General features: G+C 38.3%; 4 protein-coding genes across 10 annotated transcripts in view; 1 reads left to right on the top strand and 3 right to left on the bottom strand.

The window, feature by feature from the left end:
* LOC140550664 (nuclear GTPase SLIP-GC-like) overlaps positions 1-12537 on the bottom strand; it is a 20780-nt gene extending 8243 nt beyond the window's left edge. Inside the window, exons 1-10 of one of the 5 annotated variants that reach the window (XM_072674350.1) lie at positions 12494-12537; positions 11641-11668; positions 9633-9677; positions 8332-8373; positions 4923-5007; positions 4598-4817; positions 2889-3104; positions 2562-2756; positions 1844-2022; positions 201-321 (exon numbers count right to left, since the gene is read on the bottom strand). In XM_072674350.1, the coding sequence (XP_072530451.1) occupies positions 201-321; positions 1844-2022; positions 2562-2756; positions 2889-3104; positions 4598-4817; positions 4923-5007; positions 8332-8373; positions 9633-9677; positions 11641-11653 (1116 nt within the window). In that variant the 5' untranslated portion in view covers positions 11654-11668; positions 12494-12537. Of the gene's footprint in view, positions 1-200; positions 322-1843; positions 2023-2561; positions 2757-2888; positions 3105-4597; positions 4818-4922; positions 5008-8331; positions 9220-9632; positions 9678-11640; positions 11669-12493 lie in introns of those variants that run through there. The other 4 variants (XM_072674352.1, XM_072674351.1, XM_072674354.1 and 1 more) reach the window with 4 other exon arrangements.
* Positions 12538-15631: 3094 nt separating this feature from the next.
* On the bottom strand, positions 15632-40760 carry nuggc.1 (nuclear GTPase, germinal center associated, tandem duplicate 1). 3 transcript variants are annotated; one of them, XM_072674349.1, is made up of 20 exons: positions 38399-38542; positions 33606-33653; positions 31004-31031; positions 30824-30904; positions 29562-29667; positions 29185-29407; positions 27928-28143; positions 27640-27834; positions 27193-27371; positions 26465-26507; positions 26264-26368; positions 25923-26019; positions 25662-25795; positions 23321-23488; positions 23106-23248; positions 19506-19638; positions 18545-18653; positions 18323-18456; positions 18105-18189; positions 15632-17827 (listed from the first exon to the last, which is right to left on the bottom strand). In XM_072674349.1, exons 3-20 carry the CDS (start codon positions 31014-31016, stop codon positions 17778-17780), a joined length of 2214 nt encoding a protein of 737 aa, XP_072530450.1. In that variant the 5' UTR covers positions 31017-31031; positions 33606-33653; positions 38399-38542; the 3' UTR covers positions 15632-17777. The 3 variants fall into 3 exon arrangements, with proteins under 3 accessions (XP_072530450.1, XP_072530449.1, XP_072530448.1); XM_072674348.1 differs by lacking the exons at positions 33606-33653; positions 38399-38542 and adding an exon at positions 40699-40760; XM_072674347.1 differs by lacking the exon at positions 33606-33653 and having other exon boundaries at positions 38399-38421.
* Positions 40761-41476: 716 nt separating this feature from the next.
* Positions 41477-51881, bottom strand: mks1 (MKS transition zone complex subunit 1). The gene is made up of 18 exons (XM_072674356.1): positions 51524-51881; positions 50052-50179; positions 49906-49958; positions 49672-49827; positions 48955-49052; positions 48659-48787; positions 48472-48576; positions 48103-48211; positions 47263-47319; positions 47005-47047; positions 46838-46900; positions 46077-46147; positions 45925-45994; positions 45507-45614; positions 45186-45319; positions 45001-45083; positions 44816-44913; positions 41477-43770 (listed from the first exon to the last, which is right to left on the bottom strand). The coding sequence occupies exons 1-18, from the start codon at positions 51598-51600 to the stop codon at positions 43667-43669; spliced, it is 1686 nt and encodes a 561-aa protein (XP_072530457.1). The 5' UTR covers positions 51601-51881; the 3' UTR covers positions 41477-43666.
* Positions 51882-52774: 893 nt separating this feature from the next.
* Positions 52775-60376, top strand: mrm1 (mitochondrial rRNA methyltransferase 1 homolog (S. cerevisiae)). The gene is made up of 5 exons (XM_072674357.1): positions 52775-53943; positions 54592-54685; positions 55045-55165; positions 56881-57000; positions 59927-60376. The coding sequence occupies exons 1-5, from the start codon at positions 53132-53134 to the stop codon at positions 59968-59970; spliced, it is 1191 nt and encodes a 396-aa protein (XP_072530458.1). The 5' UTR covers positions 52775-53131; the 3' UTR covers positions 59971-60376.
* Positions 60377-71626: the final 11250 nt, after the last annotated feature.

The following is a 71626-nucleotide window of genomic DNA, read 5'->3' as shown; positions in this document are numbered from 1 at the left end:
ATCAGTGTCTGGTGTTTATAAGGACTTGGTAGCTATTACAATATTGTACTGTATTTCCATAAATCAAAAACACTTCATATGTTTTGTATTTTTGCTGTTTTGAGAATGACACACAATACTGGTCGGATCACAGGTAATCAAAGAACAAATTGTTGTTCATGGCTTTCTTACAGTAGAAAAAATAATGTATGAAAGCATACCTTTACTGTATGTATTTGATGAAAAGTATTCTTCACCATTTCCTTGGCTGTTTCATTTCTGTGCATAATGCATCTTTCCTCTTGTGTAATCTGCAAGTTGTCATGCTTCAGTTTTTTCAGTCTGCATTACAACAAAAATGTATGTTTGTTAGACATACAGTCATTAAATACAGCCCCCCCCCGCGCCAAATTAAATATTGTCTTCATAAACAGGATCTTCATTAATAAATACCATCTCCACTTTAGTCTCAGTTTGGATATATGGTTTCACATTTTCCTTAAGCACCCTCTGATAACATAGTAGATTCTATGATGAAGAGTCAACACGTAGTTTGGCAAATTCCAGTCTGGCTTTTTAATGATTTGTTTTCAACAATGGTGTCCTCCTTGGTCGTCTCCCATGAAGTCTACTTTGGCCCAAACAACGACGGATGGTGTGATCTTACACTGATGTTGCAAACACACACACATACACACACACCAGGGAAGACAGACACTCCTGCCTTCCTCTGTAAAACGAGTGTATGTGTGCAAACACACACACATACACACACACACACAGACACACACACCAGAGAAGACAGACACTCCTGCTTTCCTCTGGTACACGAGTGTATGTGTGCTACGCGCACACACACACACAGACACACACACTGCACAGACACAGGGAGACAGACTCGGGAGAGACACACGAAGGGGAGTGACACACACTCAGCCTTCCACTCGAAACCTACACAGGCACACAGATACACACACCACCAGAATCAAAAGATCCAGCAGTGGGGCAACTGGATCTGTGTGCCTATATAGCCTACTGCCCAGGTGTAGGGAATTGGGCTCGATTACTGGCTGGGGTGACTCGGGGCCTCCCCCTGGTGGCAGGAGGAGGCCTTGCCCTAGAGCCACCCCTTACAACATGCTTGTCTATAATTTTCTTTCTAATCTCCTGAGACTTTACTCTTTCCTTCGCTTCCTCTGATCCATGTTGAGTGTGGTACACACCATGTCACCAAACAGCACAGTGACTACCTGTAGCCCTATATTTAAGCCCACTAACTGATTACAAGATTGTAGACACCTGTGATGCTAATTAATGGGCACACCTTGATTTAACATGTCCCTTTGGTCACATTATTTATAGGGGGACCATCATTTTTGTCCAGTCCTGTTTAATGAGTTTACTTTTGAAAATAATTCTGTTGAAGCATGGTTCAAAATCAGTGTCGGATTTTAATTTGTTCATGTTCATAAATTTTTTTATTAATTATTACTTTGTCAGATTGAAGTTATTTCTGTAACCATTGTGGGTATTTCTTTCATTAACTGAGGGGTACCAACAATTTTGTCCACGTGTGTATATATATGACAGGGTTATGGGTTTGATACCCGGGCTCAACAAGCTGCCACTGTTGGGCCCTTGAGCAAGATACATTTTAAAGCATAACACTTGCTTTGTCGTGTCTCCAGGTGTTATTCATTCCGAGCCCTGTCCCTTTATAATCCCCCCCAAGTGTATCTTGTAATTTGTATGTATGTATATGTAATCTCTTTGATCATCTGTTCATGGTTTGGTCATGATTTGTTACATACCCTGCTTGTGTTTATTTTTAATTTTGTTGTAATCCCATCATAAATTAACTAACCGCATGTAGTTCTGTGGGTCGATGTCATCAGTCTTGGTACAGATAAAGGAGAGGCTCCTACACTCTCCTCTTTGTGCCAAGTCTGTTATGCTGCTAGTTAAAATCTTCCAGGCGTCATCGTCAGAGCCAGCACGGTTTATTTCACTTACAATCCACACTGTAGAACAATCTCTCAGTTTCTGCAGAACATCAGAGAATATTATAATTCATAACATTACAAGGAAATGTAATCAGCAACAGTGAACTGTGAACAGTTGCTGGGATTTAAGCCATGGCTGTTCTTGAGATGATTATTTATATATATTTTCAAATACTATTTACAGCATTGGTTAGTAAGTAATTTTATTTAAAGTGAGGTTTCTGGGGTCAGAACATCTTTTATCAAATATAATGATTATAAAAAAAAGTGTATGACAAATAGCTTACAGTACTATGTCAACTGCATGCCTAATAATCACATCATTTAACAAACTACACAATGTCTGTTTGAGGTTTGAGAACTTGTGACAGAAACATGTGGTGATTTAGGCTACATTAGATTCTATTGTTGTGAAGTAGTGTTGAACTAAAACAATTAACCAGCTTAATTAACTTAAGCTTAAGTTCATATTAAACTTATTTTGGCTCACTGTTTGCAAACTCATCAACTGTACTTTGCAGTACTCTCATGACGGGGAAAGGAGACCCTGACTAATAATGAAATAATAGCAATAATCACCGATCTCCACATCTGATCTCTGCTCTTGTTGTAGTCTCCAAGTCCAGGCAGATCCACTAAAACAGTGTGTTCCAGAAGGTCTTTACAGTTTGGAACCTTAATGGTCACACTCTTCACTACTGGCCAGTACCATCCTCCTGGACTTGACCGATCATGCTGAACGTAACACTGAGTTTCATCTGCAAGATCTAGGGCCTGGTGTTAAACACATAATGTACAGACATTAACAAGAAAGAAGTAACTTGTACTATATGTACGGTAAGTAGAATGATTCCCTCTTTGTACTCAGAATTCCCATTCTTAACAACAAAGCCTACATCGTCTTACCTTTTTACAAATTATCTTTTTAGGTTTACAGTTGAGAAACTCTGGAATATCAGAGAAATTGTCAGCTTTCATGAGGTCTTTTAGGGTCATGGAAAGACCTTTTTCTCCATACAGTGCTGAAATCTTGTTTTTTGCTGTGTCGATCACTGCACTGTCCTTTTCCTCGCCATCATTCGATAACACATTAAGAATGGTCTTGAGTTCATCTTCCCAAGCCTGAAGGACAGATAGAAACTTTTACAGTCAGAAGCCTCACACAACAAGATTTCATGAGAGTGGTGATTGGTGTGGTGCAACAGATAACACCACTACCTACCAGTGAGCTACCTCACCACATGGAAGACTGGGGTTCAATTCCTGGTCTGGGTGACTGCTGCGCTACACCAATAAGAGTCATTGGGCAAGACTCCTAACACTACATTAGTCCACTTATGTAATATGAGTAACCTTGTAAGTCGCTCTGGATAAGAGTGTCTGCTAAATGCAGTAAATTTCATTAAACGTTTACTTACAGGAACACTCCAGTCACACTGCACCCAGCAAAGACTTCTTCTCAAAATTAAGTGTTAAGTGAATTATGAAATTCTCTGAAATATCTCTGATCTAAAATATTCACTGTCTGTTTGATTTTGTTCATTTAAGCCTTGGGTATACTACATGAATTTCGTAGTAAGAGCAGTGTTGCGAAAGTAAAGCTGCAGTTTTTATTACAAAATGATTTACTTTCCCATTCAATTGCAGTACCAGAGTTTAAAAGAACTGAATGTTATAATTTATGTTTTTTTAACACTAACATTGTTCCTCTACAGAACTACTAACTACTTCTTCATGTCTGATGTATTTAAATGATGGTTCAGCTAAGAATTGCAGGGACACAATTTAGTAATTTATTGTAAATAGAGTCATTATGCATTCAAGGTTCCTTTCCATATTTTGCACAGGATCTACAAGGCTAAAAGAGCTAACAAATAATGTGTGCCCAGTCACTCTTAAAGTATTGTAGCTATGGGTTGTAACTATGGATTACTATTTTCAGGAAGAAGAAATAAAAAATAAAGAGAGATAAAAACAAGCATTCTCTCCATCTACACATGGCAGCAAGAGGGAGAGAGACAAGTGAGAGAAAGGGGGGACAAATAAGACTATGGTTACCATAGCGGTACTCCTGAACGTATTACAGTTCCCACACCACCATGCAATTCCATTAGATTACAGCTTGTTTTCCAAGTGGAACACATGCTTGTGACATTACTCTAATAGCTTGTACTGTGTATTCCCCCATACCATGACAGTTCAGTATGAATACACATACTGAAGTGGGGCAGTGGTGGCTCAGCGGTTAGAGCGCCGGGATATCGATAACAGGGTTGTGGGTTCGATTCCCGGGCTCGGCAAGCTGCCACTGTTGGGCCCTTGAGCAAGGCCCTTTACCCTATCTGCTCCCCGGGCGCTGGAGTTGGCTGCCCACCGCTCTGGGTATGTGTGTGTACTCACTGCCCCTAACACGTGTGTGTGTGTGAGTGTGTTCACTACCAGATGGGTTAAATGCGGAGGACACATTTCGCTGTACAGTCCACACTGTACAGTGACGAATACGTGCACCTTTATCCTTTATACCACTACACCCTAGTAACTTTAAAGATTACAGTAATGATCAATTTCATTTGAAATTCCATATGTGCTCTTAGAAAAATGTATAGTCTGTGTACCTCTTTTGAGATGAATTCAATTTCAGCTGTGTAGCTGGAGTCTGTTACATTGGCTTCAATCTGTATGATGACTGAAGTACAGGCACAGAGGGTTCCTGATGGCAACAGGTCTTCTCCCAGGATAGCATTTATCAGAGAGCTCTTGCCAGCCCCTGTCCTCCCAAATACTCCAACGGTAGTTTTCTTTGTTATACCAGCATCCAATTTTGTAATGTTTTCCCTGTGCACAAAGGCATAAAAATAACACATTTCTAAATGTATAGGGCTTATCAATTTTGCTACTATTGTATATAAGTATAAGGTGCCATTATTAAGATCACTGTACCTGATGTATTCAATGAACTTGGCAAGGTTATTGAGTTGATCATCAACTTTGGTCATAATTTCTTTGGCTTTGCTGACATTCATCACTAAACAGTTATACAATAGGAAAATAATAATTGAGAATTAAAACAAGTTAAAAAGTTTTGTTTGAGTAATTAATGTACATTAGAATTTGGTGTTCTTAGAAGAGTTTCGCGATATCCACTTTATTCATACTGTTATATTATCTCAATATTACAGCTATATGTGGTATTACCAGGGGCATGGTGTAAGCCATTATATGGCTCCCATGCAATCTCATCCTGCGTTTTTTTTTTTAAACATAAAATGTTCAAATACAAAGTTCTGTTTGCTCACAGGGTCTTAGAAAAAGTGAACACTGTGCACATTTTTAGATTATTAATTCAATAAATGTTAAATTGTCAGTGTGACATCAACTACAAATATTAAATTGCTGTGAATAAGAAGAGACAAGCTGGTTAGAAATCTGCTCACCACAAGAACAACTTCACGTCTGGTTAAACAGCCAACAATAAACATTTAAATGAGAATGACTCAGATCCAGCAACTGGTGTTGAAAGAACCGATAGCTAGCTTGTTTCAACATCAAAGCCCTTGAACATGATGTGCTTGTAATTCTGACTTCACACGTGAGAAATAGGATCTTCTGACTAGGACATGTGAACACAACATATCTGCTGAGTTACTGACACAAGTGTTGACAATAAACTGACATGTTTGGACTCATAGCTGGCAATCTAGGCATGTCACAGCACATATCATGTTCCAGTGAACTGAGGCTCAAATCGTACACCTTTAGAGGATAAAGACTCATATCTGAGAGCCCAAAGTCAGTAAATCGAGAGTAAATGGTCTTAGGAGTATTTTCAACTGTTTTCAGGCACATTTAGTAGACTTGTTCATACAGATTTGCTTGCTCTCCCTTTTAATCAATCTCAGTGAGCTCCCACAGCACCCTCAGCCTGTGGCTTTCATGCACATGGGGGAATGAGTTTATTTGGTCATGTATTAGACTGGGGTCATTAACCCAAATTTCAAGAACTAATTAGTTAAAAATGTACTTTTTTGTTTATCTGCACAGAACAAGTATCAAATGTACACATACAGTCATGTGAGAAAGTTAGAACACCCCATGAAAATCTTTGTCTTTTTTAAATTTATAAATTTAAACATATGGACATTTGATATTTACTTAAACAATATTAGGGAATTGGAGGTACTATTACTAATTAATAACACAGAATAAATGTATTTTAAATAATTTGTAAAACGTAATTGATATAATATGATATAATATAATTTATTGGCTCAGCGGTTAGAGCGCCGGGATATCGATAACAGGGTTGTGGGTTCAATTCCCGGGCTCGGCAAGCTGCCACTGTTCGGTCCTTGAGCAAGGCCCTTTACCCTCTCTGCTTCCCGGGCACTGGAGTTGGCTGCCCACCGCTCTGGGTGTGTGTGTGTGTACTCACTGCCCCTAACACATGTGTGTGTGTGAGTGTGTGTTCACTACCAGATGGGTTAAATGACGAGGACACATTTCGCTGTACAGTGTACAGTGACAAATACGTGCACCTTTATCTTAATTGGGAATTCCTTTGTGTGGAAAAAGTTAGGACACCCTATGCCCTAATAGCTAACATTTCCAACCTTAGCAAAAATAATTTCATTTAGATGTTTCCTGTCTACCTCTACCTTCTACCATCTACCTGTCTCTGACATCAACTGGGAGAAAGTTTTTCCTACTCCTCCATGCAGATTTGTTTCAGCTGTGTGACATTTCAGCTTTAGGTTTTAGACAGATGTTCTCACATTTTACTCAAGCACCCTCTGATACAATAAAGAATTCCTTGTGAATTCCATGTTGGAGAGCTCTCCAGGCCCTACTGCAGAACAGCAGCCGCAAACCATGACATGTCCACCTCCACATGCTTCACATGGTTCTTGTGCTCAAATGCTGTGTCTGGTTTACACCAAACATGTCCTCTGTTACTGTGTCCAACTAATTAAACTTTGGATTGTTTTGTCTGAAGCACATTGTTCCAGATGTCCTGATCTTGGTCTAGGTGTTCTCTGAAAAGCTTTTTTATGACAGCAAGCATTTCCTCCTTGCACACCTCCCATGAAAATCAAACGTGTGTAGTCTTTTTCTGATGGTAGATGCTGTACTTTGGCTTCAGCAATGGCAAGAGCTAACTATAGATCCTGTGTTGACATCAAAGGATTGTAGGAGACTTCTTTACGCATTTTGTAGTCTGCTGTGGGACTGAACGTGCTAGAACAGCTGATTATTAAGTGTTCCGAGATCTTTTAAAATCCCTTCCCAGACTCGTATACATCTACAACCTTCTCTCTGGAGGCATCATAAAGCTATTTGGACCTCTCCATAGTAATAACACCCACTTTACATCAAGAGTAATCCACAGTAAATGTCTGAGGTTTAAAGCCAGGCTCCTCCAAAATCCCCATTAATGATGTTTTAATCATCTGCAGCTAATGTGGTGCCCCTGATTCTAATTTTAAGCATTTAGTAGTAATAAATGAGGGGATGTCCTAATTTTTATATAAATGTTATATTACCTCTCCTATTTCTTGGTATTGTTCAAGTAAAGATCAGAAAGATGTGAATATGCTAAATATTAAAAAACTTTAACAGAACTGTATGAGCTGATCATTTGTGGTCCTTAGCCTTCATATGCACACTTTCGTGGTCCAAGGCCAGGGTTCTAAAAAAGATCAAATAAGTTACCAGATGGTTTTTGTAAAGTTTTTGAGTTGGCAGGAGGACTGAATCAAGTGTAAACTGACTGTAAAACTAAACTCTAATTCACATCCCTCTGAAGTTGAATCTCTAAAATCAGCTTAGTTAACAGTTGCCCTAAAGTTTAATCTCACCAATGAAACTCGCAGTTCTCTCTTCACCACTAATCTGCATTGTTTACTCTTTCTGGGGAGGAGAGACTATCAGCCCTGTTTCAAATCACATCATAATTCCTACATTCCATACATACGTCACTACTACAAAAATGTTAAAAAAAACAGTGACATGGCAAATAGAATTGTTAAGAAAACTTGTTAGATGTTTGGGAAGCCCTGTTTTTTTTTCCTGGACTCTAAACCTTATTTCAAAAAGGTTTCTATTTTTGGAGCTTCATCTATACTGAATTTGCCAGGGTTTAATATTTAGTGTTCCAAGCTTGACTTTAACTGACTCGCCCACTGACACTTTTGGCAGCCTGTCAACTTTATTATTTTGATCTGTCTTTAATTATTTTTAAATAGGTTTGGTTTGGTATTCTTAAACAACAAATTAGTACAAACAAGTCCAGTCATCACAGCCATACTTCTCAATGCAGAATTGAACACTGTCAAATAATTGTAAATCTTACCAGTATCTGCTTTGTCTGAGGTCAGGCATGGTCTTTTACTTCCTGTAGATAAAAATGTATCAATTGTAAACTGACTGCATTACGCATTCTTTAAGCTTGACATATTTCTGAATGCACATATTTTTTGCATAAACTTAAGATACACACAAACAGAGCCATAGTTAAATGCACAACATAACAACAAAGCTGAAAATACTAAAAAAATCTGAATTTGAAAACAAGAGCTAATTACCATTCTTACCAGGCCCTGTTGTCTCATGGCTCGTACACCGCCTTTTTTTTGAAAGGTTGTCATTTAACTTTAAGATTTAGTTGACCATTTAGAAATTACAGAAATATTTCACATAACCACCTCCCCTCCCATTTTTACAGGCTTGAAAGTAATTGGACAGTTAACAGATAAGCAATTTCATGGCAAAGTGTGGCCTGTTCTCTTGTTATTTCATGGCAAATTACAGAGATAAAAGGTCTTGGAGTTGATTTCAATGGTGGCATTTTTATGTCATGGGGACTCTTAATATTTGGCCCAAAGAAGTGACAATGCAAGTAAAGGAAAGTCGGAAAAAAATCATTAGGCAGAAAAAAAAAAACATAACTTATCAGAGAGAGAGAGAGCATAAACAAATTAGTACAAACAAGTCCAGTCATCACAGCCACTTCTCAATGCAGAATTGAACACTGTCAAATAATTGGAAATTTTGTAATCTTTTGTAATTGTAAGCTTTTACTTCCTGTATGAATGCACATATTTGTAGTATAAACTTAAGACACACACAAACAGATTTGAAAACAGGAGCAAATGACCACTCTCACCAGGTCCTGTTTTCTCATGGCTGGTACACAACCTTTTTTTTGAAAGGTTGTCATTTTCAGGAGCTATTTTTTTACCTGGTTAAAATTAAATAAAAAATTAAATTAATACACAGTCAGGTCCATAAGTATTTAGACAGTGACCAAAAATCTAATGTTGCCCCTGTAAACCACCAGAAAGGATTTAAAATGAAACTATCAATATGTAATTTATTGTGTAGATATTTATTGTGTATTGTGTATTGTGTAGACACTTTGTAAGTCGCTCTGGATAAGAGCGTCTGCTAAATGCCGTAAATGTAAATGTAAATGTAGATATTCAGCTTTAATTTAAGGGGTTTAACAAGACATATTTTACATAGCATCTCCTCCCATTTTTACAGGCTTACAAGTAATTAACAAATAAACAGTTTAAGCAAACCTGTGACCAGTCATCACAGCCATACTTCTTATTGCAGAATTCAACAATGTCAATTAATTGTAAATCTTACCAGTATTTGCTTTGTCTGGCATGTTCAGGCATGGTCTTTTACTTCCTGCAGATAAAAATGTATGAATTGTAAACTGACTGCATTACCCATTCTTCAAGTTTGACATTTTTCCGAATTCACATATTAGTATAAACTTAAGACACACACAAACAGAGTCACAGTTAAACACACAACATAACAACAAAGCTGAAAATACTAAAGAAATCTGAATTATACAGATAAAAGGTCTGGAGTTGATTTCAATGAATGTATTTTAATTTTTAATGGGAAATATTTGGTCCAAAGAAGTGACAATGCAAGTAAAGGAAGCCATCATTAGCCAGAAAAAAAACAAAAAAACATGACTTATCAGAGAGAGCATAAACTTTAGGAGTGGCTATATCAACAATATGGAATATTCTTAAAATTAAAAAAAAGTTGAAGACAAAAGAGGACAGCTAAAGTGAATGAAAGTGGTATTCTTTCATTGATGATGAAAAACTCCTCACAACATCTAGTCAAATCAAAAACAATCTCAATAATTTCAAAGTATCCCTATCAAAGTCTACCATCAAAAGATGCCTTCACAAATTTAAATACAAAAGGGGAACTTCAAGATGCCAACTGTTGGTAACAGTGAAGAACAGAAAGACCAGATTAGACTGTTAGAAACCATCTTCCAAAGCCTGCAAAGTTCTGGCATAGGATATTATGGACAGAAACAAACAGGGTTACTGTGAGTAAGGAGAAGGAAAGGAAAGATTAATGATCTGAAGTATTATACATCAACTGTCAAAAATGGTGGAGGTACTATTATGGCATGCACTTGTATAACTGACAATGGAACTGGGTCACTGGTTTGACTGCTGATAGAAATTATCAGGATATGTCAGGATTAATTATAAAGCATAGAAATCTGTACTTTCTGTTTCATATTCATATTCATTTGTTGGAAATGGATAATAATCCAAAGCATGCTGTGTAAGCAATTCAAGAATTTATTATGGCAGAGTAGGTTTCTTAAATGGCAGAAAAAATGTGACCAACCTAATAGTGTAGAATAATCCACAACAACAAACATATATATATATATATATATATATATATATATATATATATATATATATATATATATATATAGTGGTATGCTTGGGGATAATTATCCTGTTAATAGGTCTAGTGATGCCTAAGCTTCAGCTTCCTCACAGAATTTATTATTCTTTGTCTGCACTGTGTTGTGTTGTCTGTCTGCACTTGTATTGTGTTGCACTTGTGTTCTGTATGCACTGTGTCTGTGTTGCACCATGGTCCTGGAGGAACATTTAATTTCACTGTGTACTCTGTATGTAGTTGAAATGACAATAAAACCCACTTGACTTGACACTTGAGAAGGGTATGTTAGGTGTTCCTGACAGTTAACTGAATCTAATTTGCCCTCCACACACTGCAGGTTTCCAGTGTCAGAGGAAGCAAAGCAGCCCCAAAGCATCACTGAGCCACTGCCGTGCTTTACTGTAAACAGGTGCTTCATTCTTCTTCCTCCACGCAAACTATGCTTCCAACAGTTTTTCTAAGAACATTCTCATTTTGTATCCTTTTCCTTGTTTATGCAAGGCAGTGATCTCTTCTCTGAATATTTCTAACATGCAATCAAACATCACTGTAAACAAAGCCCTAGCCACCTGAAGTTTGATCTGAAGCACACCTGATGCAACTAATTTGCTACGTGATTTGCCCTCATAAATGTGTGCTCTTATGAGGAATTCTATTCCGGGGGATGAATCACTGTGAAATTGTCATTAAAAGTGTCATTTTGTGTTGAATTTGGAGAAAGCACCTCTATTAGTGTTGCTGAGCTATTTAAATTGCTCTTATTTTATTGGTTTATTGCAAACAGCTGGAAAGTTGTAAATATTCCTTATAAACCTAATATGGGACATGGGTGAGTGAATACGTTTGGCAGTATAGTGTATGTACATATACATTAAAATGTTCATATAAAGATGTACTTATTGAACCTAACAAATACCTCTGTAATCCATTTGTACAGTATCATCCTGAGGAAGAAAGAACATGGACAGATATGATTAATGCATTACAAAACATAATATGCTGTACAAAAAACTTCACTGTATGAAAGGATTAATATTGCTACTGTTCAATGAAAAACATGAATCTCCATTTTCGTCTGTTTGTTTAAACCTTTAGCTGCTCTGGACAGTGGACAATAATCCCCCCCCCCCCCACACACACACACCAAATTAAGCTGTGCTCCTTCTAACCCTCCTTTTTCTTTCTCTCTCTTTCCCATGTATTGAGATGGCCAGTTCCATCTGTTCCAATGTACCACTCAGTGCTGTCTGCTGGATAACAATGTCTGGACAAGCAAATACTTAAAGCATTAATAATAAATCATATCTAAGGCAATTACAGTATTATTTGTTCTGAGAGTTCTGAACTATTGCAACAGCTGAACAGCTAAACAGCTGAGCTGATTTAAACCAAAGTTAATTTTAAACCAAAATTATATTTAAAATAATATAATTCTATATAAATGAAAATCATACACCTCCTATAAAATACTCTTTTGTCAATGTTAACAACCAAAAGTAATCATCATACCCTATTAAAAAGCCAAGCGCTATTTAGGAATATTGCCGGGGGTGCATAGCATATCCCCCCACAGACATTGGGTGGAAACAACATCCTCCCCTCTCTCTGGCCATGTATTAACATGAAGAACTTGTAAACCCTTTAAAATAATTTGATAAAACAGGCAGTATTTTGACAATATTAACATCTAAACTAGAATGTTACCACAAGCAATGTCTGGACAAGCACATGCTTACACCATTAATAATAGATCATACACAGATACTTACAGTACTATTTTGTTCTTTGTGGAAGAAGAGTTCTGAATCGTTGCAGCAGCTGAACAAAATGGTGTTGTGTAAGAAGATGAGCTCATATAAAAACAGTCAAAACAGGGGTGTGGCATCTACTGAAAAACCAAAAAAAAAGTTAAAGACTGAGACAACCCACAAAATATGACCACAAACTATGGCTCAGTATCAGCTGAACAAAAGGTTGGCAGTTGATGGAGGAGACAGCACTGTTTTACATTCCCATAGCCCCTGTCACACACTCTTTTCGGGGGGTGCATCGCATTTTTCCTTGAAACAAGTGTAAAAGCAGCTTTAGTACTTCTGTAAAAGCACTGTTGTTAAACATGGAGTGAGTGTATCTGTGATTGTGTTTAACTCCTGCCACAAGCTTCTGGCATTGGTGGAGTTGATCTGTGCCTCCACTTCGGCTCCATACCCACATTTGACTGCTTTCACAGTCTTACGGAGAGCATAGCTGTCTTTTTTTATTCTCCTTCATCCTGGTGTATCTGAAGATAGAGTCTGATTGGTCCAAACAGAAATGAACCTCCCTGATGGTGGGCTGCTCCTGTTTGAGAGGGGGAGTAGCAGTGGTCAAGTGGTATAATTGTTTTCCAAAATGTACATATAAATGATATGATGTACTATTGATATTTTAAACTTGATAACAGGATGTGTGGCATAGCACCATTTAGATGTTACTTCTTTAGTCAGACCATAACATCAACACCCAGCTTTTCCAGAGTTATGGTCACAAGGCAACCCTGTAAGTTAAAAATTAAATTTTTGTTCTGACATTGAGAAACTTTGAGAAAATAGTGAAGCTATTTTTGCATTTTAGTTTTGTTTCTAGGCTCTGTTCTTAAATAATTGTACATTTAAAAAAATCAAGCACAGTTACTGTTTAAACTAAAGTACTTAAGTTAAAAGGATTGGTTGATTTTCAGAGCTGGATTTAGCCTTTTAAACCTGTAGCTAATCTAAATACTATAAATGTTATTTATGCTATAAAAGTTAATTACAGTTCACATATCGCATAGCACTAATTTGAAAAGACATGGCAATAGTTAACAACAGCTCTTCTTTCCTGAATTTTCCTAAATTTCTTTCCTTTTACTGTAAATACCATGTTTATGATGCTACATAAAACTGTTTTCTAGTTCATGTGTTTTTTATTTCTTTTATTTGTTTCATTAATTGTTTTAAAATAATTTAGTAAGTATGAGAGTTTTTTTCTATCAGTAAAAACTCCTTTTGAAAATGGCTTCTAATGTATTTGTTTTTTCTCTGGGTGACAATCTGCAAATGAATAGTAGAGGTATTCATTCAAAATCTCTGAACATTTTAATCATTTACTCATTTTACACTTTTCAGGTGTCTGTGTTTCCAGATTTCTTTTCTTTCTAGGAGATTTGAAGATGGCAACATCTCTGCTTCTTAAGGGCTGTCTAAGAAACAAAGAAGGTCGTTTTTTAGCCAAACTAAAGCTGGTAAGCTTTACTTTTTGAAGATAACTATATTTGAGTTATATTCAAAAGAAACATTTTAAAGCTAAACAGTTTAATGGCGGGTTAGGCCAGACACAGAGGGATGAACACTCACAGAGATGGGTCCAATGCAAGCAGTTATTAACAAAACTCAAGATAATACAAGGGGGCAAAAAAAGCAAAAGAAGCAGCAGCTACAAGGCATAAAGGTGAACACAACACAAACGTGACAAACCAGAGGATAAAAACAAAACACACCTGAGGCTGGGGAACACTGGGAGCTGAGCTAGCAAGGAGAGGAAGAGAGCTGGGGAACCAGCAGCAGAACAAAAAACGGCTGACCAAACCTGGCACTGCGTGAGTGTGGGTCGCCTAGCTGAAACGTGAGTCTCTGGTAAATCTTGGCTGAGAGCGAGCGAGCCTCGCTGAATCCTTGAATGGCCGGGTGGCCTGCTTGAGAACAAGGAAGTCGAGCAGAAGCTGACCTTAACACACCGCTAGCAGTAAAGGGAACGACCTCCGGCGACCTCAAGGTTCCGACAATACAATGCACTGCAATTCTCAGCGCCGAACCCAGACGTCGAGGCTCCTTAAGTACCCCCAGTCTCAGGTGAAAAACATGAACAAGATCAACATGACTTGACACATGAAAAGAAACAAACACATGAACCAAACGAGGTGGAAGTCCTTATTTGGGCCTGTGGGCGGCGGCTCGGAAACGCCCCAGGGGAGGGCTTGCTATTCAGGGGGCTGACAAACAGCAGCAATTATGAGTGAAAAGGCTGTGTTGCAGTGTGCTATATCACCTTGACTTCTTGAACTGGACTTCTTAGAAAAACTTCTGACTGCACAGAGGGATTTAATTGGCAAAGGATTTAATACAAATATTGGTTCATTTAGGGCATTTAGGGCTCAGCGGTTAGAGCGCCAGGATATCGATAACAGGGTTGGGGGTTCGATTCCCGGGCTTGGCAAGTTGCCACTGTTGGGCCCTTGAGCAAGGCCTTTTACCCTCTCTGCTCCCTGGGCGCTGGAGTTGGCTGCTCACCGCTCTGGGTGTGTGTGTGTACTTGCTGCCCCCTAACACATGTGTGTGTGAGTGTGTGTTCACTACCAGATGGGTTAAATGTGGAGGACATATTTCGCTGTACACTGTACAGTGACAAATACGTGCACCTTTAGTGAATTTTCACAGCTTTTTTAAGCCTTTATTGTAGCTACCTTCAGTTTTGTCTTCAGTAACTGAAATGTTTGCTCATCTGAATTAATGTTTGGTGACTGACTCATTCAATAAAGCTTCTTTCAGCTTCTTTCAGCTTTAAAGAATAACATTTCTTTGCCTTGAGATGATCTTGAGCTATTTATACAGTGATGCGCTGTCTTACAAGTTTTCCTTTTTTGCTTCATTTGATTGAACTGGAGCATAAAGTATAGCTTTACACACTTTAGAATTATCCTGCTACTTCTATCCATTATCGAATCAGTGGGGGATCCATCTCTGAAATGGTGACTTTACGGGAGAAGGAAAAAAAGTCAGTGTCAAATATTTTAGAGCCTTTCTATTCATCCGGAATTATTCACACAGTGTACAGAGCAGCGTTCAGTGTTCAAATGATAAAGAAAATTATAATCAGGACAAAAATGGAGGTACATGTTTTTTTTTTATTGGACAACAGCGAAATGGGCAGGGCGGCAATCATGTGCACACACATCTCTCTAAACTTGTATTATTGCATCCAGCTCTTCTTTAAGGTGGTGCAGACTGGTTGTGGTTTACAACACATTTACAGATTATTAAATATAAGCATGAATTAACTTCATAGTGCATGTTTATAATTCAGAGTAAGTTACAGAGTGCACTTTGAGCAGATTGAGAGAATGTGGGCGTGCCTTATTGTTAGCCTCTTAGTTACAGTTTAAAACTAATATAACATATAGAAGAGTTTTCCTTATTTGTACTGTACATTTCAAAACATACTTGTGTGATTTATGTATCAAAAACAGTCAGATGTTTTTGTTGCCTTTACGATTAATATAGGGGCTAGAAATGGCATCTGTTCTGATTGGCTGCCTAAAAAGCAGTCCAGGCTGTGCACTCCTTAACTTTAACTGTAAATGTATAGGTTAAATTGCTGTGAGTTGACTAGACAGACATACAGTATGTACAGCTATTGACTGTGACATCGCTGGCACAGTGACTTCAAAATACAGTGTTTTTGCACCTTTATTTCCATTTAGACAGTATAATCGTGTCACTTCCTCATGCATTGATTAACTTGAAAGTGAGAGACTACACATACACCAGCATGATGCAAATCTCTGGTGCACCGTTCAAGCAATACTGTTTGTAGGAGTTGCATAGCACAATTTACTTAAAAAAGGAAAACCATGAAATTAATGCAGTCTTGCCCAGAATATGTTTGCTTGGATGTATCTGTGTAAGCATATACTAAAAGTTGTAATAGCCTTATATTATAAAATTTACTAGGAATTATTTTCATTATATGGATAACCTGTCTATATAAAAAACATGCTAAAATGATATGTATAATAACTGATAACATAAGATAATATAAGTATTTTGTTCACAAGTAATGCCTAATGTATCAAACAGAATAATAAGTGGTTGTGTTATTCACAGGTATGAATAATCTATTCCACTGGATGTAATACAGATGTTGTAAGGTCAAATGTTTTAGGGTGCCTGTGAAGTGCCATTACCCATCAGGGGCTGAAAAACATCCATGCTTTTTACAAAGTACCCAATGTAGTACCTTACACACTAAACGATGCATTATATGCAACATATTAAGCCATTTGTGTAAAATGCATGAATTGTGTGGTGAGGATAAGGAGTGGACTATATATACATCTATATTGAGTTTAGGGCCATAATAACAAGGTAACATTATCAATAATGTTTATAATATAAATCAAACACAGACAGCAGTGACTGCAATGCTGGGTCCTGTACTACCTTAAAAAGTAAAAATTATGAACACTTCACATCAATTCAAAAATTTGCTGTAAAGAATGTGGTGTGTAAGCTGCTTGTGTAGTGTGCACAACGCTGCGGTCCACCTAACAACAGGCAATTGATGTCAAATTTTATCTACTGAAAGTAATTATTGATTATTATGTTGTTATTATTATATAATAGTATATAATATTATTATGCCTTTTTGATATATATATATATATATATATTTTTTTTTTTTTTTTTTTTTTTCATGAACATCATTCAAATCAAACTGGCTCTCTTTTTACCTTTATGATTCTTAACCATGTCAGATAAAAAAAAATCCAAACCCAGCAGATTACATACAAAACATATATGTATACCAAAGCTACATATATAAAAAGATACAGTCAATAATCTGAAGGTACTACACTCAAACATATTTTTGTGACACTAATATGAAGACAGACAGCATTTTCAAACAGCTAAATAAAAAAACACTTCACATTAAAATTTGGAAAATGACTTTTTTGGCAGCAGTGAAGTGAGTAAATGATTAAAAATTTGCAGTAAAAACTATATCACAATTATTGTGGAGGCCAGTGTCAGCTCATCACATTTTTAAAGACATTTTGTTGGATAAAACACAAGCAGTATGTGATCAAAAAAACATAAACATATGCATAATAATGTCAAACCTCAAACCCCAAGTGAAAACATCAACATTTGAAATATCACTGTGGGGTGTAATGCCAAAGCGACTGAGAACATACTCAAGTGAGCACCAGGTGGTTTCACTTTCACATTCTTGTGGCTCTTCTGTAGATGACTAATCTCATTCTTGAGATGCTAACATCTTCAGTATCTCTGTCTCTTTGGTGATGTCTGTAACACAAAATGAATGAACTGTATTTCAAAGTGGATCATCTTTTTGTTTTTCACTTTTTGAGATCATTTGAAACTGGCTCTTTACATTGTGTGAAAAATACTTGAGAAACAGACCAATATAAATGTTCCAAACTGACAAAATATTTTTCCCTTCTCCTGTAAATGTGTCATTTTGGAAATATGGGATTTAGTTCTACAGTGATGCAGTTTAAGCAGTATGTAAATCATACATGGTAATAAAATATAAAATACATAAATATATGGTATAACTTACCCATGTAAGGTAACGTGTTTTCATTGAGAAGTGAAAATTCCATCGACTCAATTAGTCCAGTTTTCATCTTCTCCACAGTAAATTCCTATTAACAAAAATGATCATATTCATATTGCACTTGATATATATATATATATATATATATATATATATATATATATATATATATACACTGAAATCAACATTTTTTTATGTATTTTCTTGTTACAAATACGAACCATTGTGTTATGTAGCAGTTCTAGCATCTTTCTCTTTGCTTCCTGGAACATTTCACTTTTAGCTGATTCAATGTGTTTAAGCAGCATGTCCTGCTTTATCTTCGTAGAGCCACGTCCTCGAACTCCAGCAGCATCTAATACAATAATGTTCAATGTTAATGTTCAGTTTTCTGTTTTAGGATTAAATTAAAATGCATAATTTGCAGAAATATCATAACTTACTGTAATAGCATGGCTGCATTCTCTTTTGAATAGATTCAGAAACAGATGTGTATATTTTCTTTTTCTGTTGAACAATTTCCTGCTGAAGCATCATCTTCAGTTTCATTTCCTGGTTCAATAAATAATACAAATAAGGTACAACACATACTTTTATATATAAGTTAAGTACATGTGTATATTTTAAATAAATAAACAAGCAAATACATATATAAATAAATAAATAAATAAAATAACTGTACATTTTATTTTTGTAAATTACATGTAGGTTGTTTGAGCTAATTATTTAGCTTTTTTTTTGCATTATGCAAGAACCTTTAAGAAACAAAAATGAAATCCAGAATTGTTCATAAATAAGTTATTTGCGCCACACCAACCACTGGAGAAGTACAATGAAGAGTACAATGTGAGAGTACTGTGAGACTTTTAGTCTGACACCATGAAAAAAATGTCTTTGAATATTTTGGGTGTAGAATGTATTGTAAAACAGGAGTGAGCTTGAAGAGTACCACATGTATCAATTTATCCATCTTTATTTTAAATTACAAAAGCCTTTATTAAGAGAATTATTATTGTCTGATTAATATTTCATTGTATTAATGATAATGCTGCTGTTATTTAGTCTTGTGTTCTAAAGATTGTCTTAGTGTTCATCACTGTGTCTAACAGTGAAGATTAATAATCTTCATGCTATTTGTAGGTCATTAACATATGTCACACCATTGGACACATATATAGGTTGCAGTTCAGTAAATAGCATTACTAAAAACCTTTACACTTAACCCCCCCCCCCCCCCCCCCCCTTTACCAGATCATCTGCTGTGGCTGAATAGTTAAGCAACAGAAGATGAAACTAACTAAAAACAAAAGTACAGAGGTCATGTTAGCTATTATAGTTTTCATGCAAAATCACACAGTTATAATATTTTTTAATGTAAAAAAAATAAATGACAAAAAAAATCACCTCAATTTCAAGGAATTTCAGCACGTGACTCAGCACTGGATAATTTTCATATTTTGTGAGCAGGTCCTCTTTGATGATAGTGAACTCATTAATTTTTGCTTGCAGTGATCTCTCAGTTACTGTCCCCTGGACCCTGAAATACAATGTAATTGAAGGTACAGTTAGAGTGCATTAGTGTGTTAGTATAATTACTCAAATACAAAAATGTACAGATATTTCAAATGAAAATTGAAATCAAATCGAATCAAAAAGTGATATATATATATATATATATATATATATATATATATATATATATATATATATTGTGTAATACTTTGCACATCTAATGTGCAATGTGATGATGGTTTTACAAAAAGATAGAGAGCGTCTTTCTAGATAGACACATGGACACACTGGCAGAAATGAGATGGGCAAAGATACCAGTTTTCATACAAATGCTTAGTGCTCAACCTCAGCAAACTAATGTTTTAGCTGGCTGTCCTCCAGTCAAATCATCACAGGGTTAATCCTGTATTGCTCTGGGAACACTCATTGAGGTGAACACAAGTTTACTATAATTTACTTATATTTTTGTGTGGATTATTTATATTTAATGATTTAATAGTTTAGGTATTTTACAAGAGCTGAGAGGGATTTGATTGCTGCTAAGAGTGGTTATGTTACTGGTCTAAATCACTCCAAATCTTATGGACAGACACATGGATTTGGGAATCTGTATTTTTTAAATATTGATGGTAAAAAAGCTGCCCTATCAAACACTAACTGTCTGACTAACTGCAAAATCACAGCACCACAACATCTGTAGAGAAACAAGTTTCAACACACACACACACACACACACTACTGTTTTTTGACACAGACTGCACCAGATTGGTTTGGAAACTGACCTGTAGTATCATATCACATCCAACACAAGGATTATCATAAAAATATTGCAAAAAACATATCACAAAAGCTCAAAGCACAAAAGCATGAAAGCTGTGTAGCATTTTTATTCATCTGACATGAGTGTTTTCTTGGTTACAGTTTGTTACATTCAGTTTCAGGTCAAAGTCAGGATGTTTTATAGAACAGACGCAAAACAAGTAAAAACAAGAAACTGGGGTGCTGAACTAGATTTCACAAAAGAGGCTCCTTTTGGTCTGTGTCTGGAAAGAGAATACATACATTATAGACACAGACACAACATGATGCTCTTTAATGGTTCAGTTGCACAGAGGCTGATTTATTATTTTTAATCACACAGCTCACCTTTTTCTGAGGGCAGTATGACTGGCACTGAAATCAACCTGCTTAACTGTGACTCTGCCACTGTAAGCTTCTTAGCCAGAATGTCAAGTTTTGCCTTTTTTAACAGAACCAGCTCCTGGTGATGCCTCTCCCTCTGCTGGATTTCTTCTTGTCTCATCTGAACTTTTTCTCTCTCTAGCTGAAGCCTTTCTCCTTCCAGTGCTATGAGCTCTGCACTGCACCCACAAGCATTCGATTTTCTGTCCCTCTCAGGAGGAGTCCACTGACTGGGCCTTGTGTGTAAAGGCTCTGGAGATGAGGCAGTACTGGAAACAGGAGAAAGATGTACGGGAGAGGCAGTTTGTCGTAAAGTGGGAATTCAAGTGTTCAAGCTTGCACCTACTCTCACAGATATCTCTGTCGTTGTTTGCCCCAAAATGCCCAGGATTCTCCTCGCTGGGGTGAGATTCTGTATCTGCCCTCCTCTTATACTTCTCTCCCTACTCTTCACACTGCTACTTAGTGAGACTTTCTTTTGCTTTAAAAGAAAAAGTGGGCCACCGAAAATAAACCTAGTGAACCTGGTCTTCCTCATTTTTGCACTGCTTTAGAGAAATGATGTATATGAATTTTAAATCATTTTGTTATTTGAACAACTGCAAGACGTAATGAATAAGTAAACAGCGGGGAAATGATGTGAAAACCATTCTTTAGGACCAAGCATTCTAAAATATAAAAATACGCAAATTATATAAAAATAAGTAATTCATTAATATAATTAATTGTTTATTATATATATATCTATTTTTTTCATTACTCATTCACTATTCATTTTTCCTTCATAAGATAATGAAGGGGCATATTTTTCACATTCAGGCTTAGCAATCAAGACAAGAGACAGACAGACAGAGAGAGAGAGAGAGAGAGAGAGAGAGAGTTTCTACATCACAGCTATACGGCTTGATGTTTCTACAACCCATACAACCCATGAAGTGACTTTACTTTGCAACAGGAACAGTGGCAGATTTACAGATGGGCGACATGGGCATCTTGCCAGAGCGTGGCACTAAAAATGAAGAGGGGGTTTGCCCAGGGTGCCATACAAGCTTCAACCACCATTGGTTGCTGAAGTCTCCACATTGTAGTTTGGAGCTCACCCACACTGGCAGTAATTTATCATTACTAAAAATATGGGCTTTTATCTGACAAAAGCAGATGTACGTACCTGTTGGTAACTACAGTCAAAAGAAATGAAATAGTGCTAAAATCTAATAATAATCTACTGATATCTTGATCAATGCTCTCTGTGTATAAACTTATTTCCAAGCATTCAGTGACTTGCTAGCTAGCAGTGAGTGACAGCTAGCAGAGTGTAATTAGGAGAAGCACATAAGAACTGTTTTGTAGCCAAACTAAATTTCCCTGTTCTTCTCATAATTGTTCTGATTCATCTCATAATCAGCATTTCTGTCTTAAAACTAGAATTATAAACTAAAAATTAAACAAATGAACTTAAACTAAAATAACTTAAAACCTGAATTAAAGCTTTTGATTTCTGCAGAAGGAAGACACTGATGCCATCTTTGGTCACAAGTTGTAACTAAAACTAAAATTAAACAATAACAAAAAACTAAGGGAAGAAATAGCTGCAGTTATCCTGACTGACAGAAGATACTAAAATTATCATCAAATGGTAACAGTCAGTTCATCTGGTGATCAGGCAGCAAGCTGTCCCATCTGGTCTAAACGTACAGAGAGACTACAATGGATGAAGTCAAAGTGTTTAATGATGAATCTGGGAGAAATGTGCCACAACATAACACAATACATCGCATCCTGCTGTATGTGGAGCGCACATGCTGACCCTTGTCGACCACTAAAACTGCCTAAAGTACCGTGGTAGCTCCACATCAAACCTACAGAGCTTAAATGGTCTGCTGTGATGCCTTGGTGTCAGATATTATGGGGCAACTTCAGAAGTCTTGTAGAGGCCGCTGTGATGGTGGCAGGTGAGCAGCATATTAAGCCAGTGGTCAGTCATAAGATTTTGTCTTACTGGTGTATATGAAGTAAAGGGACTGAAACCTAACTTTATATATTAAATTCACTATTATATATGAATTCATGAAACAGATGTTGTTGGAGTATGATGACCACAACTGTTTACTGATATATACAACTTTTACACTATAATGTTGACCATGGTTGAAAGAGTGGCGTTTTGCGTAAGTGGCACAATGTGGATAGAACAAAGAACATGAAAGTTAGGCCACTGTAATAAAGTAATGAGTAATGACATCAGAAAAAATGCTTTGCCACTTCTTGATCTCTGTTCTAAAGCATTAGTAAGAACTGAGCTTGACTCACGGGAAGAAGTCGCTGAATGTGCTGTTGATGTTCTGTAACATGGGCTTGGCCAAGCTTGTATTCAAGTCGATTATTCCCTTCCTAGACCTGAAGAATCCATCATTCTTGCACAATGCTGTTAGCGTTTGGTATGGAGTGGCCATCTGAATAATAAACAATAATTGAATTATGAAGTAATTATAATTTAAATGAGCGATTTAAGAAGAACTACTTACTATTACTTCTTTTGCAGTTTCAACACCCTTTTCTTCTGATTCACTTGCTCCTTTGGAAAGAAGCGCCTCCAGTGAGCTTTTAATTTCGTGGCAGTATTCATACAGGTGTCCAAGTGCTTGGTGAAGATCTTTCTCCAAGTTAGCAAAAAGTCTGGATCTCTCTACCATCTAGAATATATAAAGTGTTTCCTTATATAGAATTAGGATTGGGATATATATATATATATATATATATATATATATATATATATATATATATATATATATATATATTACAGGGTATTCTAGGATGTTGAATGTCAAATCAGACAGATCAGAGAATGTTTTGTGTGTGTGACTGAGAATTGCTTAATCTTTAAAATATTAAACCATATCTAAGTAGCTCAGAAAACCAACCATGAAATACACATATTAAAAATTAAATAAAAGTATACTAAGTATATTAAGTAAAATTAAATAAGTATTAAGTATTAAATAGGCTGTTAGTTGCCAGCAACAAAAACTATCTAGTCATGACACTTTCATTTAGTGACATTAACAACACATTAGAGACACAAGTGGAGACATTGTAGCTACTTTGCATCAGAACTATGTGCACACATGGACAAAATTGTTGGTAACCCCCGGTTAATGAAAGAAAAACTGTCACAGAAATAACTTGAATCTGACAAAAGTAATAATAAATAAAAATTCTATGTAAATGAACAAATGAAAATCTGATATTGATTTTGAACCATGCTTCAACAGAATTATTTGAAAAAGTAAATTCATGAAACAGTCCTGGACAAAAATGATGGTACCCCTGAAAATAAAGGTTATAATACCATCTATAAGCAGCTTGATTTTCCTGTGACTACAGTTGTACATATTATTCAGAAATTTAAGATCTATGGGACTGTAGCCAACCTCCCTGGACGTGGCCGCAGAAGGAAAATTGATGACAAATCAAAGAGACGGTTAATATGAACGGTAACAAAAGAGCCTAGAAAAAGTTCTAAAGGGATTAAAGGTGAAGCGCAAGGAACATCAGTGTCAGATTGCACCATCCATTGTTGTTTGAGCCAAAGTGGACTTCATGGGAGACTACCAAAGAGGACACCATTGTTGAAAACAAATTTGTCCCAAAAGCTTATGGAAAAATGTCCTATGGACAGATGAGACAGAAATGAAACTTTTTGCCAAGGCACATTAGCTCTATGTTCAAAGATAGAAAAATGAAGCAAATCAAGAAAAGAACACTGTCCCTGCTGTGAAACATGGAGGAGGCTCTGTTATGTTCTGGGGCTGCTTTGCTGCATCTGGCACAGGGTGTCTTGAATCTGTGCAGGGTACAATGAAATCTCAATACTATCAAGGGATTTCTAGAGAGAAATGTGCTGCCCGGTGTCAGAAAGCTTGGTCTCAGTCGCAGGTCATGGGTCTTTCAACAGGATTATGACCCAAAACACAACTAAAAACACCCAAGAATGGCTAAGAGGAAAACATTGGACTATTTTGAAATGGCCTTCTATGAGCCCTGACCTAAATCCTATTGAGCATCTTTGGAAGGGGCTAAAACATGCCATCTGGAAAAGGCACCCTTCAAAACCTGAGACAATTGGAGCAGTTTTCTCATGAGGAGTGGGCCAAAATACCTGCTGAGAGGTGCAGAAGTCTGTAAACAGAAGTCTGTAAACTGTCAAGTAATTGACAGTTATAGGAATCATTTGATTGCAGCGATTGCCTCAAAAGGTTGTGCAACAAAATATTAACTTAAGGGTACCATCATTTTTGTCCAGGCCTGTTTCATGAGTTTATTTTTTTTAAATGCTGTTGAAGCATGGCTTCATTGGTTAATTTTCATAGAATTTTCTTTTTTATTATTACTTTTGTCAGATTTAAGTTATTTTGTGACCATTGTGGGTTTTTTCTTTTATTAACCAGGGGGAACCAACAATTTCGTCCATGTGTGTAGTACAGAGGAAAATAGCTGTATGCTTATTTTATAATGTTTTGTTAAAATTCATGTCCTATTAGTTTTTCTCTTGCTTTCAAATTCAATTTCATTTGTAAGTTTGTAATTTCATTGGGTGACTTGAGTGAGACTCAAGAATTGTTACTCTGGGCTTGAAAAAATCTAAAATATTTTTAAATAATTATATGCTGCAAATTTTCTAACTGTTGCGGGATTATGTTAACATTAGCAGAATTACATGCTTCAGAACACATAACATTGATGGACAAGAAGTTGCTGCTTTGCTTGCTATTCTGCAAGCTGACTTTCTTTGACATTTGCCAGCACTGAAAGTGTTTTACCAGAGTCAAAACAGTCAATAGAATATCACTCAGTGAGGTGACTTACCATTTTCTCATCGCTCTCCTTGGATCCTTGAATTAGGGAGAGGATGCCAAGAGCTCCAGAGATGTAGTGACGCACTGTTTCATTAGTTCGACTGTCGTTGTACTTCCTCAAGAGATCTTTGAGCGCAGGAATCTCTACATATGTTCAAATCAGATGCAGGACAACTGTACTACACTACTACACTATACTGTACTACACTATAACTACTGATTTGCTATTAATGGCATTCTGTATGATGAATTAAAAGCATTAATGCTTTACCTGTTTGCTTTGAATCCAGAATTCGATCCTGGTTTGTGAATTCTTCAGAACTCACCGTGAACACAGTCAGGAAGTTATCATCATAATTGAAGTGTTTCTAGTGGAGCAGGAGAGGAAAACCACTGCATGTTTTTTTTTTTCAGTCAGACAAGCAAGAAGTCAAACAAGGTTTTTTAATGCTTTGCTAACAATCAGTTATAGTACTTAGTACTATACTATAGTATAGTACTCAAAATGGGGAGAGTTATTGTATATACTGCCTAAGTGCTAGTAATGGATGATGCCAGTTTGGGAACAGTAAATGTGGTGTGTGTAAGCTTCCAAAAACTGGAAAAACATACCTTTATTGTTTCTTGTTGAAGAAAATTTTTCATCACCCTTTCTTTGGCTTTGCCATTCCTGTGCAATATGCATGCAATTTTTTTCTTGATGCCATACTGAGATTCCTAGATATAAAGGAAAAAGTAAAAAATGTTTTATTCATGCTCTCCATATTTTTTTTAGAGAAATATTTAAAATAATTTTCACTACATCATTATTACCTCTGGTGTGATATGAAAGTCCTCGTCCTTCAGCTTTGAAGCTCTACATTTCAAAATATTTCAGATGTTTAGTGCCAATAAAAATCAGTCCAATACAATTCCAATTCTCTTCAGCTTATGCTGGACATATATTTACAGAATAAGTGGATACAAAAGTTAAACAGTTACAAATTTTTTTTTAACAAATACATGCATATAAAGCAACAGCAAATTGTAGTGATACAGTTTCTCTTTGAGAACCTCCATTCTAACAAGACAATAAGAAAGTGAAAACCATGGAACGTTTAAATGGTATATTTACTAATACTATTATCATGGTGTTTGGCTGATGCTAAAATAGGTGAATGTTGGGTCAGGAGTCTCTTGTAGTGTAGCAAGCGGTGCTCGGCCAGCTGGGCAATAAAACTGACATGTTCGTAGTCTGTCATGTAGAGGGCAGTGTTGTTACCCACTAAACTATACCAACTGTTACAGTCTGACTGGAATATTCAGCCATTGTTACACTCACTGGACATTAAGACAAAAAAAATGCTCACATGAAACCAACAAATCAGCTAACCAGCAAGCCCCTCGTGAGCTGAAGGAGATTAGGGAAAACTCAAATATGTGCAGTACAGGGGTTCATCAGCACCAAGTTTGGGAATCTGCATTTCCGATTCCCTTGACAAATAACTAAAAAGAGTAGCATAGATGCAAATGATCACTTCATCAAATAACTTGCAACTAACCTCATGTAGTTCTGTGGGTTGATGTCATCAGTCTTGGTACAGACAAAAGAGAGGCTGCTGCACTCGCCTCCTTGTGCCATGTCTGTTATGCTGCTTGAAACAGTCTCCCAGGCATCCTTGTCAGAAGCAGCACGGTTTATTTCACTTACAATCCACACTGTAGAACAATCTCTCAGTTTCTGTAGAGCATCAGGAAATATTACAGTTCAACAGTTCAGCATATTGTCATAAATATAAAGACAGAAAAACATAAAAACAATGTTCAGGTATTAAATTAGTGTGTTTTAGCTATGTAATGTTTTATAGAGGACAGTTAGTTATGTCATATGTTGTATCAGACCTTGTATCAGACATCATGATAACAAAGCGAATATGTGCCCCCAGGTATGATATCACATATTAATCATGAACATTTCACTTTGTTTTGAAATTAATAGAAACAATCACCGATCTCCACATCTGATCTCTGCTCTTGTTGTAGTCTCCGGTTCCAGGGAGATCCACTAATAAAACATGTTCCAGGAAGTCTTTACAGTTTGGAACCTTGATGGTTACGCTTTTCACTACTGGCCAGTAACATTCTCCGGGACTGGAGTCATCGTGCTGGATGTAACATCCGATCTTATCTGAGAGATCTGAGGCCTGGTGTTGAACACATGATATAAAGACCTTAACAAAAAAGAAGTTCCATGTTCAGATATGTATACATCATCATCAAAGCCTATTCTTACTTACTCTTTCACATGTTATCTTTTTGATTTTAGATTTGAGAAACTCTGGTATTCTTGAGAAATGCTCATCTTTCCTGAGGTCTTCAGGCGTCATAAAGACACCATCCTCTCCATAGATTGCTGTAATTTTCTCATTTGCAGTACTAAACATCGCATTGTCCCTCTCCTCGCTATCCTCTGATAAGACATTCAGCAGAGTCTCAAGCTCAGCTTCCCAATCCTGAAGTGTGATAGATACACAATCAGAGAGTTGCAAATTTTAAACAAGAAAAAGAGCACATCAAGTGAATATTTTACAAAATATTTGGCATTGGCCATTTACTAAACAAGGATTACATCAACAATAAAATAAATATATATAAAGAGGTGAAAACATTGCATAGATGTTAACAATGTTAGTACAATTTTTGAAGACTCATAAATGTATTAATTAGATTCAGATGACAGTTCCTAATTACAACTGGTAACATGCCCCAGCCCTTGCTAATCAAAGTCCAAAAAGCCTGAGCCTTTGCAATGCCTAAGGTGTCTTAATGGTTGCACAGGCCACACTGAAAATTTAGATGTATTCATTTATGTATTATGCTAAGAAATAGCTAAAGAGCTTAAAGCCTGTGTTTATTAATTCTCAAAATGGTGGGCACAATGCTGTGTATGCTAACTGGTACCAAAATAAGGATTTCTAAATGATAATTTCACAAATTCTAAAGGTAATCATTTGTCGGAACCAGAGAGACAAACAGGCAACCAAATCCAACAAGGGCAAAACCAGAAATCAGAAACCGAAAGACAAAGACAAGATAACACTAAGGCCAATACCAAAGAGAAAGGCCGCTTAGTATGCCACGGGAGTTGTTAATTGGACTGAACAAGTACATATACACAGAGGAGAATGGGAAACAGGCTTGACAGATTAGCCCTCCAGAGAGTTTGAACGGGAGAACTGTTCATGATTGGCTGAGGAGGGCAGTGTGGAGGTAACATCATGAGACGGGGACTCATGGGAACTGTAGTTGCTGGGGTTGACAGAATTGGAGGCACACATTGAGACACATACCATACAGACTGTTTTATTTATTTTTCTATTTTAGTCTGTTAAGTTGATGCTTGTAAGATTATGCACTGACCAGCTGTTGCGTTATTGGACCACATGCAGAGTGTAAAAGTGCTTCATGTTAATCAGTAATGTTCCAGTGTCAGCATCTTTCAGCAGAGCTATGTATGATCTACAGTTTAAAACATATTAGTATAGTCTGTGTACCTCTTTTGAGATGAATTCAATCTCAGCTGTGTAGCTGGAGTCTGTTACATTGGCTCCAACCTGTATGATGACTGAAGTACAGGCACAGAGGGTTCCTGATGGCAACAGGTCTTTTTCCCCCAGGATAGCGTTGATCAGAGAGCTCTTGCCAGCCCCGGTCTTCCCAAACACTCCAACCATGGTTTTCTTTTTTATACCAGCATCCAATTTGGAGAGGTTGTCCCTGTGTAGGAAATTGTCATTGTTTTAAAACCTAAGCACAGTCTTAATCTGTTGTGCAACTTAAATAATAATAATAATAATAATAATAATAATAATAATAATAATAATAATAATAATAATAATAATAATTACTGTTAATATTAAGTTTACTGTACCTGACATATTCAATCAGCTTCTTAGTGGGATTGTGTTCATAGTCATATTCACTGAGTTTATGATTAATCATCGCCATAATCCTTCTGGCATTCCTAATATTTATTGCTGAAAAAAAAATCAGAGACCCCGTTTACACGTGATGTTTATGTGACTTGTGTATTGTGTTTATGTAACTTTATGTGACTACCACTCAAAACTTTGGACACATTTACTCAGAGAAGAACCTTCCCTAAAACGGCTTTCCTGAACTGAACTGATAATGTTTTACAACAACAGTGAAGATTCGAAGACATAAAATAACACTTTTTAATATTTATTATTTAATAATTTAATAAGTAGTAGCTTGGGATAACTGGGATGAGTAGGATAATTGATATTACTAAATATTGCAATTATTTTAAAATTAAAAATGTTTACTGCACCCGGCATTTATGGAACTGTTGTCACTGAATACAAACTTAGATGTCTGGTTATAATGAATATCTGATTAATAAAGATTAATTTTAAAGAATAAAGAACACAGTAGGGAATTCCTTGATTCAAAATACAGGGAAATAGGTGGGATTTAGATGGTATTTTTCTTTTTTATTCAGTTACACAATATAACCCTGCTCACACAGACAGAAAAATGAAAATTAGTTTTGATTGATTTAATGAAACTGTTGCTTGTCCAGAAGCCATTGCTGTGCAATGCTGTTGTGTTAAAACCAGTGATTAACCACACAACCAAAACAACCAAACCAACAGGCTAGCTCATGATAAAGCAAAATGAAAACAGATGAGGAGTCTTAAATTCCTCTCTGCTCCCTATGTAGTGATCTAGATTACAAAGTATTAGCTCCACTTATTGTAGGACAGTTTTGTAGGATAGCTTCTTAGTCCTCTGCTGTGAAAAGCTGCTTGCTACTTTTGTAAATGCTTTCTCTGAGCTAAGAAACTGACACATACTACCTGTAAAAAGAAGCCATTCAAATTAAGAAACCCTATTATTAATTTTGAACATTTCACACATATTTTATCTGTGTGTTTCAGGACTGTAAAGTTGTGTGACAAAAGTAACAAAGCATAGATGGTCTTAAAACAGATTTTCATGTTAAATTAAATTCATTTAATATAGTTTAGATTAATAAGAACATGTTGTGCTAGGGGAAATTGATATTTGTGGACTTGTAACTTTAATAAAAATATTGTAAACTTAAAAAAAATATTGCACTGGGATGTTTTTTGGCCTTTAATAGCAGGAGCAAAATATAAGGCTTACCATTATCTGTTCTCTCTGGGCTAGGAGACCTTCGTGTTCTTTTAGACATCCCACGTGAGAAATTTCCAGTCCGTTTATCTCCTTGTTCAAAAAAAAAAAAAAGACATAACAGAAGTAGAACGTATTAATGTTGTCTAATTTCAGTGTTAGAGGAACTTTTTAAAGGAATTGTAATCATACCTCTGTAATTCATTTGTGGAGTTTCACCCTGAGGAAGAAAGGAGAAAAAGCAGAATGGAAGATATTTTATTTAACTAATAGGCGACTTATTCATGCAGAGACGTACCAGTTTAGATGAACAGTAGTTCCAGAAAGACAGATACTTGTGAAACATGTGATACGTGTGAAAGTTTGGCGATTTGGGACACTGCCCCTTTTCTTGTGATGAACCACAACATCCGGCTTGCGTGAGCAGCGTATGTGGTAGCCTTCAGCTACACTGAACTTACCACACCAGACTTCATATGGCCTCTGAGGACACACTCTGCTAAACATAAACCTATTGGCACAAGGCATAATGCCAGACCTGGGCTAGAGAGGTATAAAGCCCCCCAGAGTTGAGCTGTGGAGCAGTGGAACTGTGTTCTCACATCTGCTATATTTTCCATATATTTGTACCATATTTGCCCATATTTGCTTTGTGTATGTTATATTGACTTATGGACTAAGACTAATAGCCAAAGACTTATGACTTAACTTGGACTTGTTTTTTTTGACCTAAGAACATATCTGCCTGTTGTATTATTAGCAACTTATTATCAGAGATCTGCTGAAGCTGACCAGTAGAACAGGGATTGTTGGAGAAGATAGAACCAAAAGTAACCAAAACTATTTGGGGTTAATCAGTATGGATGAATGTGGGCTCACGTTTTGGAAAGCCTGAAAGGGGTATTGATGAGTCAGTCTCAGAACATCTAGCAGGAGGAGGATTTCCGAGTAAGCTTTGGTTCTCTTGCTGTTGAGGTAGGTGGTCTGAATTTTGTCCCTGTTCCAATTCTGTTGAAGGCACAGCCATCCTGTGTCTGTACTTGGTTTGACTCGTGTTTCCTTTGTTGGACTCAATACTCTTGTAGGCTGCTTTAGCGTTTCTGTTCTTTTTGGCCACTTCCTGTGAGCAGAAGAGCCCTGGCCACAGACTTTTCTGAAGAACAGGGAGGATGGTGCACCCCACCCTTACCCATACCCATCAGTGATATGGAGACTTGTTGTAAACTGCAAGTGTGCAATTTCAATCTCTCTATAATAGTCAACAACAGTCAAAAAATATTTAGCTGAAAGCTTGCATGAATGACCACAGGGGCCTGGTAACAGTTCCCATGTCCCCATGCATCTGCAACAAGGCAGACCCCAGCTTCAGCTTTATCGGCTTTAATCGGTCAAATGCCTGCATTTGTGGGTTGTCCCACCCCCAGTCTTTCCTCAGTAGAATGGTACATAAGTGGAGCTAAGTGGAGACCTACCCAAGTAATTCATCCACTACCACTACTATCATGACTCTCCACTAGGTTGCTCTTTTAGAAAATCTCAACAGGTCATTCCAAAAGGCAGTTGCTGGGGTATGATGAACAAGGTCAACGTTGCACTCCTTGGATCTAATGGTATTTGTCAGAATCTCGAAGAAGCATCAAGGGTGAAAAACATACTCACCCCAGTCAGCTTTGGGGCTATGTCCTCTAGCATATGTAGCATGAGCTTATCCCACTAGACAGCCTTGTTGAGGTGCTTTAGGTCCATGCAAATCCTTTTAATTTTTATGGTAACAGTGGTTCTAAGTTGTGAACAGTCAGAAAAAAAATGCAAGAGCTGAAAAAGAAAAGAGTTCGTGCTACAAATAGTGAAGAAAAGCAAGAGCAAAAAAGAAAGAGTTTAAGTTGTAAGCAGTGAAGAAAAGCTGAAGTTAGAAATAAAGAAAGAGTTTGTTGTGATCAGTGAAGAAAAGGAAAACTAGAAAAAGAAAATAGTTTGAGTTGAAATGTTTAGATTGTCCTTTGTTTGAGTACACACCACTCATGGTGTTTCCTTTGTTTCCTTTGGAGTTCAAGCCCCACCACAGCCACAGTCTCACCAAGCACCAAGCAATCTTGTATTGACTTAAGACATTCACCATCAGTTACACGCACCATACAAAAGGGGTAGTATCATTAAATAAATTAATTAACTGCACTCGACCACACCACACTGTAACAGCTTGACCAGTTTTTTTCAACAGGGTACTTCCTTGTATTTTTTAAACTAGAGGAACTAGAGTTTTTTAATGTATTATAATATATTAGTGTAGCTTTGTTGATTTTAATTACAATGCTTACAAATTATATTTAAGGTGTTTATTAATAACTATTAATGAACACATTTTTAACCATTCAGATGCCCTTTATAAGGGCAGCCTTTGTACAAAATGATACCAAGGTTTGGAAATAGGGAAGGTAACATTGCCTATACAATAGCTTTTTATTATACTTGTATAGTACACCTCTTTTTTCTATCTGTATGTCCTGGACAGCTTAGCAGACCCACAACCCACCCAGTGCTCTAACCACTAAGCCACCGTTTCCCCCTGTAAATCACTTTATATCAGAAAAACCCATTAAAACCTCAATTTTTGCATGATGTTTAACCTGCTGGTTATTCTTTACATTGTGTCATAATTTCATGATATATGGACAAATAGAAATGCTCCAAAAGCACTGCTGCAGATACTAGGTTATGTGACCGCAATATTGTGCAGTGTCCAAGACTTTCCATGCTTTTTAAATAAAGAAGTAGTCATGAATAGCATACTTACGCTAAATGGTGTTCTGAGATTCAAAATCCCCAAAATCCAGGATCAAAACTAAGAGAGCAAACAGGATTGTGAAGGGGCAAAAACCAAGAAAACCATAAAAAACACACACTAAAGTCCAAATCACCAAATCGTCAAAGATGGAACACAAAGGGGTCCAGGTTTAAAAAGGCTGAGCTAGTGTGTGTGTGAATAGGAGATAAGTGAGACGGAGGCTGTGCTCTGACTGGAGGGTATGACTGGAGGAGTGCCACCTACATGAATGGTGCTGTTCAGATAGGTGAGCTTACTATGAAACCAATCATAATAAAGGGTGTGGTAACTGAGTAGGAGTCTAGGACATGGCAGTCTTCAACAGAATCAGTGCTATCTAATTTAGATTTCAGAATACATGCCCTTGCAAATATCAAGTCAAAGTAATACAAAGCACCTACCAGATTATTAGATAACTGTAATTAATGTGACATGAATTAGCCTGAAGTAAAGAGCCATATACAATGCTAAAGGGTAAAGACCTTGCACTGCAAAGCATAATTCTGCAGTATCAGTTTCATTTCCAAGAGCTGTAGGTTTCGTTTCAGTACTGAAGGGTGCACTGCTCATAAACATCATCAATAAAACTCATTGCTTTAGATTGGTGTCAAATGAACATGCTGATTAGATTTGTGTGTCTAATGTCTAGAATGTGTGTGTTCACTGGGTAAATAGGTTGGTGTGATATGTTTAGCAGTACAAATTAAGAATCAATGATATCACAGACTAAAGATTAATGTTGCAGTGAGAAAATCTGTGGGATTCTGTGGGAAAGAAATGATTCTCCTTACATTATTGCCAATCATAATGGATTAGGATTATTTTAGGATGATCTTCCTTTTGAGAATGTTATTAGCTATTAAGAGCCTAGTTTTGATAAGTTATACAGAATATCACTGCTGTCCAATGAAAAACATGTATCTCCATTGTTGTCTGTTTTTAGTTTTCTCCGCAGTTTGAACCCTGCAGCTGCTCTGAACACTAGAGTCACTCTGTGTCACTAATTCTGGATGATTTGACCAATAGAAATGCTCTGAATTACTTATATAAGTCACTATTTTGGAGATACATGTTTTTCATTGGACAGCGACAACATTCTCCATTCACATATGGTGTCTTATAGTAATAAATTAATGTTTATGTTTCAGTTACAGCATACAACAACTTAGGCAGCAACCATTGATAGCAATATGTTTTTACAGTGTCAGAGGTCCAGAGTCAAGTCTAGAAATAATAGATAAATAATAGATAATGGATATATGGTTGGTGTGGTGCAACAGATAACCCAACTACCCGCCAGTGAGCTACCACACAAGTGGGAGACTGGGGTTTGATTCCCAGTCTGAGTGACTAGGCTGGGCTATACCAATAGGAGTCCTTGGGCAAGACTCCTAACACTACATTGGCTCACCTCTGTAATACGAGTAAGCTTGTAAGTCTGTGTGGATAAGAGTGTCAGCTAAATGCCAAAAATGTAAATAAATTAATAAAATCAGGAAATGACACATGGCCTGCCAGGAAACAACTAAGCACTGAACTTTCAGTTTCTGGACTGTAACATTATGTTCTGTCAGTATCTCAGCTAAGAAATTGATCAGACAGTTATGATCCTCTTCTGAAGATGGCGGTGGAAGTATGTATTGCTAATGCACTGGGTCATCCCTGACACTTTTTCTCACTTTCAGCTTCAGCTTCTGACCCTACAACCTTACAGCCGACTGAGGGGATGGAGTAGGTCTTGAATAGGCTCTCTGCATACCACAGATGTTCTGGTTGTAGGATCTGGATCTAAGTCTCACAGAGTCCCTGCTGTTGTGTGAGTCTGGGGCATATCTATGACCTAATAACACTGCTTGTCTTACTGTGGTTAAAACAGAACAATGTGAAATGTAATTGAGATGATGGAGACCACTGTGACATATTTCACAGGACAACAAAATGTGAGCAATGAATCTAAATATGAATATGCATGTGTGTTGAGACTGGTAGAGCTCTTACCAGGGCTGCTATGTTATGTTAGGTTTCGTTTGGTGTGTTGGAGGCCTTTCAAAATAAAGGTATTTGTGTCACTTGAGCCCTGTGTTAATGTTGTCTCTGAGCCCCGCTGCCTATCAGGTCACAGTGGTCACACCCCTTTTCTTAGGGGCTCGGCATAAAGCCTAAATTGTCTCTGGCAAGATTACCACATTCCAATTTGCTGAAGGCAACCAATCGTGTTTTAGCCTGTTCCTCATTTGTATGCAGTTGTACAGTCTGTCCTTTGCCAGGGATGCAGTGGAGAGTAAACTTTTTTGTTTGTTTTTTTTTTTTTTTACAGTTTTATATTTGATATGCCATTCACTCTCTAAATCTGTTACTTGTTTCTCCATCTTTTTAAATAGTTTATTGTTTATTATTATTTAGTTTACTCACTTATTGGGAGTTGCCATTAATGCTGTTTTTATTGAAGGAACATGCTGTTCCCTTTTTGTTACATTCTTCGGGTCTGCCCTCACCTCCTCCCCTTCGACTTCCCAGTTCTATTCACCAAGTGTGAAATGACACCAAGAAACCATGGCATATTAAATGCAGCACATTTCACAAACTCCTCCAAAGACACATTGCCAAACCTTGGGACATAGCAGTGGTCTTATAAAATGTTTTTTTTTTTAAATATTTAAAAATGCAGTATTCTCTACAACATTTGAACTGTGGAGTACAGAAGCAAACAGAAATGTATGCTTTTGTCTGAAATAGAATGTATTGCTTTTCTTTATGCTGACACTGAGTGTGCCAATCATAAAATACAATTTAAGTTCAGGAACCCTAAATGTGCCCTACAGCCTGTCCCTGCCTAGTTAATCCCCTTGTTTGCAACTAAACAGTACCACTCTCTAAAGTTCAGCCTGGTACAAAACGTTGCACCTTAGTGTTGACTACAGATGGTCTGTATCCACTTTTTTCATACAGTCATACTGGTCCAGTTGGAGATATTGTTATATTTTTTGAAAAACTCTGGTAAACCTTATTACCATATACTGCTCAACTCTAGTAGCAACCTTCTGGGCACAGGTTGATCAGATGGGGTTTATGCATGCAGGTTACAGTAAATATTTTTCAGGTATGGCCCCTAGTGTAAGGGTGTAGTGGTTGTTAATACATTTTCACCCATTTGGTACCTACCTGATTATAAGAGAAAGGGTGTGGGAGAGGCTTTGTAAAAAATGTGTGATTTACATACCATGTATCTGACATACGAGACATGAGAACATGGGCAAGAACATGACATCAGTATTTAGGGTTAACTGTGTCATCATTCAGTGAGTTTGGAAAGCTTCACAGAGATTTATCCCTTTAGCTCACATTACTTTAACAGAATCCACCCATTCAAGGCGTAGTCTTGACACAGAGCAAGCCAAAACAAGAGAAAGAACATGCGTTTAGCTGCCAGTACGATGAGGTGAAACAAAGTGGCTTAATAAAAGATAGCTGCATCTAGTGACCTTTTACTTCTAGCAACCAGGGCACATAGCTGCAGCATCAACTCCAGAAACCATAAAGCAGTGCATTTTTTTATGTTTTATATCTGTTGCAACCCCACACATACTTGAAATCATGGCTTCTACAACTATTACCAACATCTTCCAATGTCAGACCCTGCTATAGATGAGAAATCAGCCACAAGATTTGCTTTTCAGATGGACGTGCATGAAGAGCTTTGCACGCTAGGCTTGCTATGATCCACGGCGCTGCATGAAACTGCTGGCCGAGAGAAGGGACATTGAAAGCAGTGTGCAGGGAGGTGGAACGCAGCAAGCGAGCCAGAGTATGCGCTAGGTTAAGGCCACATCCAGGTGGTCAGCAGTTCCGTCGATCCTGCTTTCTAATGTTTGCTCCCTGGAGAACAAACTGGACTATCTCTGTGTTTTTGTGTTTTTACAGAAACATAGATGGTGACCTCCACTTTAGACACTTTAGCCAGATTCAGCATGATGGTCTGCTCTGCTTGGTAAGACTTGGGGGGCCTAAATTGGGTAAAAACATGGCACTAGTTTCCAGTCACCGCTCAACAATGTTGGAGTTTGCAATTGTCAGAGGCAGACCCTTTTATTTACAGAGGGAGCTGACTACAGTGTACATAGTAGCAGTCTATATACTTCCTAGGGCTAATGCTAATGCCGCACTGAACAACATTTTTGTGACTATCAGTGAGCTGCAAAAGAAACATCCAGACAGCATCACCCTTATTATATGCTTATTATAGCACAAAGACCACTCATCAGACGTGCCAAAACGGACCTGGAGCAAGTAAAAACCTGGCCCCCAGGGGTGATCTCTGCTTTTCAGGACTGTTCTGATCACACTGACTGGGACATGTTCAGAGAGGCAGCGACTTCAGGGGACAACCTGGAGGAGTATACAGAATCAATGACTGGCTACATAAACAAGGGCATTGATGATGTTACCGTCTCCAAACACGTCATAATATACCACAACAGGTGGTGCACATGCTGCTGAGGGCTTTCAAATCATGGGATAAGGTGGGCTTCTAAACAGCAAGGGCCAAGCTTTTCCAGGGCCATCAAAAAGGGGCAAATTACGCAAAAAAATCCATGAACACTTTCGGGACACTGCTGACACATGGCTCATGTGGCAGGACATCCAGGCCACTACCAACTAGGGTGGCGATGCCTCCCTTCTATATGCGCTGAATGACTACTAGGCCCGGTTTGAAGAACAGAACAACATGCATGGCAAGGAGGATCACACCCCCTACTAATTACCATGTACTGTAGATGTGTCTGTCCACAGCTGTTGTGTGGAGAACTCTACATAGAGTCAACCCACGAAAAGCCCCAGGATCAGATAGCATACCCAGTAGAGTGCTCAGAGAATGTGCAGATGGCAGATGTTCTCACTGACATCTTCAACAGTCGTCCATACATGCTTCAAGACCAGCACCATCGCCCCTGTGCCAAGTCACCAGTGTCCTGTTCATTGACTTCGGTTCAGCACCTAATTGAAAAACTGAGCCTGCTGAGAATGAACTTCAGGAGAGTAAGAGGTGATACACCCTGCTGGACGTCATTAGTTCTGCAGTGGAAAATGTTCCTCTGTGTTCACATCATAGAGAACCTCACCTGGTCCCTCAACATCAGCACACAATACATTAAAAAGTTTTTTTTCATTGTAGAATAGCACTCATCATTTAATAGTAAAACTAGTTGAAAAACTATTTTTTCTTTAATAAATATTTACACATATTACTTATTCTTAGCTACAGATTTTAAATATGTTCAACGTACAACGAATGAGAATAGCTTCAAGCCTTCAAGCCTTCAAAATACTGTGAGTGATTTGATAATAAATTTGATTTGCTTATGTTATTGGACTTAAAACTATGCTGTGTATAACCAAAACCAAAAAGGCATTTTACATAAGATTGCCATCACACTAACCTATAGTAAAAACATTTGAATATCATAGTGCCATCCTTTTACTCCACATTCGTACAGTAAAAATGCCTGAAACTCTAAATGTATAATCTATAATGTGTAGTGGAGTAATTTGATATTTTGATTTATCACGTAAATTAACATGTTCTTTAATAGTAAAGCAGAGTGATTTAATACATTGATTTTTTTGTTTTATAGAACTTTAAATTACAGTGTATACAGAACCAAATTACTTGAAATCCACATGAATGAACACAGTGCAGTGCTTTGATCATTTGATTTTCTTATGTTATGGAATTTTAAAATTAGCCATCCATTTTAAAACTAAACATAAAAAAGTCTATCGGAAAACATAAATATTAAAACATATTTTTGAACACTGAAAGGTTTGATTTTCCAACATTTTTAACTGTTCTACATATAGGTCGCAGCACATTTCCTTTCTGGTACACTTATGCACATTAAACCTCTGTAAGATATGTTCATTAAGCTGTAAGACAAATGTGTTGTGTTCAATCTCCATACGAGCCTTACCCCTCTGCTGCATCACAAATGGACCACGAGAGACACATACGGAAAACAGGGTGTGGACAGTGTGACAGAGCCTATTCTGATTGCAGATGGTGTGACCGCAGTAAGCATCTGCATCCTGTTATCCCTTTTTTATGCTCACAGTTTGTGAGTTTTGATGCCAAAAAAACATACTAATAATCATATTTCATTTACTTATTTGACACAAGCAGTTCTAGCATTTTACTAGTTAAATAGAGTTAAATTGTCATAGTTCACATTTAGATGTAAAAACCAGGGTTAAATGAGTGGATTAATAAAATAAAGGGTCAGCCTCTCTTTTTGTCTTAAAACAGACAGTAAGGTGGTCACTTGACAATACCAGCATCACCTTAACTAAAATATCACCACAATGTATGGACAAGCAAAATCTTTACATTAATAATAGATCATAAATAAGATCTTTACAGTGACTTCTAACCAAAATGATCCTGTGTGTCATCAACTGAGTCTAGTAGTCTGGAAACATAGCAATTCTGAGAAATGCTGAGACCTTCCCCATTTGACCACGATCCATGGCTCAGGATCAGTTTTTTTTTTTTTTTAGGCAAAGTATTGGCAGTGTTTGAGATCTGAACACACATACACTAAATCTGGAAATGTATGTAAATGGTTCGGGTAACCCAGTGTGATAACTAGACGAAAACAGACAGTACAGTTCCTTGACAATAGTAGCAACATCTTCTCAATTGTCAAGTATGGAAGGAGTGTTGCTAGTTTCAGTTTTCCATGGTTACTCCTGGTTAACCAGCTCCCTAAAAAACAAAGCATCTGCATCTAATAACATCCCTTATGCTCACACATTGTCTTTGATGCTGAAGAAAGTCAGATCATCACATATTATTTCCTGCTTTACACAGGAACACACAGTTCTCTGATCTACACAGTTTTCCAGCCTCTCTCCTAGTTTGTCATGACAGACATAAAGCAGACAGTAAGACAATCCAAGTAACTTGTCAATAATAGCATCACCATAACTAGAATAGCATCACAAACAGTGCATGGACAAACAAACAACAAACAAAACCTTGGTCATAGATCATAAATAAGATGCTTACAGGGTGGTGTTCTGAGTGGAAGAAGAGTTCTGGACTACTGACTGGGACGTCTGAACAGAATGGTGCTGCAAAGGAAGTGGGGAAAAGTGTTTGTGAGTTTGAGTCTGAAAAAACAGTGCAGTTCCAAGAAAATGAAAGTTACAAAATCTGAGACATCCCACATGTGAGTACAATCATGGCTCAGTATCAGCTCTAAATATACAAAGTGTTAGCAGGGACCAAGCTAAGCACACATGCACAAAATCTAGGAATTTATGTAAAAAAAATAATTTGGTTTGGTAACACATTTGTGGACAACTGGGATTACAAATGGTACCAATGTTTACAAAAAAAAAGCCAAAAAAAACAAACACCCCCCCCCCCAAAAAAAAAATGTTATTCCAGAAAAGTTGTGGGAAACAAGGAACAAACATTCAGTTTTTGGTTTACAGGGTATGCACTGCACCATGGTCCTGGAGGAACATTGTTTTGTTTCACTGTGTAGTCTGTATATAGTTGAAATGACAATAAATCCTCTTGACTTGACTTTTACTGATACTTTTGTGCTAGTGTTGCCTTCACATGCTATCACAATCATAGGCGGTTCCTGACAAGTCATAATTTCTAGTGGGAAATTATGTGTTGATACCCTGTATCTGTGAAACATGAGAAGTTGAGACGTCCTTCGACCTTTAACCATGACAGAGAAGACAGAATCAGTACTGGGTGGAACATAGTTCTTTATTTTGTAACAGTGCAGATTACTTATAACAATACTTACTTATAACAATAATAGAACAATGTTATTTATCGCTCCATGTGCTTCACAAGTGGAAAGTAGGTTTTTCCGACTAGCACAGGAACGCAGCATAATTTTAAGCAGAATACAGTGACTATCTGCACTAGACTGCTGGTCACACAGCAAAGCAGACATCAATCTCACCCAGGAAGTAGCTCATGAAAGGGAAGAAAAAAGAGAAAAGATCTAAGCACATCGACAAGTTAGAGACCAATGAACAGACTCATTTGCATGTACTGCATGTACGTAAGCACTCCAGTTGGTTCCCTGATATGTTTAATTACAAGAAGAAACTATCAAACGCAAGTCAGCTTCTCATTCACCAGCTGCTTGCTCGAATTTTCCCATTCCACCTTAAAAGGTACAGCAGTTACATTCAGTTACATTAAAGTGGGACAGGAAAAATCAAACGAGAAGCTGGTGAATGAGAAGCTAACTTCACCCTCAAAAAAAGTTAAACATTGAAAATTATTTTACAAGGAACCACTCAACTATTGCGGAAAGTATCCTGCTGGAGATGCATGAAAAAGCTAAATCTTAAAGCAGAGCATTTCTTAAGCCTATATTAGGATATTAGCACACACTGGGATTGGCCAAGATGGTAAAAAAAATATTGTGCCTCCAAAGTTGGTTTGATATTTGTTGAAAGGACAAAGGGACTCCCTGAAGCGGCCTCATAAATCATCATCATTCCTCTACACTTTGCGGTTTGGCCATATCTTCTTTATCAATCAGCTCGTACCTTGTACACCTAACAAACAAACGGTCACTAATAATGAATAGCAAGGTGAATTAGCCTAGTGTGGAAGACTTGTGTCAGCTTAGTTGTAGTCCTTGTTCTCTTTGCACGTAACTATGCTAATATAAATGTGCAAATTTTCAGTAGGCCTATTTATTGATCTGGCTGTGGAAAGAAGCTCCTGCCCCCTGTGGCTTTTGGACAAAAGAAGACCTAAGACCAAAAGCATTTTTACAGACCTTGTACAAATCTTGTACAAAGGCTTGCTGAGGCAGGGATGTTCACATGCTAGTGTTGGTGGTTGCAATACTACAACTGCTTGCACATTGACTGATTCCTTATTTTCCTTTTTGCTCATTTCAGCCAGTTGCTTCTTTAACAGTACCATATGTAGAGCCACTGGTAACATCCCATCTAAATAAAATAAGTAAGTAAGGCGTGTAAAGCATGGATGCAAGATAATTAAGCCATGGGCCCATGGCTTTCTAAAGCCAGGACTCTACTTAACTAATAGCACCTGGCACAAGAGTGGGGTTGTGCCCACGTCTGAACTTCATTTTTGCACTTCATTCTTTTCCATGGGAATTTCTTTGTACTGCCACCTGTTGTTTCAGGGGACGCTGCAACAACTGAAACGTTAAGTATAAATGCCTAAATTGTTTGCATGCCATGTGCGAAGTCATGACCCCACTCTGAAGCAAAAGCATAACAGAGCCTTAAGTCATGGCCACAATTAATTGGATTAATTGGATGTGTCTCCACAGTAGTAATATAGGGTAGAGTTTTTTCTTATTTTCCAGTCAAAATTAAATCTCTTATCTTTGTATTCTTAATAACTGATTTGGGATTAGAAAGGCACCATATACATTATATTCAACACCTTTTAATGCTTTAAATGACAACCTGTACTTACAGTTAAAAAAAAACAAAGTGTATAAAATATAATGCTGGCTTACACTCAATTTGAATCCTTTTAGGACAGCAATATTCTTCAGCATTTGTGCCAGCACAATGCAAAATAAAGATTATCCACAAATCAGTGATTTGTAAGATGTTGCTACATGCAAAACAGAGCGATGTGGTAAAAAAAATAATGTTTTTTTTTTTTTTTTACAGCTAATTACCTGGTGCTTTGTTGATTATTAGATTCATTTTCTCTTCAGTTTGTAACAACCAACAGGAAGTGTTATTTTAAAAGTGTTATTACTTATCATTCCTGGTTAAGAGAATTGCATAAAAAGGTATCATCACTATAAAACAACATAATACAGCTGAAGAAGAAAAAAAAAGGAAAACAATCCAATGTATGAACTCCAACAACATAAACATATCAAATGTACATACAAATATCATTAATTTTACACAAATTACACATATACATCCAGATAAAACACCTGTATAAATCCTGAACAGAACAGGACAGATTTTTTGCCAATTAGCACATGTGGACTCTATGCTGAGGACTCTGAGGCGAGTGGGGCAGTAGTGTTGATTAGATCTCTGGGTAGACTCTCTCTAGCTTCCTGCATTCGCTTACGAGCCCTCTGAAATGCCTCTGCAGGTACACACACAAAAACAGGATTTATTTTTCATTTTTATGCATTTCATTTTCTCCCTGAAATGCACTCAGAACATATAGATATTTTTATGCCGCCATTCATCTCTTAGAATTAAATAGGCTACTTCTGTTAATGTGCCTTTAAAGGCGCTGTATGTAATCCTGGAGAACAACTGTTGATATTTAAACAGCAGCAAAACAACCCCCCCCTGCAGAACTCCTTCAGAAGCTCCGCCTCCCAAATTTATACATGATGGGTTAGCAAACTAAGTAGGAATAGAGAAACATTCTTTCATACCTTACAATGTCTCTCCACCTCCAAAATTCTTATGTTTTTTGTATGTGTTTTGCCCCTGCCCCTTTCGTTTTTGCCCATGTATTAATTTTAGACCCCCCCCCCCGCCCCCACACAGACACACACACACACAGACACACACATGTTTCAAACATTTGTTGAATCTGTAGAGTCTGTCATTTCGATTGCATGTCTTTATCCGTTTTATATGTGATGTACATTCTGAGTAAAGAGGCTATGAAGACGGTTTGAGATACTCCTCTCTGCCTTTCTGGTGGATTTGTGTGTTTGTCATCTGCCACACACTGGTAGATTCTTATGTCCTTCTACATTTTTGTGTAAAACTGAACAATGGGCACTCAAAAACTTGTCGCCTGCCTACTGCGGTTTATAAACTATTTTATTTATACATTCCACTACTTTTGTAACCCTGAGACTCAACATTTCAAGCACCAAAACAATTAGTCCACATTTTTAACATTATATGAAAACTTTCTATAACATGACTTAAAGTTTTCAGGTTTGGGGTCAGAATATCTCTTCACACAGTGCTTCAAGTCACCTGGGGTCTCATTATAGAAAGATGAGATTGTTCTGAACATTTTGGTATAAAACATATGAGTATCTTATTTGCAAGTGCCTTTAAAGGTGAATCAACTTCCTTAGACTCCAGAGGGCTAAAAAAACACAACATGATTTTTCTATGATATGACTTATTTTAAAGTACTTCAAGATCTCAGTTCTTACCTAACACATTATAGACAGATCCTTGCTGACTGTGGCCTCCTAGTTGGTCTAAAACAGTCTGCCTCCTCTTCTTCAAAGTGTTGGCATCCACAAATGCCCTATGATAAAACAGCAACATATTTATTCCAGATCAGAATAATACTGGAACACTAGAAAAGTTCAAATACAATGAGCGTTTAGCCAACCTGGCATGCTGAATGCAGTTTAGGTTGAAAGTGACACTCCCAGTTGTCTGTGTGCGAAACCCGAAACGGCTGAGACGATCACCCTTGGGAAAATAAATTAGATCACAGATATTGGAATGTCAGCAATTCTCCAGTTCACCACAGTCACATTTGTTTCATCAGTGGATAATGCTGGGTTGACTGACCTTAAATGTACTTGGTACTCTCACATCACTGATGTCCTCTAGTTCAGGAGCTCCACCGATAAAGAAGCGTCTCAGTTCGGCCACCGTGCCCGTCTGCAAGGGCCTCCATGTGTGGCATGTCAACCTATGGTACCCTGACACCACACACACACAAATGTATGTATGCTTTTGTATTTGGAGCCACCTACTCCTTGTTAATCCAAGTGTTTAAATCTCATTCAGCTTAAGATAACAAACATATCCTTACTCATCAACTACATTTGTTGCAAAGAAATTAGCAAGTAAATTTTATAGTGTATTATTTTAGAACTGATCTCCTACCAGGTGTTGAGGGTATGACCAGGTATCCGTAACCCTCAGTTCTATACCGCTGCCAGAAGTCCAAGGAAAGGACCTTGAAGTACAGCACTGGCCACTGAAGGAGTGAGTCTTAAAAAAATCAAATAATAAAAACAATTACTGCCAATGACTGGATAAGTGTTACTTTATGAACAAATTTTTGTTTTTGATTTAAACAAACCATGCTAAGACTAAAGTTTGAATCTTTTTCAAACTACTTGCCCAATGCAGCTAACAAGTAATAGAGGTTCAATGGAAGTCTGGGAAACTGCATTCTAATTAACTTCATCTGGGATAAGAAGAAAACTGTACTGTTTTCATTTTTTTCCAATCTTATCATTAAACTCTCTCCAAGCCAACAATGTCTCAAAAAAAGATAAAAAAAAAACATAACTCTCACCCTCTGACTCATCCTCTTTCCTGAAGAAGCACTCAAAGCTGAAGGGGTAGGAGAAGAAGGCCACGTTGTCCTAAACAAAAAGTATATGCCTCTGTAAGTCTGTCAGCAATCCAAACATCAAATTCATCCAGTCTGTGATTTATTTTTCTTACCTTCCCTAGTGTACGAGTTCGGCATGTCTGGGTCACACCAGAAAGGCTCTGGAATGGCACACTGAACCAACCTGAAGAGCATTCATACATAACTAACTCAGCCAGTTATTATCAAAAAAGGTAAAAACCAAACTTAGTTACAGATACAAGCTCTAGTTATTTGATGCTGATGCTGTTCAATTGCAAAGGCTATAGTACAAAAATGTAGATGCTTTAATAAAGATATTGATAATTTCTTAATCATTGAGAAAGATGAATGTAGTCATAGAACTACATTTACTATAATTGACAATTAATTCATAGCTAGAATATCTCATATTTAAAAGTGAAATATCCCCAGTCTGTAAAATCAAATAAGGCAGACAATTTAATAACTAATAATTGAATAATTAATAATAATTTAGATATTTTTATAATGTCATTTACATTATTACTTTTTATGGCTTGAATACCACATTAAATACTTTTGGTGTGTGGTGTATAATACTGTGATCCACACTGCATGTTGGCGCTGTCGCTTAAAAACATTAGTCATATCAAAATGTCATGATGAATGGACCAACAGAAATGTTCCAGAATGACTTGGTATTCAAAAATTTTGCCCTTTTAGTTTTAGTTTTCTACTTCTACTGTAAAGTTGCCACTTTGGAGATACAGGTTTTTTTGTGTGACAGCAATGATATACAAATATTGATTTAAATAACAACATATGCAATTCCAAACTTTTGAATTGTAGTTTATTTTTTTGCGAACTCACTTACTGTTTGGCAACTCCAGGAAGAAGTTAACATACAGGTTGTCATATTCATAGCCCTGTGCAGAAACTGTAAAATAAAAATAGGGTTTGTGAGTCATTTGCATGCAAAAGCAGGAATTTACTGGTACTGTGTTTATAAAATGTGTGTTCTGTTTCTGGTAATACTCCTACTTATCTCCCCATTAACCATCAGGCGGAGAATCCCTGGAGGTGGCTGCAATGAAAGAAATTCATCACAGAATAATCCAGTATTTATGTTAACGAATATCGAGTTAACATATCTATAAAATGTAGTTGAAGCCACCAAGGCAGATGTGAGTCTTAAACAGAATTAGTATTACAGAAATGACTATTTAAATGTAATTAAATTTCAATTGAATTTAACTGTCAATAAATAGTAGCCTAGTAAACAAGCAAACTGCTCCCTACCATTTCAAAGTCCTGGCCAACGAGGCTGTTGAGATAATCTTTATGGCGACTGTAGAGCTACAGAAGGAAGAATCAAGAGAGAGTATTACATTTTCAATACAGTAGTAGGCATATTACAATATAACATGATAAATTGCAATCCAATTATTACAGTGTTGCAACTCTGCTTAGCTCCTAGCTCATTTATTTTAGTTCTGCACTCTGCACTAGTTCAAAGCTCTGGAGTGGCACTAACTTGCTTGCTTGTCAAGAGACAGGAGATCATAAGTGTAAAACCACAGGCCTCCCTGGTCATGAATCTGAGAGTAAGACTGCACATCAGATCTCACAATCTGTGGCCCCATCCATGGGTATACTGTACTAGGATATTTACTGAATTTGTATAAGAATAGTTTTTACTGATTTCAGTAACATCCAGATAAATGCACTGTCCCTGAGATGTCTGATGCAGGACGCATTACTCACAGGGGCTAAATGTAATTCACTCATTAGGAGAACTCCATATAAGACCTGAAGGAGATTTTCCTTCTTAAAGCAGTAAGTCTTCTTATGCAAGAACTGTATTATTTGCTGCTGGGCTCCCCCTACAGTCGGGAAGTGGAATATGACCTTAAGCCAGCATTAAAGGACACGCTGTGCACAGCATTTGTTGACATGCTGGGAGATACAGAAACCTTGAAAACTTGAACACTGAAAACTTGGGTTATACAGCATTAAGCAGTTCTTGCGAGTGTAGCGCAGTTGACAGTGTGCCGAGGCTTGATTAGCAACAACAGAGACTACAGGTCAGTGAAGGATTTTGAAGCTGTTCTTTTAAGGTAAAAATGCTTTAACGCTTACATCTCTGTACATGCGCTGCTCTCGCTGCTTCTCCTCTGCAGGAATTGGAGCGGATGCATTCTCCAGATAGAGGCGCCACACCTCTCTCTTTTCTCCCTCCGTCTCCAGCCTGAATTTAAGCAAAACCACATTGCGGTATTTCAACAATATTGTAATGTGGAATGTCTGATCTACATGGTTTTTCCCAAGTAAAGAGAAATGTGTGGAAATTATTTTCTGTGGTACCGGACCATACACTGTAAATCTGACAGACAAAAATATACTGAAATATACTGGAGTATTCCTTTAACCTCTAGAAACAAAGTGGCTTAAATAACATTTAGGCCCAATACACGCATTTCATGAAAGGTGAAGAAATAGGGGACTTGCCTGTAGGGTCCTCTGTTGTTGTTGAAATCAGGTTTCACTGTAATTACTCCATTGCTGTCTGCTCTTATGGTGCATAAGACATATTCATTCTCCTTCAACCCCAGTCTGTAAAATCAGAAACTCAATCAAACAGTGCAAATGTAGCTGAACTGATTAAATGCAGAATGAGCTGCGTTGTTTCACTCACTTTCCAGTGGGGCCGAGGTCTGCCATGATGTGCATGGTCTGCATCGGTGTGTTGACAATGTGGCTGTTCTTCATAAATTCTGTGGATGGCTCCCATACTACCAAACGGGTCTTCGGGATGTTGGCATCTCTTTAAAAAATAAAAAATAAAAATTAAAAAACAACAACAACAACAACAACAACAAAGAAAAGAAAGAAAAGAAAAGAAAAAATGAAAGAAACATAAAAGGCATAAGAGAAGGCTTAAAAATGGAAACTTTGGAAAATGGGCACAATCTACTTTAGAACTGTACTTACACTGGGCGTCTTTCTTGCCGTCTGTGTCTTACGTTGGCCATGCGGTCTGCTAGGAAGGTTGGCCTGGACTGAGTCGGAGTCATCAGACTCTGAGCCTGCTGCTCTCAAATAACAATAACAATTTATCTATCAAATGTTCACATTTCAACCAAGCTGTGTCCAACACAAATGGTGAATTGAGTTGTCTTTGTCTTTTTTGCTTAAATAAATGGAAGCAAATCTGGCTGCAAATGTAGGCATGTTCTTAGCATAAATGTTTACAAAGACAGCACAAAGAGAACAAAGACATGTGTTTCATAAGAATAATGTTCTACTTAGGTAATAGCCTAAGCTGTGAACTGTGCTAAATGCAAAAAGTACCTTTGCAAGGCAGGGTGTCTACTGAGCTTGTTATCCTTAAGTTAATGCGAAGCAACAGTGATAATACTCAGTTTATACTAGCTAAGTCAGGACTAAGTCCTGAATTAGTGGTGCAACTAAACTTAACAATACATGGAAACTAACAAGTATTGACTAAGAACTTAGTTAAGACTTCACACACACACACAAATTAAACAGACACTTGTGCATAACTAATGCAACCCAAAAGCTTTTTATAGTGAAGATCTGTCTTCAAAGTGATGATAAATCACACTGTGCCAATCTGTACATTGTGCAGCTTATTAACAACACAGTGTTTTTCTACAGGTTAAAAGTAAAGTAAAAGGCAGTACGCACCTCCTCCCAGTTAGTGAAGCGATCGAAGTCTGTGTAGCTGAAAATACGCTGATTCTTCCTTTTCTTCGCTTTTTCCAATGCCACAATTTCTGCATGATACTGCTTCTCCAGAGGAGTCTGACATGAGGACTCTGTCTGGTACAAGTCCACTTCATACTATACAAAGATAACAATGAAAACGTATAAGCACATCAGTGGAGAAAACACAAACAACTGCGTTCCACAAACTCGTACCTGACTGAAGAACTTCTCCTGCCAGCCAATCACCAGCTCTTCTTCGTCGCTAGCTGTCCAGGAATCAGAAATAGAAAGGTAGTGAAGCTCATGACGTTAGGGTTCACTGGTAGATTTTACAATGATCTCTTCCGTTCATCACATACTTGCACTTGGTCGTGTTTGAGAGACGAAAGTGTCAAGCTCAATGATGCCTCGCTCCTGTTGGCTCAACACTTGCTGCTGAAGATGGTGCGAAAGGGCTGCTGTTGAGGTCACTCGCTGGATTCGGACTCTAGGACAGCAAATGGCATAAGTGGCATCAGAAATGACAAGGGAAAAGATTTTAAAATGCTCATCATTTTGCCTGCTGATAATAATCATGAATAAAAAGCACTCGTACAGTTGATCACTGGTGGTATTGGTATCTGCATTAAGAAATGGCTTCAAGAGACTTTCTTGACTTAAGTGAATCTACGATCACCCATCTCCAACGTGCACTGATATCCTTGGACTTTCCCATTGTACTGTGTGTTGGTCAAGCCAATGAGTGCTGCTACACAAACCATGGTTATGTCAGCACAGAGAACGTTAAGAAGCCATGGTAAGTTAAAAGACATTTTGGAGCTTTTAGCCTCACTGAATTAATAACCTAAGTTGGTGTATGTGTAATTTTGACCTTGTCTTGAATTCATTTTTTTTCTATTAAAGATGTAGCACAGCTTCCCAACTCAATGTTTTAGCCAGTTAAATAGATGGGAGACTAAATCTTTACACTGCTACATTTAGGAATCGTTTGGTGGTTAAGATTAAATTGCTAGTGAACTCGTTGATTCACATTTTCTTCCAAAATCAAGGGTATTAAAAAATATGAAAAAGTATAAGCTGTTTTATTTTTTGTTCCAGGAAAGGCATTTCACTACAGTTTGGAACATTGCAGTAAGGATTTTATTGCATTCAGCAACAAGAGTGTTAGCGAGGACATGATGTTGGATGATCACCACCCCATCTCCTCTCCATCTCCCCAGCCCAAAGTACTGGACGGAGCGCCATCCATCATTCCAGAGAACACAGTTCCACTGCTCAAGGCCTGGGGGCTTTATGCCCCTCTAGCCCACGAGTGGCATTAGGCAGCATGGTGCCAATAGGTTCATGTTTATCTGCTACAGAGAGTCCTATTCTATTGGCGATACTTCTCTACAGGTACTAGGAACTGTGTGAGTGCATTTGCACATCTGTGTCAGATATGAAGAAAGTAGCTGAACATAAAAACTGAGCCATAAAACGACTTATCAAATACCATGTGCTACAGCACTGTGGCCTAAAACCCTCCTAAAAGTCATAGGAAAAGAAGTTAGCACTGGCTAAAGGTGCTTTGGCTAACAAGAAAAGTACGATTAAGAGTATTTAAAGCGATTATTAAATCCTGTACATGCCCAGACTTGGACAAGAATCCCGTTATACATAGCATAGCTAGGATTAACGCTAGCTAAAGTTAGCTGGCAGTGTTGGCAGTTGTAGCTATGTCTGGCTGGGTGAACTGTGGTGGCCAGCTTCCAGTAAACTCTTTTGGAAGCTGTAGCCAGCTAGCAATGTAGCACTAGCTACTGCTAGCTACTGGTTGGAAACGTTGACCTACCTTATTCTTACGTTTTTGACAGCATCGCGGGAACGATAGACGGCTTCCCCAGTGTCGGTGCACCACACTTCAGCCATACCAGCCGCGTTCCTTCGCTAAATGCTTGATAGCTGGCTCTGGCTTGCTAGCACGCGTAGATAGCTAGCTAGCTATAGCTAATTAGCCACTGCTGTGAGGAAAATAACACCGGCCGGATCACTGCTGAGTGCTGTAACTCTGGTTGTGGTGCAGAATATAGCTAGCTAGTGTTCAGTCACCGACACTGTAATACACACATTCCGTTCACAGAAACATTTTCGCTGAGAAATACACCAGTTAGCTAAGGGGCTAATCTTACGGTAGCGTCGTGTTGCTTGGTAACAGAACGTAGCTAGTGATGACTAGTGCGCATGCTCGGCTCATGGTTGCACCGTAAACACGGGCAAGGACTGGGGCTGTGTTAGAAACCGTGCCTTATTCCCTACCGCCTACATGCGAAGATGCCGGTCACTATATAGCTAGAGCACAATTATAGGGAAGACAACTCGATTTCGGACACGTAGTTTTGTGTGTGAGCTCATTTGCTGTGCTACAGTCGTTTTCAGTCAAACTGTGTTTCAAAATCCACCAAAATGCCTGAAAAATCATAAAAAGTGAACCTTAAAAACCTTAAAAAACAAACTGTTGATATCTTTAAAATGTATTACATTTTTTAATACATTTTACATTAAGAAGGTATATATTATGTATATATGTTAGAATTTATAGTTTTTGCTCAAATGTTTTCAAAGGATGGTTTTATGCATTTTTATGTGCCCTATGTAATCCGAAAAGTTCATAAATAAGAATAATCTTGTAAGGAATGAAAGTAGTATAATTACACATACATATGAAAAGCATTATAAGCACTGAAGCATCACTAGTCATACTGCATGTCTACTCCCTGCCAGTGTTGTGGATTATTCGATTGTACACTAGCTAGCTATATTCGGATCTACTTTTTCGGACACTGCAAAAAAAATGGCGGAACCCCAAGGTAGTGCACTATATAGTGGATAGAGCATAGTTTCGGACACTTCTTTATGTCATAAGTGGAGACACAGATGCTGACACTGCAAAATACCAATTTACACCAGCATGTAAAAAATGGTTTATACTGGCCGGGAGCTGGTTGACCTATGTAGGTAACCTATGTAGGTAACCTATGTAGGGGACAGGGAATCGATTCGAGACGCGCCCAGTAACCAGCGTTGCTCATGCAGGAGATCACCGGAACAGCTTGCCACATGCGTTTGAGCTGAAGCTCCTGTAACAGGAGAGTTAGTTAGTTAGTAAACGAGTTAATGCTTGTTTTGAGACACTGTATGCACTTTATGTAGCTACTGCCTCCAACTGTACTTATATTTTTGCGACTACGATGAGTGACCTATGCTTAAAGGTTGTTGATAGCTACTGAAATGCTAATTGCTAACTAGCTACAATGATGGCCATAGAGCTATAGAGCCGTTATTTAGCTAGAGCTACGTTTCTTAACTGCATTAGTCTAGCCAACAAGCTCTGGTCAGTCTTGAGAGTTGAAGAGTGGACGCACAAGACGCAGTTATTCTACTACAGTAGCTTAGTTAAATCATGTGGAACTTATTTCAGTGGAGGACAGCATGCAGATGTTCAAGACTAATTGGGAATAACAGATATTTTCCAAAAGAGGGATTACTAACAGTCCTGTGCTCGGGTGGACCACGATATTCTTCATATCAGCCCTCCAGAACTGTCCTTAGGCCAAAAGACACTGTCTTTAAACGTGCTGAGCAGCAGAAATGTCACTTTATCACATCCCTGTGTAACCTTTCAAGGTCTCCTAATTTTGCTTTTGCAAAGAAGTTGAAAGCTAAAGAGCCCACAGCACCATACCCTGCTGGGAGGGTGTCTTCTGAGATCCAGAAGCTCAGTTTGGAGGACTTGACAGAAGCAGACCTTCAGAAACTCCACAAGGGCTCCCTAAAGGTCAAGGCCCCTCAGGTCCATCGCAGAGGAGGCAAAGAACATGATATGGTGTTTGGCGTGGCCCCGTGTTTACTGGCCTTAAGTCAGGCCAGGCGGAAAGCCTTCCTGCTCTTTGTGAAGACCACTGAAGGAGGTCGGAGAGAAGCTGTGCAGAAAGTTTGTGAGGAGGCCCACAGATGTGGTGTTGTGATCCAGGAGGTCAGTAAGAGAGAACTGGACAAGATGACTGGTGGAATGGTCCATCAGGGGGTGTGCCTTCGGGCCAGTCCTCTAAGGTTTGTCACAGAGGAGACATCTGCGAGACATCAGTATGGTGGACACCCTAATCCCCTGTGGCTTGTCCTGGATGGAGTACAGGATCCAATGAACCTTGGATCCATTCTGCGCTGTGCCTATTTTCTGGGAGTGGACAGAGTGGCCAGTAGTATTCAGAATAGGTAAATCCGTTAGTAGGGTTGTCACACTACCAGAAATTTAATTTGGCATCCGATACAGAGAATTGTACCACAGTGCTTGAAAGGCAAAGAAAACATGTCTTTATCTTAATTGGACTGAACACAGAAAAATAATGTTTTTTGAGAAAGTATTGAATTTGCTCTTTATTATGCAATTCCCAATTATTAATTAGCATTAAATGCTGTGTAACACTGTGTTAATCCGCTTTACCACTGAGATTGACTGCCTGAGATAGAGATTATTAGTGTCTTATGGTCTGATATGTGCTTGACATGCAATCGACATGGATACAGTTATGCTTAACATATGATCTTGACATGTGAAAGTAGTGTGTGCTAGTTAAACGTTTGTGGACACCAGTATTTCTTGCCCTCCCTCTTCCATAGTAAGTGTTCCCACCCTTCACTGAAGGCTTTTGGAACATTGCTGTGATGATTTGATAGCATTCAGCCACATTAGTGAGGTCAGATGAGACCAACCTGAGCTACCGCACTAAAAAAAAGAGGGTGTCCACAAACTTTTATATATATAGTCTCTGAAATTGATTGATTATTAATGATTGTTGGATATATATTTGTATTCTGATATATGATATAAAGGCATTTAAATGTGTTCTCTGTGTTTCCTAGCTGCCCATTAACCCCTGTGGTGAGCAAAGCCAGTTCTGGTGTAATGGAGCTTATGGACGTGTTTGGCTACAACAACCTGGCTGGGATAATAAAGGTACTGAGGTTTTGCCCTTCATTTCCAGCCTGCATGCCATTAGGTTCTAAGCAGCTGTTCCAGTTTTAGCCTCTAGGCGGCAGACACAAATCGGTTTTAACATTTTACCCCTTAATTCCAACAGTATGTGGAGTCTGCTGTAACCCCCCCCCCCTCCCCCATTAACCTAACTGTAAATTAATGCTGCCACATGCTGCATGCTATGTTATTCTATACTTTACCCCTGATGAAGTAGTGACGTAAGTGACACTATGCATCAGCCAGACCATTTATTGCATCTGCATCAGATAGATTCTACTATTAGATAACTCACATGCTGCTGTTTCTGCTGCTTATTCTGCTGCTCTCTAATTTCACAGGCGAAACTAGAGCAAGGTTGGCAGGTGATTGGCACTGTTGGGTCTAAAGAGAACACTCCTGGAGTTTCTGTTGTGCCGTGTTCTGACTTCAAGATTACCAAACCTACACTGCTGCTGATGGGTATGTGTCCTTTAGGTTTAGGTTTGAACCGTGAATGGCATGTTATGCATGTATATGAGGGAGTGGGGCTGGTTAGCACAGTGTCAGGAGAGGACAAACAGTGTTTGACATCTTGACCTACACACAGTGTTTGCCAAGACAGCTGAAGGTCATAGTGTGTTAAGGTGCAGAGAACGTTTTCTTGTTTCTGTGTCACACTGACAAAATATTCATTTTAGTTAAAGAGATGTGGATAACAAATGTTGCTAAACATTGTGAGTGGGGCCACTTACCAAATGTAAAACTTTATGGGCCCAGTCTTACAGCCTGCGCAAGGCACGTTGCGATGCTAATTGCTACCTTACACCCCGCCAATAGTCTATTCTTACACATTCCGCCTGTGCCGCTTAAATAGCAGCGGTGCTTGCGAAAATATCTACGATGATGGGTGTGGAGATCTCGAAATGAGGTGTGTTCAGGTAAATTTCTGGCGTATTGCTATTTTGGCAACAGAAAACACAGGTGCGCCACTAACTTGAAAACAACCTAGGCGCGTACACTCCTGCTTGTTATGCACACATGGACACGCAGTGCACAAACTCATATCACAAGCCAGTTGGCAGCTATGCAAACTTTTACATTAGGAATAAACATAAATAAAATAATAACAAGGCGCTCCACCACTTCGGCAAGCCTTCCAGGCCCGTTACGATAGCAAAGATGCGCAGTGCACAGCTGGCGGCTCGACCCCTAAAATAGGGCCCTATATATGAGACTCCTGAGTGGCATAGTTGTCTAAAGTGCCAGATATGTAAATAGGAAAGCCGTCTGTGGTTGGAAGTCTGTTAAATTGGCTGTATTAAATTGATGTAAATTTTATCTCAGCAGTAATTGTTTTTTGTGGCTGTGAAACATTTTTTATTGAGTAAGATTATTTGTATTTATACACATTCTGATTAAAAGAGCACAGGTTTGGTTGCTGGCTTCTCTGTGAACTTCACAGAGACATTATATGGATTTGTTCGTTTCCACCAGCAGCTCACTTGAATTACTTGAATAAATGACATTTAGAAAACTATGTGTTGGATCAAGGAGAGCTTTGGAAATAGCTAAGCTAACACATTCACACTTTCTTCTATTTTAAAAAGATTTATTTGTTTTTAAAAAAAAAATAGAGCTGCACAATATGTCGTTTCAGCATCGTCATCACAATGTGCGCATGTGCAATGTCACACAAGGCAAATTAAATAAATCGAACACGTTGTGCTACAACTTTTTGGATACAAAAGAATAATCCACACTATTCTTGTTTTCCAGGACAGATCTACCAGAGGCAGATTAGATCTGCTCAGTATAATTTATTTTGCTCCAATCTTTGAGACAGAGAGCATTATTAATAACATGACATGTATGCAACAACAATCTCAATGTCTGTTTTATTTCCAATATCATGCAGTCCTTATTATCAGCATGTGTTAAGAATATTAGAGGGTAAAAAAAATGACAGAATCATATTCAAATGACCACAAATTCTTACTTTTGCTCTTGCCATGAAGGGCTGAAGGGGTTCCTAATGTTTATTGCAAGATAAAGTACATTTTGTAAAAGCTCATTAAATCTCTAGTTTTTTATTAATACTCCAACATTGTGCCATCTTTCCCCATAACATGTCTAATGTTTTGCTCATGTCTTAAGCTTTCATTTGCTGATACACTGTGCATACACTGTGTTGTTAGGTGGTGAAGGTTTTGGTCTGTCTTCTGAACTGTGTCAGCTGTGCGACGTTCTGCTCACTATCCCACCCAGAAGAGACCTGCACCCTGCTGTGGACTCGCTCAACGTTTCTGTAGCCACAGGTGCCACATAAGTGTCTTCACTGCGCTACTGCTACTTGTTTTTAATTACATAAACGAATGACATTCTGTCCAAATAGACATTTGCCATAGACAACATCTGTCTCTACTGAAGTATTCACTAACTAGTCAGTGGGTTCAAGGTGTGAAGAGTTGGACAAGGGCCAAATAGGGCTGGGCGATATGGTAAAAAAACTATATGTTGATATTTGAAGATATTGTCATGATACACAATATTTATTACAATACAGACTAAATACATCAGTAGGAGCAGATTTTTAAAAACTACTATTCAGAGACTTTCCTGTACTGAGTATACTGATTTTTATATAACATCTGCTGCACTTCATCTAATTAAACCAGTCTAATCAGACCGTTTATAATGAAACGAGTTGATCAGTCTTTATTAAGCACTAACTATATCCTCAATATGCTTGGAAAAGCATATTGTGTATCACGATAACAACATGTATCCCGATACAATAAAATATTGTCATATTACCCAACTCTAGGGCCAAATCGATAATACCAAGAAGACTCCTAACCTGAGAAGCTTCATGAAGAAGGCCCAAGTGAAATATGACTATAGAACTGGTGGAGATGTAGGATGTAGTATTCTATTAAGGAACAAATTAGTGGTACTGCCTTACATACGCTACAACACCAACAGAGCTGGATCACCTATTGGATAAATATCAGCTATTTCTAAAAGCCTGAACAACTAGACCTGGTGTGTGTGTGGGGTGGGGGGAGGTAGTGTTCTGCACGCATTTGAATGTTGGGGTTGTTCTGCCAGTGGATTTGAAATTAGCTACTTGGACTAATCTTGTACTGTTTTAAATCTGCTGCCAAAGTAGTTCCAGCACTCTGCTCACAAAACAAATCACAGCTTTCTGAGGAATACCATGTTTGGAATGCTGTATAAAAGAGAGAGGTACAAGGCTTGCGTGATACACTGGCTGTGACTGAAATGCATTCCTACCCCTTTCAATGGTATTGCGGTATTTATTTAGGAAGGCACTGTTTAGTTTACTAGAAACACAAGTGAATTTGGACACTTCCACATCATCAGGCATCAGCACCAGTCGCATAAACAAACACGTGTGTGGCTGAGCCGTGTTTAAAGCACCGTACCCACATGAAGCGAGTTCTAAATCAGTAAAATTGCGCCTGTTAATCGAATAATCTTTGACTGTTATGTTGCCTTGAAACATAAAGCTGATTAACGAATGGCATAGGAAAATATGTGAAATTCACAGTGTCCAGTGGCTTTTAGCCATTGCTTGCTTAGCTGCATAAGCAACCATCACCAGTGTTGCTGTTTGTTCTGCTGTCTGTTGCAGAGTAACAAGAGACTCGCAATGTGATGGTTCCATGGTTGACTCAGTACTCAATAGTGCCCTAAAACATAAATAGGGAGCAATTTTGGTCATGGCCACTGTTTTTTTTTTCCCCAAAGTGAGTGCATAGTCTCCTCCAGAGAGCAGTGTTAGTGTTGTTTTCAATCAGAGAAACAATAAAACTGTTATATGTGTATATTTTATTCCTATTCATATATTTGATCCCTGATCAAAAAAATCTAACTATGCCACCACTGGTTCTTATTTTAACACATCAGACATCAATAACAAAATACTCTGACAATGGCTGAGGCACGAACATTTCTAGCAGTATAATGTTATTACATTTATGCAATATAACTCCAAGCCCTACTAGTGATGCAATTTCAAGACATTCCTGCTGTCCATTTTACTCCGGAGAATTCGACCCTTCCTCTCTAGAGAGGCCACCCAGGTGCTTGTTCAGTCTCTCGTCACTTCCAGACTTGACTACTGCAACTCTCTTCTGGCTGGTCTCCCTCTGCGCACCATCAGGCCCCTGCAACTCATCCAGAATGCAGCGGCACGGGTCGTCTTCAATGTCCCAAAATTTAGCCATGTCACTCCACTGCTGCGTTCTCTCCACTGGCTTCCTGTAGCTGCCCAGATCAGATTCAAAACCTGACGCTGGCCTACAAAGCCAAGAAAGGACCAGCCCCTCCGTATCTGATGGCAATGGTCAAAAGCCGATCGGCACCAAGAGCCCTTCGAGCTTCAAGTACGGCTCGGCTCGACCCGCCATCCCTCAAAATCCGCGGAAGACAAGCGTCCAGGCTTTTTTCTGTCCTGGCACCAAAGTGGTGGAACGAGCTGCCCCTGGGTGTCCGAACGGCCGAGTCGCTCGCTGTCTTCAAACGCAGACTGAAGACCCACCTCTTCAGAGAGTACTTGGACGAATAGTTCTATGGTCGCCTTATTGTATTGTGTTTAGTAATGTCTAAGCTTGGAGGTATCTTTTGTATTATTAGTCTATTCTAACTAGCTGAGGTTTTTCTTGGGTAAATAGCAAAGCACTTTGTAAGTCGCTCTGGATAAGAGCGTCTGCTAAATGCCGAAAATGGAAATGTAAATGTACTCCCTCGTAAATGTAGGAAAGCTGTTCCATCCAGAATCAATGTTGTTTTTTTTTTGGTTGAAAAATATTAATTAATTAGAATTATGACCACAGATCCGGCCCATGCTTTAATTTGATTCATGATTCGGGGTTTATGATCTAGTATTCACATACTGTGGCTTGTCTGCTAATATAACTAGAGGTGAGCGGTGGGATGAGTGTTTCTGACTATGCTGGATCATTGTTCAGCATATCATACTACAGAAGCATGTATTTCACAAAAAGTGAAAGCTTTTAGAAATTCTAAAAATAAGAAAGCGTGTTTAAGGAAATTCTGTGGACTGCTCCTTTAAACGTTAGCACCAGCACAAAGGAGCATCTTAAGACTGGAGCTTACCTACTCTTCCTTTTATGCATTTAAGGCATATATGTCACAATTGTTATTTTACCAGTTGTTTATGTACATTTGACCCTGATTCTGTGTTTCTCCTGCCAGGCATTCTCCTGCACACTCTCCTCTCATCACGTGGAGGTCACTGATGTTGATGATGATGGAGATAATGCTAGGTTATTTACTTGGACTGCCTCCCATTTGCTTCCTACAGCGCTTAATGACTGGATTAGTTCATCAATTAGCCATCAACGAGCCCGAGAGGACCCATTGATCGCAAGGCGAAGACTAGACTGGACTGATTGCTCGTTTGGACAGCAGTTTGACTAGATCCTTCAGGGGAAAAGTTGAAGAGAAAATGTTGGGGATATATTTCCAGGACTAGCTATAAACATCACACTTCACTTAAACATCAAGGTAGAAGATGTTATTTTCAGTTATTTTAAGTATTCAACATAAAGTAATGCTGTATGTGGGTATCATTTTATACCTTTGCAGGTAAAATAAGTAAAAACCAATAATAAAAACATTAGACAAGATAAGTCTGAAACCCCATTTTCATCTGTATTTAAGACTTTATTTTTTCAGGCTCTATAAAACATGACCCATCTCAAGACTCTTCCTCTGCAGTACAGCTCGTATTTCAGTAGGGGGCACTGTATGTCAGTGTTGTTCTGCTGACTGAAAGGGACCATTTGACACACATTATTGTTCCAGTTTCTGTTCACTGATCTCTGGTTCCCTCCTAATGTTTCCTCTCATATTTCCATGTTTTTCCTCAAAAATACATCACTTCCAGTTTTCTCTGCCCTGTCTTTAAAACTACTGGGTATTTATTTTTTGGAACAGGAAGTGAGGCTTTCATGAGGCAAATAACTACATCACAAATATATTATGTTAATGCAGTAAGATATTTCCAATATTTCCGTCTTCTATTAAAACTTGATGAAGAACAATTGCTTTACTGCACTGCATCCTGGGCAAATGTTCTGCTATTGGGGATAGTTGAGTGAGTAGAAAATTAACTGATCTTCAAAAGGCATGACAAGTTAGAGATTTTTCAACATTTTAAGTAAGTTTAAAATAAGATCTTTTTGTGCAATTTTAGAGTGAAAAGACAGGGAAAGAAGCACCATGCAAATGTTTGAGCACCCTAAAGAATTGAAGCCACCAGATAACTCAGACTCTGACATCCTGGCTAGGTCGCAATCATTGGGAAAGGACAGGTGATGCAAATTCCAAAGCAGAATGCTTTAATAAGAAGATCAATGCAATGTAATGAAATGGTGTCCGATGGCTGAGGTAAAGTTGATGCCTGGAAAGCCATGAAAACTGCATTTAGAGAGAAATGCATGTGGGATTGATGAACAGATTCACTGCTTGACTGCAAAACACCGTCGGGAAGATTTAGCAGAAGATTGAACGTTTTGAGTGTGTTTGGAGAAAAACAAGGGTTTAGCTCAATCATGCTTTGGGCTTAAGTTGCAGCCAGTGGGACAGGGAACATTGCTTTTGAAGAGGGAAGAATGAATTCATTTAAATATCAGCAGTCAGAACTGTGAATTCAAACTTTACCCTGTCTGTAAAAAACTAAAGATGAAAGAGGAAGGCTTGTACAGCAGGATTATGTATGTATGTATGTATGTGTGTGTGTATATATCAAAATCCACAATACACTACCTTAAGAGGTTTTAAGCTGAAAGTTTTGCCAAGGCCCTCACATTCCTCCAATCCTAAACATCACTGAAAACCTGTACATAGACCTCAAAAAGCCAAAACCTCTAGGATCTCACAGAACTAGAGAAGAACAGGTAAAATCTTCATGAAAAAAGTAATTTGTTTTTCTTTAATTCTCGAATTACTTCATTTTAATCTTTAACGCTTTTTTTTTACGGCCATTTACCGTAGCGGGAATTTTGACATGGGGTGCCCAAACGTTTGCATGTCACTGCATGTATTTAGTAGTGATGTTTTTATATGTCACTGCTTTCTACTTTACTCATTTGGTGTAGTAACATCCAGGAGAAAAAGCAATTAATCCAATAGATTGTAGGCTAAACCTTTTCAGTGAGTAAGTTGGGACAGAAACACAAGGATGCGATGTCATCAAACTGTTTTCCTGCTCGCAGTTACCTTTTTCAACCCAAAAATGCATTTCTTTTGCCCAATGGAACCCGCTTGTCAATGCTGCTTCTAAAATGTTTAAAAATGGGAACTATATATATTGGAAGTAACTGTGGAGTGCTCCAGTAAAGGTTAGGCCTAGCACAAAAGAGTGACATCAAGCTGAAGCTAAGGAAAGACCTGCTCCTCCCTTCATGCTTCGCAGCCCTGCTGCTAACTGGGAGGAGGGGGGTTATGGAACGGGACGGTTCACAATTAAACTAAAACGGGCTCCGCCAGCGAGCCTGCAGCGAGCGGGACGGGACGATTAACTCGCTAATACTGAAGACCATTAGATCTCTCTGTCTATCTCTCTTTCTTTTTTAGCCTCAGGGCAGCTAGGGAGAATGGGATGTCAGAGGAGACAGTTTAATGTAATGACCCATTCTGTGATTTTTACAAGGGAGAGTGATTTGCAGCACGGTGCGAGGGCCATGACAGCTCCTCTACGATTTGTCAGAGTGGGTATGCAAGATGGATCCATCTTTTGTGCAAAGGAAGATCCTGTTGTCTAGTCGAGATATTAATAACTGCACATATTTTTTTAAAGGACCTGTATCATAGAAAACAGCCATTTTTACAGAATTTGAGCTTGATGTACTTGTATGTCAACATTGTTGCAAGTTTTTACCACAAACACATACGACCACCCATTCAGCCTACAACAGTTTAGCCCCGCCCATAAAAGGTTGGAGTGTTAAGACCAATTCACAGAGAAAAAAACGTCTGAATATTAATGGCGTCTTTCACACCGAGTCTGAAACTGATGAACTGTTATGCTGCGTCAATTTTTCAATTAGAACCTGATCTCCTTTCTCCATTTTACAAATTTGTTAAAATCAGGCTGACCAATCAGAGCTCCGTTTGCAGACCAAACAAATCGGGATTAAGACAGTGGCAGAACAGCTGATCTTGTTTGTAGCAAAAGCTTATATGATGAGCCATGACACGCTGAACAAATATGGCAGAGCAGAGCTGAAAGGTTGGGGAATCACGGTCAGTGACTGTGTTGCCATTTCTAAAATTTGTCTGAAGTCTAAAGTTTGTCTGTTCATGTCCAAAAGGAACCACAAACTATAGCTTCCATCGCCAATGAGAACTGGTATGGAGGAGGGAAATTAAAGAGAGCAGACAGGGAGCATAGAAAAAAGAAAGACTGAGAATTTATGAAAGAGATGTTCATTGTACAGAGTACAGAAGGCATGAGTACAGAAGGCAATGTTTAAAAACACATCTTTTTTTTTTTTTATCTGAAAAATCTTACTTGTGTGAACAGGCCGTTATTGTAGCGGCAAATCTATTAAATGTTGTGCTCTTCTTGGCTGCAAGTATGTTTTTGTAAGCATATTTTTTGGCCTGTGGTTGAATAAAAAAAAAAGCCAGGGTATGAAGGGTGTAAAGTGACAAGAATTAATTGAGAAAATGTTGCTGATTAAAATGCAATAATACAAACATAGTAAATAAAAATGTAAAAATTTAAAATAAAGGTGTTAGAAAGTCCTTTGATTTTATTAAAACAATACCAGAAAAAACTCACCAAGATGCTTTTGCATAATGGTGATGCCAAACACTGACAATGAGGATGTGTTTTTTTGTTTGTTTGTTTTTTGCTATCTTCTTGACCTTATATTGTGATTAGAGTACACTCTTAAAAACAAGTGTTCTTTAGTAAAGAAAATGGTTCTACATAGAACCATGACAACTGTTTGAATGCATAAATGGTAAAATAACTTGCAAAGGCCTTCCTCTCAGTGTCCTCAATTATGAAGAACATTTGTGGAAATATTTTGTTGATGGTTCTTAATACAACCTTAAACAATACTTATTCCATATAGCACCAAAAATGTCCAGGAACTCTGTTTCTGCTATATGTTACTTGTTCATGCACAGCATTTTTTTTTTTTTTTTGGTAATTTTACCGAAATTTGATTTGACAATTTTTACAAAATTCTTAATGTTCAGGCATTTGAAGACACACATGCAAATCATTCCAACCTCAGCTTTTTTATCAAGTTAGCTCTGCTGTCATCAGTTCTCAATTCAGGGCCATCCCCTTCCAGTCTATGGTCTATTTGATGGTTTTTGGCTCAATGCCCAGCTCTTGTACATAGCCATATTTTATGCTCAAGAATACGGCCATGAGCTACTCGAATCTAACATATGGATGTAGTTAAAATATTGAAAATAGACTTCTTAGGTGATCACATTAATCCAAAGGGAATGGAAAGTGGAGAAGGTAGTTTTACAAAGGGGGTTGTTTTCTTGTTTTTGTTTTTGAGGAGGACATGGCATCACATTGTGTTACTGAAGCAAACATATTTTGTTTGATTTGTTTTAGTGTTACCAAATTATGAAAGTGCACCAGCTGTGCGTGTTATTAAATAGCATTGTTAAACACAGAAACCTTCACTATATAGAGTAATTACACTTTCTTTGTATCCAGCTGTAATGCTGTGTAATAATTTTGCTAGCTCCACAATGAGCTTTCCTTCATGTCGAAAGGAATATTCCTTTTGACTTTCACTCAAGTGTATTTTTGGTTTCTTACTTACAATCATACACACAGTACCCATACTGTTAAACGTTTCTCTGAACCTTTTATACCCCTCAGTGAGAGTGAAATTCTGTGTGATGGTGTCTCATTTGAGACACTTGAGATAGCAGATAATATTATCTACAATTATCTTCCTCAACTTCAAATCATGGACTATGTAGTGGACAAAAATATTTCTACAGTTGGGAGAATTAAAGGTGTTTGGGGGGAGTATTAGATTAAATTTAGAAGTAAGAGTTTTTGCATCACAATGGAGCTCCATTATTGCTTCACAATAGTACTAGAACAAAAAACAGATTCTTTAGAATCGGTCAGTTACATGTGTTTATTGTCTTTGACGTTACTGAAGCTGCATTTTTGAGCTATTGTTATAGAGAGCAATGCAGCACTGAACTTGAACTGAACTGGAGAAGCAGAAACAAAGGGAGAGGATGTCAGGGACTTTTAAATGGGTAAACTGTCATTCATTGACAAGACTAATCTGAACACAAAAAGCTGGAAGGCTGTGACTGCATCCTTCAACCTCGTACTTGGATAATATCAACTGTGGTTGGACTGTAAACAGTTCAGAAACTATAAATCCCACAGACTTTTCATTGGAAAGACTGCAACAACACAGTGCTAACAGCAAAGGTAAGCTCGTCATAATCAAATGAACTTGTACTTTGCATAGCAGCTTTGCTTCCATTGTCCTCCCATTAAAGCAAGATATTACAAATTTAGGCTGTAATGATGATAAAGCAAACCAGAAACACAGTTCAACCCATATAAACAAGTATACAACAGCATGTCATCATTACAATGGCATAGTACTAAAGTAAATGGTGTCTAGAGTGGCTAATCCAAAACAATGCCTGGATGGTTAACGTTAGCTACTTTAGAGGACAGAAAACCCACAACACGATCTTACAGTCCACCTATAAAAGGAAGCGATCAAAAAGAGATGTTATCTGAGCATCTTTCAGGGTCTTATGAAGAAATCTGTGATCAAGAGAGTCTGCATTCTTGGGGTGGAGGTGAGCGTCTCCACACAGCGTCTCTACCTGCTAACAGAGGTTGTGGCACACTGTAGAGCATTATACACTATATGGAGAAAGGTACTGGGACACCTGCTCATCCATTGTTTTTGTCTTTACTGTCCAGGGAGGGCTTCCTACTAGATTTTGGAGCATTGCTGTGGGAATTAGATTACATGTAGTGACAAGAGTATTAATGAGGTCAGAATTATGGATGGTCACCATCCCATCTCAATCCCAAACTCATCACAAAAGAATTAGATAAAGCAGCATCATTACAGTCAACAGAGTTCCACTGCTCCTTAGCTCGATGCTGGGGGCTATATTCCCCTCTAGCCAATGCTTGGCATTAAGCATGGTGCCAATAGGTTCATGATTACCTGCTCCAAAGAGACCTAGTCTTTTGGCGTTACTTCTCTACAGGCACTTGACAAGCTGTTTGTGGATTTGTGTCAGCAATGGGAACAACTTAAAAAAACAGAATGCATTCATTAGAAGGGGCGTCCACAAACATTTGGACATAGTGTATTTACAGGTGTATCAGATGGCATCAATAGCTGAGATTCTAAAGCAATGTAGAGAGGCAAAGGTCTTTTGACGCCAATGTAATGAAGAGCTTCATGCGTCAGCTGAACCACTACAGATTCAAGGAGGTTGGTTTCTAAGCTCCTTATCCATGTTTAGCGATGTTGCCAGGTGAAAGCTAAACTAGGCTATCGTTTCAAGCTCAGGACTCATTCAGCCTCCACTTCCTGGACACAGTCTCCTCTGCCAGGCCTGAGTGAGGGGGCAAGGCCTGATGAGTCGTCCTCCACCACTGAGTCAAGCCCGAACACGACCCTGACGACCAAAATGACCAGTTTGGTCCAGATCACTGCCATGAATGTTTTCAGTATCTCCATGGCAAAAAAAACTTGAACCTTGCCCAGCTCCAAGCCACCAAAGCTGCCTTGAGGTCACTTCCTTGGATGCCACCATCTGTGCTGGAACACATGAGCACCCTGGTGTCCAGATCACTGCTCCAGCCTTGCTCCAAATGGGCACAACCCTTTGTCCACTGACAGCCTCCAGAAAGCCAGACAGCTTTAGACCTGATTGTCCATTCTCAGCCAGTGGGAGTGGCTTATGAGGCTCAAGCCCCGGATGTTTTCTCAGCCCAGATTCTTTTTCAGATAAAAATGTTTTTAAAAAAAACTTTGTGTTCCCCTCTCTATCTCTGACTAGACTGGCAAAATAATTGCCTCAAAAGTTCTGGGGAAACCTCCATATATGGATCTGTCCTGTCACAAGAGTTGTGGTGTGTGTCCTCAAAGATATTATAAATGAGGACACCGGCCACTGATTGGCCTTAATAGATGCTTAACATGGCACCTGTTTACAGATAAGGTCCAGCCCTTCAGCATCTAATGTGAATATTTCATGATCTATATGTGTATTTAAAAGCAGAATTGTGAAGCCTAATTCTTCAGGCCAACACAGTCCTGGATATTAGGGCTAAGCCCTGGCTCCGCCCCTGAGTGCTACTAGATGTTTTAAACATCTTGTTGTCACAGCGTCTTGTGGGCAGTGAACTTTGATGAAGGACTATATGATGACATTACACACTGTGCTGCAAAAGATACAGAGCTTCTGTCTCTGACTTTACATATACAAGGTGGACCAACTAGGTGGGGGTGTCTTATAGAGTGGACAGTGAGTCTGATCCACTCGTACCACCGCAGCACACACTCTAACACACCACCACCATGTCAGTGTCACTGCAGCACTGAGAATGACCCTCCACACAAATAACACCTGCTCTGTGGTGGTCCTGTGGGGTCCTGAGCATTGAAGAACAGGGTGAAAGGAGGCTAACAAAGTATACGGAGAAACAGATGGACGACAGTGTGTAATTATAGAACTATAAAGTGCTCCATTTGGTGAGTGGAGCTGCTATAACAGTTCATTCCAAACCAGGGGTGGTCATAATATTGTGATATGAATGTGTGCTATATCATGAAATCCACAGCTGGCGCATGTTAATGATTACATGTCAGAAATATTAAAACGTTAATTCATTTAGAGGCTTTTCTTCTGCCCTTGCATAATATCCACGATTTTTCATTTCACTTTTCTGGTGTAGTGCTTGGCCTTTATTAGAGATGGCTCAAGTATAAAACAAACAAAAAAAGGTTGAGCAAAGAAGAAAATCCACAGTTGCTAAGACAACATTTATGAATTCACTACAGTACCCACAATGCAGTGCACTCAAAACTTTAACCCTACATAGTAGTAGCAAAATTGAGGTTGCCCTGGTCCTACTAATGGTCATTCCCATAACTAGAAGTCACTGAGAAGATTTGCTTTTCAAACAGCTGTGTAGCTACTGTGGAGCAACCTTGCTAGCCTACACATTACCTGACCTTTTCTTCATACCTTGCTGTCTTCAGTCGGCCTTGTCCACTTGTCCAATCAAAAGCTCAGAGTATACTGTATATTTACCAGCTTGCCCACATTGGTCTTACAATGGGAATAGATTCCCCTACAGTTTCCATACAGTGTTCCATATGCTGTGTTCCATGCATGTCTTGTTTCCATACCAGGAGCTGAAACTGACTGGCAGTCCTGCTTTCTTCCCCCTGTCTCCCTAGAGAGCACTTCTGTTAATCTGTATGGCGCAGGCAGCAAGGTAATGCAAGAGTGGAATAAAGGCACTCTGGCAGGTCGGCTGGTAAAAGAGGGATTACAGCTACTGTTTTTATAGTGTGTGAAAATCCCATGTTGTGGGTCTAAAGGACAATTCAAATGGACTAACACCAGAGGTTGCATGTCCACTAGGAAACCGCTAGTGTTATTCAGCTCAAAATGCACAATGCGTATCATACACTACTATCTGCCCAAAAGTTTGTGGACACCCCTTCTAATGAATGCATTCAGTTATTTTATGTTGGGGATGAGGTGGGGTGGTGATCATCCAACATCCTGACCTCACTAACACTCTTTTTGCTGAGTGCAATCAAATCCATGGGAAAAAAACTCTATGGGTGATGTGAAACTGTGGCTTGATTCATTATTCTGTTATTATTTCTGCTTTATTATTTGCATGAAAAAATATGCTATTTTTATGTAAGTCAAGCATATGCCTAGAGTGGTTCAGTGTCCCTTTAAAGCCCCTCTCTCACTGTCTCCCTCTCTTGCTCTTTCATCCCCCCCCCTCCCCCCCCCCTTTTAAATTAAATGAGGCAACTCCCTCACGCTACTGAAAATTCGGCATACATCTTATATGACAGTGGTTTAGTTCATTACGGATGGTGAGTTATTAGCTAATTTGCCCAGTAAAAGTTCCTGTGAGGATTGACGGAGCTGGGCTGCCGTGACTGAGCCAAACACAGAGTCATTCTTGTGGCAACAATAAAATTCCGCTGGAGCGTGAAGAGGAGCACCCGACCCACGCATAATGCTCTACTCAACTGACTGTTGAAAACACTGTAACTTAGCAGTGCTAGTTTCAAGCATACAAACTACCTAGCTAGGATAGCAGGTGTCAGTGGCAATGGTGTCCAAAATTTAATATTACATTGGATATTAGCAGAGCCACTGAACTACAATGGGTGTCAATATTCAACACTCAATCTTAATCTTAGACTACATTTCCATTCTACAACTAGTGCTGTTGTTATAATAGGTAATAACATTTGAGGTTGGTAATTGTACAGTATATTATTTTTGCCATTACATTACTGTGATTTTGCCCAGGACATCAGGTGTTGTGAGGCACATCAGCAAAACAGAGAAAACTTTACATATTTTTTATATCCTGTGTTTATTGAGTGTCTATTATTTTATTAGTTTATTGTGTCTATTATTAGCCTGTGATGATGGCAGCTACTGCTTTTGTGTTATTTGTCTCAAACAATCCATTTAACACTACTTATGACAGCTCTATCTTAACTCCTATTGATTAAGAGATGTGTTAGCTATCTGGATATCTAGCTGTTTATAGTCCATTCATTCAAAGCAACATTATGTAGCAATTTGCCTTTAAAACAGCTTCAAAATGAAATTTATTATGATTCTCCACTGTAATAGAGAGAACAGCAGCCGTAGCATCAGTAGCATTGTTGCTACTGTGGTCTTGGCATGCTGTGAACTGCACTATGTAACTCTGGTGAAGTGGCATGACAATGCTTGAAAGAACTGTGTAATGCTGTGTAACCCAAGTCATATTTGTGTAAAATCTTGTAATAGCATCAGTCCACATGCTTGTTACATGGATCTCAACCTTTTAGCTTGTCCTGCACTACTACCCAACTTGTAATCTGGGCCCTCATGAAATGAAAGAAAGGTGGTTCCACTGCAACAGTAAGAAAACAGCTCCAGTTGCTTTCACTTTCCCAAAGGTTTTTTATGTATACATGCACAATGAAGCAGAGCCTGGGAAAACCCCAGCCCGACCACTATGCTATACCATTTACATATGGAAATGACCAAACCAGAATTAAAAAATTTTCACTTCTCTAAAATAAAGGATTTTACAGAATATGAATGTGTTCTATAACATATATATATATATATATATATATAGTTGGCTACTTTTATTATATTATTATGTGTTTCAAATACAAGAAAATGTTGAAATTATTCACAGCAATTATACGATACAGATCCAACAGATTGAGATTATGCTGAAAATGCAGAAATATTCCTTTGGGCTTCAGAACCTATGACTCTTTCAAAATGCCAGTTTTCTTGTTTTGCACCAGCGCTCACTGTCCCTTAATGCTATTACTGCTGTGTGTCCTGTGTGTGTTTTTGTGCTGTCACTAGGAGCTTCAATCCGGGGAAGCCATTTGGCACAAAACAAAGAAACTGTTGGCAGTCACCACCCCCACCCCTTTACCCCTTTCTTTTTCTCTCTCGCTCATCCTCCCTCTGTTTTCTGTGCCTGCAGGAGGTGAAGGCTTCCCTAATGTGCCAAATTACTGAAACACTTGTAAACAAATACTGTCTGGATTGCTGCCATGCTGAGGGGTCTGGCCCTAAAACTGCTGTGTACAGCTGTCACAGTGCTTTCCCACTGTACGGGCCAGTGCTGAAGATTAGTTAATGTTTCACCATGCCATTTTGTTTTCAGGATTTATTGATACAGGAAAGCATTAATAACGGTTTCACCTAAAAATACTTTTACTGATCTGCTAAGACATGTTTGGTGTCCAAAGGTGGCTTCTTTAGTAAAATGGACAAGGGTATGCACAAAATTCAGACTTCAAGATGACTCCTGCTACTGAAAACATGAAGACCCCCTGTGAGCAAACCAAAAGTGACCGTGGCAAGGATATACTCCCTCAGAGCTGGAAGAAGAAACCTCTGAAGGAACCAAGATTTACAAGAGGGACCCATCCTCCTCTGGTCAGAACTACTTATTAATAAAATTATGAATAAAATTCACAGATTCACTGCATGAGACGGTTCTACTGCTCAGGTGTGCAACATAATCTTAATATAATAATCATAATAATCATAATATAGTATAATTTATATACTATATTATGATTATAGTAGTAATAATACTATGAATATACTATGAATATAGTAGATTATAGTAATTGTAGTGGTGATGGTAGGAGTAATGAGAGTAATGATGGTTATTGGTGGTAATAATAATAGTGGCAGTTAGAGTCCATGTAGATTTTAACATAGTAATAAGGCAGGTAGCAGTGGCAGGAGGGTGGGCAGCTGGTCTGACACAGGTAAGGAGGAACCCAGTGGACTTCTAACAGGTTGGGCCGGATGAATGGGCTGCCATTTACACAAAGAAGGTAAAGAGGAAAACTGTGTAAATTTGATTTATTGATCACATAGGCAGTGCAAATCTGATATTTGGGCATGTATGATTTTCTGCAGGGGGAATGGCCAAATTCCACAGGAAATCTCTTGGTCCCCAAACAGATTCAAACCACATTTGTACAGTTTGTGACTTCAAATCAGATTTATAGATGTACAACCTTACTATTCATCACATATCATGTTTCATGTGTTTTGTTCATCATTCAGGGATGCGGTGGTTCTTGATGGCGGAATGTGCCACAAGAC

Source organism: Salminus brasiliensis, chromosome 1, assembly GCF_030463535.1.
Source record: "Salminus brasiliensis chromosome 1, fSalBra1.hap2, whole genome shotgun sequence".
NCBI classification, from domain to species: domain Eukaryota; kingdom Metazoa; phylum Chordata; class Actinopteri; order Characiformes; family Bryconidae; genus Salminus; species Salminus brasiliensis.
This window is presented reverse-complemented; position numbering and strand designations above follow the sequence as displayed.

Bases quoted from the DNA above. Each gene is read 5' to 3' on its own strand.
- mrm1 (XM_072674357.1), top strand. From the start codon at position 53,132: ATGTGGAACTTATTTCAGTGGAGGACAGCATGCAGATGTTCAAGACTA. The intron at 53,944-54,591 runs GTAAATCCGTTA...TGTGTTTCCTAG, and splicing joins GCCAGTAGTATTCAGAATAG to CTGCCCATTAACCCCTGTGG. The intron at 55,166-56,880 runs GTATGTGTCCTT...CTGTGTTGTTAG, and splicing joins ACCTACACTGCTGCTGATGG to GTGGTGAAGGTTTTGGTCTG.
- mks1 (XM_072674356.1), bottom strand. From the start codon at position 51,600: ATGGCTGAAGTGTGGTGCACCGACACTGGGGAAGCCGTCTATCGTTCC. The intron at 46,901-47,004 runs GTAGGAGTATTA...TTTATTTTACAG, and splicing joins GATGGTTAATGGGGAGATAA to TTTCTGCACAGGGCTATGAA. The intron at 45,320-45,506 runs GTAGGAGATCAG...GTGTGGTGTCAG, and splicing joins GGTCATACCCTCAACACCTG to GGTACCATAGGTTGACATGC.
- nuggc.1 (XM_072674347.1), bottom strand. The intron at 27,835-27,927 runs GTAAGTAAGAAT...GTTCAACACCAG, and splicing joins AAAAGATAACATGTGAAAGA to GCCTCAGATCTCTCAGATAA. The intron at 17,828-18,104 runs GTAAGTTATACC...TTTGTGTTACAG, and splicing joins AAACACGTTACCTTACATGG to ACATCACCAAAGAGACAGAG.